General features: G+C 38.4%; 1 pseudogene across 1 annotated transcript; it reads right to left on the bottom strand.

Moving 5' to 3' along the window:
* Positions 1-40,203: 40,203 nt before the first annotated feature.
* Positions 40,204-45,553, bottom strand: LOC311187498 (calponin-2-like; annotated as a pseudogene). Its single transcript has 2 exons — positions 45,511-45,553; positions 40,204-41,000 (listed from the first exon to the last, which is right to left on the bottom strand). The product of its transcript is annotated as a calponin-2-like (transcript).
* Positions 45,554-72,089: the final 26,536 nt, after the last annotated feature.

Genomic DNA, 72,089 nt, shown 5'->3' with positions numbered 1-72,089 from the left:
AAAGAAAAGGGGCATGAATCTCTTCTAACACCTGGCTTTGAAAGCAGATGATTTTTCAATTGAATGCCAACAGGCCCATCTGCCCAAGTTAATAGCTACATGGGTTTTTAATTTCTAGAAATGATCCCTCATGAAGAGGTTTCTGCTTGCTGTAATCTTAACCTTTTGTTATTAGACATTTGACAGAACCTTTGTCTTTTGTTCTGAGCATTTCTTTAGATTTCTAGCTCTATCAGTCAATTTAACAAGCCAAGAGGCTTTTGGGGAAACTGGGGGCAACATGAAAGCAAGCAACAGGGTTCAAATTAGATCATTTCTACAGGTTGGTCACATCCATACAGTGTTAAACACAGACATGGTCTGAGGTGGGTTGCTAATTTGTTTCTAACTGTAAGTTAAAATAAATCATAGTCCTAGCTGGAATGTGCTGGTTGCTATAGGAACGGACCCCTCTTCTATCTCCTATTTTACTGTTCACAGCTTTCCATGTGACGCTGCACTATGTCGCTTCCTTGACTGACTGAAGAGGCAGTTTCTACAATTTTTCCATCACTCATATTACCACTTGCAAAACCTAGAGAGGTTGATATTTCCTCTTCCTTCTGGGCACAAAGTGAGATAATTCAATGGAGTAATTATAATAAACAATCTATCCCATTCAGGTTGACTGTCACATCCTTGCTTTCTTTTCCTAGAGCATTAGAAATCCATCACTGGTTTGAGATCTCTTTAAAAATGCATGAAGGGAAGAGAATTGGCAGCACAGTTAAATGAATTTAATTCAGCCAGATTTTGCATTATTAACTCACTTCCGAAGAGCTAAATGCAGGGAGTGATGGAAGAAGAAAGTGGAACTAAAATTGGACCATTGATCCTGGTGGTCTCTGTGCCAAGAAGACGTGGGAAACAGGCTGGGAAAATGGTAAATGTCTTTTGACACTAGTTAGAGATACAGAGGATCCATTTATTTTAATCAGTATGAGATATGTATTTGGTGGATTCCCACCTCCACGCACTACCCACTGCACCCTGATCCTGTGTTAACTGATGTCAGAGTTGGCAGCCTCACAGTCTGGGATTGTTTAAAATGGCATATTAGAGCAACAGGACTTCCCGCTCCTCTGTTGTTAAAATGGAACAGTGAATGCCTAGAAACCCGCACAAGAGTATACTGGGCATTCAAGTGATTGTACTCTTGCTCCAAGACTCTGTCTTTGGAAGGAAGAGGAAGAAGTCAATATACATAATACACCATTCAGGCAATGAAAGAGAATTCTGAATGCAAGTGCTTTACAGTTGTTCCAGGGATAGAACAGTAAAGACATTTATCCCCTTCAATCCCCATCTGAATGCAAAATGCTGAATGATAGACTTTCCAGTATCAAAGATATAACTGCTCTCCTTCTGGACACATCATAACATGTAGAATTATACTTCGTTCCCTTCTTTGACATCACCCAAGGCCATATGACTTAGGTTGATCATGAAAGAGTGATACAATGATATTCCTATGTGGAAACTTTAATAGCCAGTATGTGAAGCACCACATTTGCTTTCCCAGCTTCACTTCATGTGATGAGATGGAGCATCTATGAGACTACACCAATGAGATTCCCCCACATAACCAGTATTAGACAAACAGGAGCGAAAAATAAACTGTCTCATATAAATGTCATGAAAATTGGTTTGATTGTTACTACAGCAGTACCTGGCCTATCCTGATCCATGTTCCCATTAAAATGTTCATAAAAGAATGAAATAACAGGGCCTCCCTGGTGGCACAAGGCTTTAAGCACCACACTATGAAGCAATCTGAAGCCTCTGCAGAATTAGTTCGATCCCTGGCCGGCCAGGGAGCTACCCACATGGTGCAGCAAGACCTCTCCTGTCTCGCCCGCTGCTCCCCTCAGCAGTGTATTTCACTCAGTCTGCCTGTTCTGTTCCCCACTCTGTCTCTGGTGAATCCTCTCACCTCCCCCCACCCTCCACATCTCTGGCCTGTACCCCAGCTCTTGTATGCATAAATAATAAATAAATCTTTTCTAAAAGAATGAAATAACATATAAAGTCATAATATCAATGACAAAGCAAATGATTCCCAACCATTTGCCAAGTCCTGTAAGGCATTTCCACTAAAGGCAGTGGAGATGGATTTAATTTAGACAATAACATTGCTGACACTTCTTGTGAAATAATGGTTAGGTTTGAAGGACATAATGTGTGTTCAACCTTTGATCTACCCTCATTGTCTTCCCATCAGAATTATAGGGTCTGTTGGGGGAAAGTATACAGAGACAGCCACCACAATCCTGTACTGAGACTTCCTCCTAAACTAGCTAGACTCTGCAACTTCTAGTCTCCACTGATACCCTTCTTTCCGTATTCTATTAGAGATGGAGATCTTGGCCATAGTTTAGGTGGTTGAATGGTGTTAGATGATAGTAGTAGAGTCAAGAATAATTGTAATCAAGACAATTTAAGTAATGCATATGAAGAGAATGGAAACTTTACAGAAATATTTTAATAATACTCAAATGAAGGGACATATCATTTTGGATGTAAATTCTAAATACCTTGAAGATTCTGATTATTTCCAGACAATTGTTTTCAGTGCAATTGTCAATAAAATTCCAAATGGAATTTGTTTTTAAAACTAAAGGTAAATTCTAAAGTTCACTTGGAAAGAAGTGATAGATAACAATATTGTTTTTGAAAAGTAATGGTATATATTAAAATATATTATGATATATTAAATATATTAAATATTTATATTAAAATATATTTTAAATGAAATATTAAAAAATAAAATATATTATCAATCTATAACAATTAAAATGTAGTTCTTATGCAAAGACAGAGAAATCATTTAATGCCACAGTTAAGACTGACACAAACGTTTGTGCATGCCCATGTGCACTAATTCATCATAAAGGAAGCATTGAAGGGGCCTCCCCAGTGGCGCAGTGGGTTGAGTGCCACGCTGTGAAGCTGTCCACAACCTCTTCAGTGCCAGTTCCATCCTGGCTGGCCAGTGAGAATCCCACATGGTGCGGCAGACCTCTTCTGTCACGCCCACTGTTCTCCTCAGTAGTATATTCCTGTTGTCTGCCTGTTCTGCTCCCTGCTCTGTCTCTAGTGAATCCTCTCACCCCCCCCCCTTGCCTCTGGCCTGTACCCCAGCTCTTGTATAAAAATAAATAAATCTTTTAAAAAAGAGGAAGCATTGAAAATTAACAGAAAATTTAAGGACTATTCAATGATGGGCTTATAAACCTCTCACGGTGTGTAATAAGCTCCTAATTTCATAAAAGAATAACATTTCTTTAATTATAAATGCATTGAGATAACACAGATGAGAGAAGAAATTATAAGTGATTAAAGACATTGTAACCTTAAAAATGTGGAAACAGGGGCCTCCCTGGTGGCGCAGGTGTTCAGTCTCCATGCTGTCTGGCTATGGCCAGCCACTACAGCATTAGTTCAATCCCCGGCCAGGGAGCTAATCCACATGGAGAAGCAGATCTCTCCTGTCTTGCTGCTGCACCCCTCAGCAGTGTGTTTCAGTGGATTGCCTGTTCTGGTCCCCACTCTGTCTCTGGTGAATCCTCCCCCCCACCTCAGGCCTGCACCCCAATTCTTGTATGCATAAATAAATTTTAAGAATCTTTAAAAAAATGTGGACACAGGAAAAAATGGTCTTAACTTCTTGTAAAAGAATACCTTAATGAAACTTTGGCATAAATTAAATTAATGATAACAAGAGGCATGATAAATATTTAATGATATTCACATATAAAGAGATGTAAACAATTGATTTTTAACAAGAATACTATAGAATAATGTGCAAAGTTCATGAACAATTAAAAATGAGAAAATAAAAATAACTTAAAAATATAAAAAAGAAAACTTCACTGGTAATCAAATAAATGCAAACTGAAATAATGAGATGCCATTAATACCTGTAACTAAGTGAAGATTTTAATAGTTATGTTGCTTAATTCTGACAACAGTGAAATCTGCATATAGTATGATTGCAAAAATATTATACATATGCACATATATTTGCGTGCCTATATGCAATTTAATATTAATACTCACATAGACACACTTATATTTAGAATAAAGACTGGAAGTAAATATATCCAAATATTAACTGTGGTTATTTTTGGTGGTGAGATTATAGCAGAGATTATTTTCTTCTTGAGTCTTTTTCCAATTATTTTTTTTGACCTTTTTCTTGTATTTTCTAAATGTTGCACATTGAATCCATTTTCATAATCAAGGAAAAAAATTAAGTCACTTGAATCAAGGTACAGAATCATAAGATTACCAAATGAGCTCTCATGAAAGTTCCTGATAGAAAAGTGTAGTTAGCACATGAGTAACTCACACCTGGTAGTCTGAATTAATTATACATGTCCAGGTAGAAATATAGAAGGGACAAAAAGAACCTAATTACAGGAAGAATTTAAAAGAATCTGAATAATCAGAGACTCCAGAAGCTTCTATCCCAGTTTTATGGGTTTGTATTTATGGTCTTTTTGACCTCAAGTGCATAAAGTTACATTCATCATACCTTTCAGTTCACGCTACTATACATCATCTTCATTGACTTGTGCAAGACTCCTTTCTTACTTTATTCACTGATTTATTTTCTTTTTCATCTCTGATTCACTTCTAGTACTCCACCCTTCAGCAGCTATTCTTTTGATGGTTCATTGATCCTCTTCTAAAACGTGTATCATTATTTTATATTGATGAAAATTTAATTTATGAAACTGATTATTTACTCATTTTGCCCTTACTTTTTCCCTCACTTTGCACTGCTCTAGGATCCATTCATGTTCTAAACTCTTTCTTCTACTTGCTGCCAATACTCCATAATGAGTATCTGCTACGTTTCTTTTCTCCAGTCTGCCAGTAAATGGACACCCAGGTAGTGATCAACTTGTTATGACCACAATGCTTTAATTAACAACCTCATATATGTCCCCTTATGAAGCAGCATGAGAACTTTCTGATTACTTCCAGATGAAGAATTGCCAAGCCACAGTGTATGCATATTGGTACTTTGCCTAAGGAGTACCACATTGCTCTCCAACAGAGTGGCTATTTTCACCATCACTCCCATCAGTAGTACATCCACACACCCCCAACAGCACTGAATATACCAAGTTTCCTCATTTTTTCCAGTTAGGTGAAAAAGTGGATTTTCATTGTTTTAATACACATTTCACTGATTATTACTGATTTTGAGCACCTTTCTGCATTTTTGCTGGCTTTTAGAGTTTCTTATTTTGTCTCTTATTCATGTTTTGATCAAATTTCTTTGATGATTTTCATCTTGTTTAATTGCTGGAATTATTTGTATATTCTAGATAATAATTCCCTGTCAGTTTTGGGCAAATAGTTTCTCTCATCTTTTTAAGCTGCTGTTAACTTTGTCCCTACTGTCTTTAACTTTGATGTCATTTGCCATGCAAATTGTGGGTTTTTTTTTTAAGATTTATTTATTTATTTATATAAGCACTGGGTATAGTCAGAAGTGTGGGAGGGTGAGAGGATTCACCAGATCCAGAGAGGGGAGCAGAACAGGCAGATGTACTGAAATACACCGCTGAGTGGAGCAGCGGGCACGGCAAGAGAGATCTGCCCACTCCACCATGTGGGACACTTGCCCGGCGGCTGGGGATCGAACCAGCGCTGTGGACGCTGCGGGCAGCTTTGCAGCCCAGTGCTCTACCGCTGCGCCACCAGGGGAGGCCCAATTTGTGTGTGTGTGTGTGTTTTTTTAAGAAGTCCATCCTTGGCCCTAAGTCCTAGACATTTGCCAATAGTCACAACCCAAAACAGCATTTCATGACTCCTGTCTAATTCATTATATCTCAAATAACTAATAAAACTCCAAATTCCAGTAAATTCAATGAGAATCAATTAAAATATGGCACAGTGGCTCATGGCTCACGTTTTCTGTCTGGTTTCCAATCTCTGAGCCAGATCCCATAGAGGTGCAGATGTCTCTTTTGCAACCACAACCAGAGCATCCATGATGACCTCTACTTTTCAGTTCTCACTCCATTCCATCTATTCCAAGTATTTATTTCCATGTAACAAATCACACCAAACTTAGTGACACAAAACAAGCATTTGGTTATGCTCACAGATTCTGTGGATCAGGGATTCAAAGAGAACAGAGTGGAGAAGAATGGCATCTGCTTTATGCTATCTCTGACCTCAGCTGGGAAGCCTTGAAGACTGGGGATGATTTGACAGCTGTAGGCTATAATCCTCTGAAGACTTGTTCACTCGCAAGCCTTGCACCTAGGCTACAATGACTCAAATGCTGTTTTCAGTTGGGACTGTTGACCAGAGTCCATAGAAGCCTCTTCTTGTGGTTTGGGTTTTCTCAGAAAACAATAGTCTGAAGTTTGGATTTCTCAGATGGTATCTCAAAGATCCAAGAGAAAATTTGTAAACAGTTATAAGACCTTTTCTGACCTAGTCTTGTACTAGACTGTGTTGGATAATTCAAAGGAAGGAGATATAGATTCCATTTCTTGATGAGGGCATATCAAAGATTTTGTGATCAGGTTCTAAAATTGCTATTCATAATACACCTAATCTAGAAGTAATTCGTTAAAGCTCAGATCACATAATATTATCATTCTCAACAAAACTTCAATGGCTTGTTGACTTATTGCTAACAATTGAGTTAAGCTCAATCTCCTCAAACGAAGACCCTTTAAATTGGACCCCAACCCACCTTGTAGCCATTTTTTCTTACTATTTTCTAGTGTGTAATCTTTAATCCTAGATTTTTAGATATTGACTTCCTTATTCAATTGATTTTTTCTTTTTTTAAAAAAAGATTTGTTTATTTATGCATACAAGAACTGGGGTACAGGCCAGAGGTGTGGAGGAGTGAGAGGATTCACCAGAGACATAGTGGGGAACAGAACAGGCAGACTGACTGAAATCCACTGCTGAGGGGAACTGAGGGTGAGACAGGAGAGGTCTGTTGCACCATGTGGGTTAGCTCCCTGGCTGGCAGGGGATTGAACTCGTGCTGCAGAGGCTGCAGAATAGTTTCACAGTGCTATGCTAAACCCCTTGCACCACCAGGGAGGCCCTCAATTGATATTTTTCAACTTCCTTACACATTTATTCTTGTGTCCTATCTGCCTCAAATATTTTCCCTAATTCTCAAACTTCACCCTATTTCTTTATGCCCATTTCAAATCTCATAACTGATGATTTTCTTGGTATGCCATTCCTCCATACACTCATATGCACAACACATTGTATTGCTCCAGTATTGGCCCTGTCTCTGTCAGTTTGGGCTCCAATAACAGAATACCATAGATGAGATAGCTAATAAACACCAGAAATTTCTCTCTTATAGCTCTGGAATTGGGGAAGTTCAAGATCAAGTACTGCCAGATTCTGAGTCCTATGAACTTGTATGGTAAAAGGGACAAGGGAGCTCTCGGGGTATTTATTTTAGAAGGATACTAATCCCATTTGTGAGAGCTCCACTCCCATGACCTCATTACAAAGGCCCCATTTCCTAGTACCATCACACTGGGGTTAAGCTTCAGCCTATGAATTTGGGGAGGACACAAACATTCAGATCATCACACTGTACTCCATTTTTCTCCTTGGCACTTAATACCATCTGACATATTCAAACTTAACTTACTTTTTTAAAAAAAGATTTATTTATTTATGCATACAAGAACTAGGGTGTAGAACTGAGGTGTAGGGGGTGAGAGGATTCACCAGAGAGAGTGGGGAGCAGAACAGGCAGATCTACTGAAATACACTGCTGAGAGGAGCAGCGGGCGAAACAGGAGAGGTCTGCTGCACCATGTGGGTTGCTCCCTGGCCAGCTGGGGATCTAACTCATGCTGCAGCGGCTGACAGTAGCTTGATAGTGATGTCTTCAGCCCTGTACCACCAGGAAGGCCCTTAACTTACTTTTTCCTTTGATATCAACCTCCTCCCACTAATGTAAGCTTCTTGGCATCCAGGGACTTTGTTTTACCTATTACCATAACTTCAGTCCCTAAATTATGCTTAATATGGTAGGCATTTAAAACATATTTCCTATTGAATTAGTGAATAAATGGACAAGATATATAGATGGAAGTTATTAGAATATAGACTTTGCAACTATTTTTCCTAGACTAGGGGTATCTTACACCCAGAAAGGTATGATAACAAATGGAAGTTAAATTCTATTGTTTTTCTTCTAAAATCATGACTTAGGGTCAATTAGCATCATGGATTTCTGTCCTCCACACCACAGGCTACATTACACGTCAGTCCCAAAGAGTTCACAAGAAGAAGCAATGAAACACTTGCAAATCTGATAGTTTTTTTGGGCAAGACATATGCAGAAAGTGTCAGTTTTCATTTACTATTAACCTTTCTCCTTTTTTGAGGTTGGGGGGAATCTCCCTCTCTCTTTCCCTCTCTCCTCTATCTATCTTTCTGTTTGGCACAAGGAATTTTCAAAACATCTTTAGTCAAAGCATGCTCACACAAAATTATTGCCTTTGCCCAAATACTTCAGGGTTTAATAAATCCTGTGCCAGCTTTGTAGATAATAATTTTAAGTGAATTTGATGAAATCTCTAAAAATGTTGCAAGTAGGCAGAGGCAGCATGACAGACATATGTCTTTATCTACAATACGAAAAGAAAGAGGGGTGGGTCTCCTTTCTCTTGGCTTTAAATAAATAAATCAGCAGGCTTGGTCCCTTTTCTGAGTTTAATTTGGTTTTAATGTTTCATGAAGCTTACACCAAAGAATATTAATGCCATATGCTAGAACAAGTCACTCGAGCCTTTCATACACCGCCAAAACTTTTCATATGATCTGAGAGATAATTTTTCTAAACAATATCAACATAGTCAATAGGAGCTATAATTAATTCATACATTGAGAACGTAATTAGCATTCAAATGAAAAAAAAATGGCTCCTGTAAGTTTTATATGAAACCAACCCCCTCCACTTCATTATTGTATTTGATAAAAAATATAAAATGCTGAAATTTTCCTCTTATTAGTTGTGGGCATGACAGGATCATTTCTTTTTCCAGACTGCTTTAGCTTAAAACCAATAGATTAAATGAAGCTAGTGGTCTGGCTTTGACAGCGAGCCTGTCCTTTAATATTTAGTGTTGAAATGCAACCTACCGTCTCTGCTTTGAGTCTTTCAAAGCAATCAAGTTCAAATTGCATCTTACACTGATTTATTGGTAGAACACCTGAATAGCTGAAAGAGCTTAACAGGAATGCCTTTATTTATATCAGCTAATATGTCATCAACTAAAGCATGATTGTCCCTTAGTATGAAGAGTGTTTGTTTAAGAAAAAGAAGCAATATTCTTAAGTTTTGTGTCACCCCATTCTCTGTGAAATATTTCTGCAATAAGCTTTGGGAGAAAAGAGAGGGCTACCCAGAGACCACGGGTGGGAAAAAAGCAAAATCAGATACTCAAGGCCAAAGAGGTTATTGATTCATCAACCACTTATCTGCTGTTTCATAATAACCAAAAGGCAATCATTGATGTTTTATAAAAGTAAAAGAAGAAAATTATATGAGGGAAATAAAATCACAAATCTCACGTGGGTCAGCATATTTCTAAGTGGATATTTCTTATACTGTCATTGGGTCATTTCAAAATCTCTGAAAACATTTCACAAAAGTATTTATTTCTTTTAATTTTCAAAAATGCTTTCATATGCATTAATCCACCACCTTCTCCAAAAGTCTCTACAAAGTAAATTGATCTGGTATCATAGATAATAATCAGATGAAGAAACTGAGGAAGAGAATAAATATGACTTGTGTAACTCACCCAAATAATTTGTAGCCAGAGCTGAATTAAAATGCATTTTTTTTTTTTGCTTTCCTAAGGCAGTAATATTCAAAGTATGATTCCTGAAGAAAAAGTCTCAAGATCTTAGAGCTTGTTAGAAATGTAAATTCCTGACCCATCACACACCAGAATCAGAAATGCTGGGGAAGGGGCCCAGCATGACAAAACATTCATATGTTGTAAATTTCATGTGAATTATAAGACAAAAAGCTGTCATGACATTACTTTTCACATCCTACTTTGTGAACATGGGCTACGTATCATCCCAGGCTGAGAAACAGAAACCCATTCAACCTAAAAAGAGAGAAAGACAGAAGCTAAAACAATTAAAAAGCCAAAATATTTATTGCCATATTATGAAACTAAGAGACTAATCTTAAATCTTCTGATTTGAAACTACATTAAGTGACCAATGAAATCAATCATAAATAAGTATTATCAAATCTCAGACTACAGAAATATCCATCAGCTGCAAACACTTATCAGCAAGCACAGCCTTTGAAAACCAAAGAAGTATAGAAATGCGTGCACGCACTCACCACTCTCTCCCCACAGTCCTACCTCTCAGGCAATCTAGCATGGTATTAGCAGAACTAATTCTAACCTAGGTGATAAAAATAAAAATGTGGTTTGAGTACAGACTTCAGGGCATTTTAGTAACGATTTCCAGTGGATGTCCTAATAGACCACAAGAGTAGGCAGAGCCTAAAAGAAACAGTGAGAGCTGCTCCTTACTGCCATTTGGTTCTTGTGAGTGCTAACATTGATATGCTCCCAAGGCATGGATTTTTCTAGAGTGGTCTAATTTTACATATTCTATTCTAACAAATCCATAAATCATCTAACTTTGCCAGACATTCAAAATTTGAATCTTCAAATTATATATCTATGATGGCTTGTCACATGCAGAAGTAGTGCAAATTCTTTGTCAAATCATGTGTTCTAGAACATTCTAGAAAATGTTGTCAGTAATAATGAATAGGCATACTTGGTATTATGTTATAGATATGCTGTTTAAAAGACTATGAAAACTGATTTACCCCTTCTCTTAATATGATGAAAGCATTAATTTTTAAATGCCCTAGAAAACTTATTTACTAAAGAAATTCAATCTTTTTGCAAAATGAACAATTTCCTCCAGTTTATTCTCATGAAATTTGAATGATTGTGGGCTGGTGCATTTTAACACTGGGTAGAAGAGTCACATGATCACCTCAATTTAGATGGAAAAAGGATTTCAAAAAATTCAACAGTCATTCATGTCAAAAACTTTCAGCAAACTAGGAATAAAGGGGAACTCTGTAATCTTAATAAAGAAAATCTATAAAAACCCTAAGTCTAACATCATATTTACTGCTTAAAAGGTGAATTTCTTCCCTTAAGATCAGGAACAAGATACCAATCTTATTAAACATAATACTGGAAGTCTTAACTAGTACAAGAAAGAGAGAAAAGGAAATTAAAATGGTCAAATTAGAAAGAAATAAAACCATCCCTATTTGCAGATGGCTTCATAGCCTGTACACAAAATGCCAAGAAATACGTCAATAAAGAACCTCTTACAACAAACAACTGAACTTCACAAGGATACAAGCTCAATATTAAAGAAATCAATTGCACCTATATACTAGCAATACACATGGAAGCCAAAATTGAAAACATAATATCATTTATAGTTACTCAAAAATTAAAACACAAATGCAACAAAAAGTGTACAGAACTTGTGTGATGAACACTACAAAATATTGACAAAAGAAATTTAAATAAATGGCGAGACATACTGTGGTCATGGACTGGAACACTGAACATAGTAAAGCTGTCAGTTCTCCCTAAATGATACATAGATTTGATGCAATTTCTATCAAAATCCCAACAAGATATTACATATACACAGAAAAAGATTTTCTAAAGTATAAAAATGGTATGTAAAAGGGCCTCCCCTGTGGCGCAGCGGTTGAGCACTGGGTTGCGAAGCTGCCCGCAGCCTCTGCAGAGCTGGTTCGATCCCCGGCCACCAGGGAGGGTCCCACATGGCGCGCAGACCTGCTGCCTGCTATTCCCCTCAGCAGTGTATTTCGTCAGTCTGCCTATTCTGCTCTCCACCTGTTCTGCTCTCCGCTCTGGCTCTAGTGAATTCTCTCACCCCCCCATGCTTCTGACTGTACTCAATGCTTGTATAAATAAATAAGTAAATAAAATCTTAAAAAAAAAAATCTTAAAAAAATGGTATGTAAAACATTGGAAAATCAAATCTGGCAGATAGTATAAGACATATAATGTTAGCTAGATCTCTATTATTAACAGTGGCACTAGTATACATACAAGAAGGTTGTTAGCATAGTTCATAAACTGTAAATTATAGATGGCATTAATGAATGAGTGAGAGAGAAAGGATATGATGAGGATACATTTTTTCACAAAGAATTGGTAAAACAAAATTCTAAAACATGTGAAGAAAACATTTGGCAGTAAAGAAAATCAATGCAATCAACAATTGCCAAATGAATATCACATTATGGAGCAGTTTGATAAACACTAACATGAGTATGATAATAAAAGATTAATCAGGTTGTCTTTGACATGGCAACTTATTTCCAGAAACAGGCCATGTCTCCTGCAGATTGCTACCAAAAACTGGACAAAAAACACACATATGCACACACATGCACGAATTATCTGAAGGTGCCTAAAGAGCAGCAGGCAGAGGGTCCTCCCCGTTGGTGTAGCGGGTTGGCTGCAGCGCTGTGAAGCTTTCCGCAGCCTCTGCAATGTGGGTTTGATTCCTGGTCGGCCAGGGGGATACTTAGATGGTGCTACAGACATTTCCTGCCTTGCTCTCTGCTCCCCTCAGCAGTGCTTTGGGTCTTCTTTCTGTCGTGTTCCCCACTCTGTCTCTGGTGAATTCTCTTACCCTCCCCCGCCCCTGGCCTGTAACCCAGTTCTTTTTTTTTTTTTTTTATAGAGGCATGTTTTATTTATTTATTTATTTATTTGTTTGTTTGTTTGTTTGTTTTGTTTATACATGCACTGGGTACAGTCAGAAGAGTGGGAGGGTGAGAGAATTCACCAGAGCCAGAGCGGGGAGCAGAGCAGGCAGAAGGACCGAAGTACACTGCTGAGGGGAGCAGCGGGCGGCAGGAGAGGTCTGCGCGCCATGTGGGACCCTCCTCCAGTGGCCGGGGAGCAACCGGGGATCCAACCCACGCTGCAGAGGCCGCGGGCAGCTTCGCAACCCAGCGCTCAACCGCTGCGCCACCGGGGAGGCCCTGTAACCCAGTTCTTGTATCAATAAATAAATCTTTAAAAAAAAAAAAAAAAGAGCAGCAGGCAGATTATGGAGAGGAGTAAAAACCTGGAGAAGTGACCCATAGGGGATGAGTTTATGAATTTTAAAATTCTCCTTTCTCATATGGATTTGCCCTAAAAGTAAGTTTAACTTTTTCAACTGCACTGTAACAAAATCTCTCTGGCCAGAGAAATCAGGAAAAAGAACTTTATGGGCCATAGAGTGTGAGGAAAAGCCTAATGAGAAGAGAGGCCAAAGAAAGGGATCCCCTAATTCTGTGTATGAATCCACTAATTGCAGGCTAACTCCTGATATACACATGTGTGAAATATAAACAAACCAGCACAGCAAAGGCCTAGGAAATTTACCTGAGATCCAAACCACCACCTACAGCAGATAAGGCAGAGATTGTAGCTGGAACTTAATTGAAACAAAGTAAAATAGAAATTTCTTTAGAGTATTAAAACAGGACCCTGAGTCTGGTGTGTAGACACCAGAACACTAATAATGTCCATTATACAACTCCAAATTACTCAATATATATCCAGTTTTTTAATATAATTATAAACTTAATATAATTACATAATCATCAAAATAAAAATTACATTCAAAAAATTCAACAGTTAAAAAAACAAAATTACTTAATATAGAATGAACTAGAAAAGTGTTTAAAATTAAGGGAAGTGATCATCATTAGATATCAAACCCTATATGACCTAAATGTTAGGAGTGTCAACAATAGCAATGAAACCTTCAAAGCTTACCATGAGGTAAAGGCAAACATGCTTAAAGTGAATGGAAAGATCAAGTTCTCGGGCCTCCCTGGTGGCGCAGCAGTTGAGTGCTGGACTGCAAAGCTGTCCCCAGCCTCTGCAGCGCGGGTTAGATCCCCCATCCCCAGCAAGTGGCCCACATGGCCCGCAGACTTCTCCTGAAGTGCCTGCTGCTCCCCTCAGCAGTGTACTTCGTCAGTCTGCCTGCTCTGCTCCCCTCTCTGGCTCTGGTGAATTCTCTCAACCTCCTGCACTTCTGACTGTACCCAGTGCTTGTATAAATAAATAAATAAAATCTTTAAAAAAAAAAGAAAGATCAAGTTCTCAACAGAGAAATATAAGCTACAAAATATAATTAGATGAACCTTATAGAACTGAAAATCATAATATGGAAATTTAAAATCACTAGATGAACTCAGAGGGAAATGTCAATGAACTTGAAAATAGAGCAATAGAAAATATGCAGTCAGAGGAACAGAGAAGAAAAAAAAAATTTGAACAGAACTTTGGGGATTCATGAGACAAAATCCAGTGGTATAACATATATATTATATGTCATTGAGAGTTCTGGAGTAAAAGCAGTAAACAACTGATATAAATTTATTTGGTAAAACAGTGCTATAATATTTTCCCAAAGTTAGCTAAAGATCTGTATTTTTAGATTTAAGTTCATCAGATCCCACATAGGAAAATTCAAATGGGACTATGCCTAGACACATCATAATCAAACTGCTGAAAATGAAAGATAAAGAAAAGTTCTTGAAAGCAGAGAGATAAAAATGACAGAAAAGAACAAAGATTTAAGTGACTTCAGATATTTCACCAAAACCATGGAGGCCAGAAGACATCTTTAACTTGCTGAGACTAAAGAACTGTCAATCCCAACTTCTACATCTAGAAAAAATACCTGATGGGAATGAAGACAAAACAAAGACATTCTCAGATAAAGGATAATCAAGAGAATTTGTCACAAGAAAACTGCTCTATACAAGAAATGGTAAAACAAGTCCTTCAAGCTGAAAGGACATGATGCAGGGAAGCTTGGATCTTAAGAAATGAAATAATAGATTCAACAAATGTCTGGGAAATATCTACAAGAATTTTTTCCTCTATTTTTTTTTAAAAAGATTTATTTATTTATGCATACAAGAACTGGGTGTAGGCCAGAGGTGTGGGCACTGGGGATGGGGTTGGGGAGGCGCTGGTGAGATCATTCACCAGAGAGAGTGGGAAGCAGAACAGGCAGATCTACTGAAATACACTGCTGAGGGGAGCAGCAGGCAAGACAGGAGAGGTCTGCTGCACCATGTGGGTTATCTCCCTGGCCTGCCGGAGATTGAACTTGTGCTGTGGTAGCTGGTGATTGCTTGATAGCACTGCCTTTAACCCCTGTGCCACCAGGGAGGCCCTTTTCCTGTAAAATTAAAAAAAATATATGACTATCGCCAGGAGAAATAATACTATTTTGCAGGATTTGTAATATAGTCAGTATAATTCTTAATCTAATCAGTCTCTCTTTACCCTTTTCTGCCTTCCCTGGTTCTCCTTACTGTTTTGCTGCACGAGAATCACTGAGTGTTCTAGCAAGTACCATGCCTTTAATTATTGGTTTGGCCCTGCTCTTAAGGATCTGCTTGGTTTCTTCCTTCTGCTACAGCCTTAGTCAAAGGCTTCTAATTCTCCCTTAAAATACTTGCTCAGGGCCTCCCCTGATGGCACAGCGGTTGAGTGCTGGGCTGCAAGGCTGCCCGCAGCCTCTGCAGTGCCTATTTGAGTCCTGGCATCTGGCGAGGGTCCCACATGACGTGACAGACCTCTCCTGCCACGCCCGCTGCACCCCTCAGCAGTGTATTTCATCAGTTTGCCTGTTCTGTTCCCCGCTCTGGCTCTGGTGAATTCTCTCACCCTCCCGCGCTTCTGACTGTACCCAGTGCTCATATAAATAAATAAATAAATCTTTAAAAAAAAATACTTGTTCAACTCTGACATCTTGAGTTAACTGTGACTCTTTACTCCTTCACTATCTTCTTCAACACCTCCTCTTGACCAACAGAATTAAACCCAAACAACACAGCACCACAACCAAGTTCTGGCACAGTTAACCAAATTCCATCACCCTGCCGCCCCTTTACTCAGACACAAGTATATCATCAAATTTCCCATTGAGTTTATCCCAACTAGTATTACAACATATAAGCACACTATTTTCCACTGTCTGGAAAACCATTCCTGGTTTTATGAAAAAGGTTCAGACATTTTTTCCTCAAAAAACCTCTCACTGAACAAACTCAGAGTTAATCAAAGGTGCTGTTTTTCTTTCTCTTCCTCAATGATATTAAGAAGAATATCTACCATGCTTTGAGGGTTTACTTACTGTGGCTCTTTATATATATGGTACCTCGTTATATCCTGAAAACAGCCCTGTAAGAGAAGTGGGTATTATTGTCATTTTTCAATTGGAATAATAGGAGTCAGAGAGGGTAATTGACTGATCAATACTAATATAGCCAGTTAGTAGCAGAACTGGGATTAGAAGTCTGATTTATCCTTGTGTAGCCTTCTGCTGTTGCACATAGAAAACAAGTAACTGCAATGATTTGAGATGTCTCATAAATATGAAATGGAAAGTTTCTTAGACTCTGTGAGCTTTAGTCTTTCTTAATGAAGATTAAGTTTAATTAAGGTTTATAAATATATACTGCATGGTAAAATATATGGTGCTGATGTATGTACTTAACATGAATGGTATTGTTCTATAATGTGCTTTTTCTACTTAACAATGTATGTTGGAAAGATATGTTTTGCTTTTTTAGAGGGCCTTAAATTCTAATCCAAATTATGATTAGCTACCTGATAATTGAAAAATTATGAAATGTTTCATCTATGTTTTCTTTTTAAAATTAAATGTTCTTTTTTTCATGCATACATGGAAAAATGATACTGGTGAAATAGGAGTTCAGTTAGTAGATTATATCAGTGTCAAAGTCCTGGTTGTCACAATGAGATGTCACCTCACTCCATTAAGAATGAGCTACATTGGGCCTCCCTGGTGGTGCAAGGGGTTAAGACGCAACCTGTGAATCTGTCCACAGCCTCTGCAGCACGAGTTCAATCCCTGGCCAGGGAGCTACCCACATGGTGCAGCAGACCTCTCCTGTCTCGCCCACTGCTCCCCTCAGCATTGTATTTCATACATTTGCCTGTTCTGCTCCCCACTCTGTCTCTGGTGAATCCCCTCACACCTCAAACCTCTGGCTTGTACCCCAGTTCTTGTATGCATTAATAAATAAATCTTTAAAAAAAAGAATGACCCACATTAAAAGAAATGGAAACAACAAATGTTGGAGAGGATATGGAAATAAAGGAGCCCTCTTATACTGCTGGTGGGAATGTAAGCTGGTTCAGCCACTGTGGAAAGCCGTGTAGATTTTTTTCAGAACACTAAAAATGGATCTACCACATGATCCAGTGATTCCACTCCCAGGAATCTACCCAGAGGACACAAAAAACATTAATTTGAAAGGAAACCTGCACTCCTATGGTTATTGCAGCATTATTTACAACAGCCAAGATAGAGAAACAATCCACGTGCCGCAAAATAGATGAATGGATTAAAAACTTGTGGTATATGTATAAAATGGAATATTACTCAGTGATCAAAAAGGACAAACCCACGCCATTTGCTTCAATGTGGATGGAGCTGGAAGGGATTATGTTAGCCTAAATTAGTCAGAAGAAAAAGATAAATATCAGATGATCTCACTTATGTGTGAAATATAGATAAACCAAATGAAAGCTCAAGAAAAAGTCAAAACTAGCAGCTAACCATAGATTTAAGGCACACAGAAAAGGAGGGGATGGGAGGGGGTATGAGCACAAGGTAATATGGTGATGGTGCATTGGGGATACAGTGGTGGGAAAACTATGGGGCCACAATGATGTAAGAAAAAAAAAGTAAAATAAAAAAATAAAAATTATAGTGGCTATTAAAAAATTAAAAAATAAAAAATGATAATTCAGTGGTATTTTGGTATATTCATCAAGTTGTATAATTAGCACCTGTATCTAGTTCCAAAATATTCCCAAAGTAAAATGCAAATCCATTAATCAGTGACGCCTCATTTCCCCTCTCTAGAATCTGTATTCTGTGTTATCGAATATATCTATTCTGGATGTAAAGAAAAAAATCCCGGTTGTGATAGTATAGTGCCATTTTGTTAGATGTCACCATGAGGGGAAAGCGCACACAAGATCTCTGTGTGTTATTTTTTACACATGCATATAAATCTACAATTATTTCAATAAAAACTTTTTTAGAAGTGTCTAAATGACAGGCTATTCTAAATGTGTTCTGAAAACAACCTCAAAGAGAAATTTCTGAAATGTCTTAGCAATGACAGTATCTCTGAAGTAATTATATAGCTTTTAGAGGGCACTACTTAGAAGAGGAAAACTAATAGATTTAAATGGACTTATTTCTCCAGAAGTTTCTTTACTGGTTACCTTCACAGATTTCTTACATTTTTTGTATGGGGCATTTTGCCAAGCCCTTCAAATTTATAGATGACATATCCTCTAAGACCCTTTTTTTAATATGAGGAAAACTGAGTCTCAGAGAGGTTAACTAACTAACTTTAGGCACACACAGCTAGTCAGAAATGATTTTATTCCTCATTCCTTATATCTTGGTTATGCCTCTGGCGGTCATCTTGCTTTCCATTTCCAAGGTGAAAGCAATTGTACTGTTTCATTTTCTCACTTATAAAATCTTACTTTCCTTTCACTTTTTTCCTAGGGTTATTCCATTGGGGAGATATAAGGTAAATAGTTTTTTTTTATTCATCAATGCTGTGTGTAGGCCCAAAAGCAATTATGAGAGATGCAGTTTTGAAATTGAATAAGTAAGCAGACCAAAAGTTCCCTGAACATGATGAAGAGAAGAATAAAATTGATTACTCATTTAAACATCCCCTCTGGAGACACTGCAATTGATGGGTTTCTATCACCCCTTTCTCTAATACTTCCTTCCTTCTTGGCACAAAGCTTTCATCAACTTCAAAGGACTCTCTGGGCATTACAAAAGGCTGAAGGAGTATGTAATGTAGATGAATAGAACATTATATACTTAGGTTACAGGGCAAAGCTTCCAGGTTGTGAGGTCTTCTAACTTTCATGTTAGTATACCTTTAAAATTTTTATTTAAGTCCTTTCACAAAACTTTAAGTGGATCTTTACATTTTTTTCATTACATTGTGGAATATATATTTTGTATATGTGCAAAGGATATATTTTAAGTTTTGACTTTTTTACAAAAGCTATTACATCACTCATAAAGATACCTAATGGAATCTGCTACTACGGTGCTTCTTACTACTTGTCACTTAGACAAGAGCATGGGAATGGAGTGAGTTTTGTTATAAAATACTCCCCCATTTCTCAGAACACCTCCTAATTTATATGACAAGTTCATATAGTGAACATCATCATTAAAATTAGTTTTAATAATTTATCAGCTGGGAATCCGCTTAGGTCCTTCTTTAGTTTTATTAATAACAAGTTAGAACCCCCTGGGGCCTCCCTGGGGGGTGCAAGGGTTAATGTCTCAGTGCTATCAAGCTATTGCCAGTTCTGTGGCCAGAGTTTGATCCCCAGCCAGGGAAGTGACCTACATGACACAGCAGACCTCTCCTGGCTCACCCGCTGCTCCCCTCAGCAGTCTATTTCAGTAGATCTGCCTGTTCTGCTCCCCACTCTGTCTCTGGGGAATCCTCTCACCTCCCCCCAGCACCTCTGGCCTATGCCCCAGTTCTTGTATGCATAAATAAATAAAAATTGAAAAGAATTTAAAAAATAGAAACCCCTGAATGTATAAAATATGAAATTATATTCTTTGCCCAGTCTTGAAAGTCATTCACTTTCTCGACACTATTACCAAGTTACCTTTTGGTTGGCACTCTGGAGTGTGTTAGACTGCAGCATAAGAAACCATTATAAGGTGGAGTATGAGGGCCTTTCTACTATAAAAAGAGTAAGGAGAGATCACAAAAGGGTGGTGAGAAAGGGAACCAGCTTCAACCGTAGATTTGTCTAAGCAGGCCATTTTTAGGAAAGAAAGCTCAGTGAAGCTGAAAATTTAGAGATTAATTGCCTAAAACTTTGCTGGGATTTTCAGCAACCCCCTTCTGCCATAGTATACATATATAAATATGAAGGCCACTGCTCAAGGTCACTATTGGCCAAAACTTTAAGAAAATTCTACAAAGCAACATAATGGTGACCACCTTCGTTGAAATCTTGGCTCAGCACTTTCTAGCTGGTTCATTTTCAGCAAATTAATTGCCCTCTCTGCATTTCAGTTCCTTCCTTTGTAAAATGGAGATTAAAATGGTATGCATTTCAAGAATACTGTAAAGATTACCTGAATTAATATATATGTGTAAAGTGCTCAGAATAATGTTTGCTACCACCATTCATCATAATTACCATCATTCACGTCACCATTTTAGAAAAGACTAAGGATCTCCGAAGAAGAGGGGAAACAAAATATGATTGAAAGCAGAAGGGACTATGTGGATGTGGCTGTGTATTTGCATACATATATATGTACTATGATTAACTACATGCAAGAATCCAGAAATAATTGAAAAAGTGCATTATTCAAATGCAAGCTCCTTGACACTAATCCTTTGATTTTTATTATCCCCAGAGCCCGACCTTATTTTGTCCTCCTTCATATTTCCTAGCATATTGTTTTATCCATAATAGACTCTCAATAAATACTTGATAGATAGGTGACAAAATGAAAATGAATGCTGATAAGTCACAAAGTTATGAAAACATACTGTTAAAAGTAGTACAAGTACATCCATCATTAATCATAGTCTTAGGAGGCAATTATTTTCCTATTAGCACTGATTTTCAGGGTCCTGGTCCCACTCCACTCCACTTATATTTGCTAATTCCATTCCTCTGGCCTAAAGCTGGCTGCATAATTAGTAGACCCAATGCAAAATGAAAATGCAGAGTCCTCTGTTCAAAAAGCAAGAAAAAAATGCCTATATTAAAAAAATATTTTCCTTTCTTCTACAGTTTCTTTCTATACTTGTCATAAAAGATTTTTATCAGTCATTTACTGTCATTCTAAGCAAAGAAAAATTAAAGCTATTTTAAGCTATTATGATAGAATTTAGTGTTCATTTTAGTATTGTGCAATGCTAGTTTTACATGCCAGTATCAGAGCATTGAACTCATATATAGAATCACTGAAAATACATAATTTGTGTTTCCTAGCTCGTGCATGCGTATGTTTCATTCTTACCAGAACAGTAACTCAACTGTTCTCACTTTGCTTCTTGATATACATGCATTCTACCAACACTCGACATTTAATTTACTGATGTTTAGGAAGGTGTAAGAAGAATAGAAAAAGACAGGGTAGTCCTATCTTCCTATCCCTTTCTGGCTATTGCAGGGAAATAACATGAATAAGTAAGAAGATGGCTGAGTTCTCTGATCATTTGTATTTCTTAGAATGCCATCACTTTTTTTCTGCATTCAAAGAAAGTTGCAATCAGAATCATGGCTCTTTAGGAGTCATAGTGCCCTGACTTATCTGTCGTAGATGTGCTCTACTTATGTTGTATTCACTTTGAGTCTCTCTGAACTCCCACTCAGAGTGAATCCGCCAGAAATCTCTGTTCACGAGGCACTGGGAGTGCTACTTGTGGACGGGGACCTAAGGAATGGCAGACACACATATCATGCAAGCATCTCTTCTCTCACAGGTATGCTCCACTGTCACATCAGACTTCACTCACAAAATTAAAGACGAAAGGTAAAATTACTAAGGATTTCAACACATTAACAGTACTGAGCATTAAACCAAGTGCAAGGCCCTTCTGAGCAAGGGGCCCTGTGTCACTGCAGTAGTCACACACCTAATAAAGACGGCACCGTTCTGGAGCCTCCCTGGTGGCACAAGGGATTAAGCACAGCACCATGAAGCAATCTGCAGCCCGGCCAGGGAGCAGCCCACATGGCACAGCAGGCCTCTCCTGTCTCACCTGTTGCTCCCTCAGCAGTGTATTTCAGTCGGTCTGCCTGTTCTGTTCCCTGCTCTGTCTCTTGTGAATCCTCTCACCTCCTACACCTCTGGCCTGTACCCCAGTTCTTGTATGCATAAATAAATAAATCTTTTAAAAAATTACTCTGTCTTGAACCCTCAGGTTCTCACATTTCTTCCCTGGTTATATGCTCAGCCTCATAGCATGCACTCTTGACTAAAAAGAACTTTCTTGTAAGGTTGCTCATTTTCAGTATCATTGTGTGCCTGCCACTAATCAGCAAACTGAAATGGCTAGAATGCTTTTGTTAAAACCTTGTATGGGGGGTTTGAATTCTGCCAAGACTTCCCTTGGTTATGATTTTGTGAGGCACACAGACATATTCCTCCAAGATCTCCTTTAAGGGTTTGTGCCCCTGTTAGCTCATTCAGGGTCTGCCTGTAAGAGGATTGCTGAGCAAGGTCTGCTACAGAGAGTGACCTTTCCCACATTCATGACTCCTGGGGTGATCCATAGCCAACGACTGATCTAAATTGGGGTACAAAACCCAAACATATTGATACAAATGGGGCTAGGTTTGCCAGAAAAAAAAATATTGCCTGGGACAAATATCACTTGGGGCATAATTACAACAAAAAGTTATTTGTTGTTCATCAGAAATTCAAATTGAAGTGTGTGTCCTGTATTTTATAAATTGGGCAGGTCTAAATGGAGGACAACTCTGATGGGTTCTATGACTTCCAGGGGCCCCTATATGCTCCCCTGAGGCTTGTCAGGTTTGCTTTGGTATTCAACTTCTCTCTCTGCCTAATTCAGCTTCTTCTCCTTCCCTAATAAATACTGCTCATGCCAAGTTCTATTTTCAGTGTCTATTTCCAGGGAAACAAATCTGCATCAACATTGATATTTAAACCCTGATAAAGGCATCTTGTGATCTTTTGAGGAAGTTACTCAGTCAAATTTGAGCATAAATCCAGGATTGTTTATCTCCTTCTGGTGTCTAGCAACTCCTGGGACACACTGAGGCACTGGCAAGATCCAGAAGAAAAACTTCAGAGCAGAAGTAACAGATTCCACAATTAGTTATATATATTCACATCAGTATGAATACAAATTCACATATACATATATTTGTCCATTATTAATATAAGTAAACAAGTGATGTTTAAATAAAGTAAAATTTTGTTCTAAAGCCTTTGATAGTTGTAATTTTCTTACTTTCTGGAGTTTAAAAAATGGCAGGAATTATAAATAAATGAAGGATACAGTGCTAAAAAATATGAGCTATTAAATTTCTATTTGTTTTTGGTTATGAATCAATAAATGATAATGATTAAGAATTTGGCTTCTGGAACTGAACAGAGATGAATACATATCCGACTTTGCCACTTACTAGCTACAAGGCTTCTGGCAAGTTATAACTTCTCTGAGTCTCAATAAACTCATTTGCAAAATGATGATAATAATGAGACTTAAACCACCAGGTTGTCATGAAGTTGAAAAGAAATAAGGCATGTAAAAATACTTAGCTCAGGGCTTTAATTTTCATAATATTTTATTAATAATAATTTTATTGTTTAAGTAAAGGGAAAAACTTTGTTAGTGCCTATTTCCTAGTAGGTAGAAAAACATGAGGGGACTAAGTATATTTTCATAGCTAGATTAACCCCTTTCCTTAACAAAAATCTTACTCAGTTATTGCAAATTCCTGCCCCCAGCAAAAAGCACCCAGATATATGTTGAGTTGAAAAAGTTATTAATAATTTAATGGTTATTAATATTGTGACAACAATTATTGTTCCTTTTATTTTCTTCTTAATATAACTGTAGGAGCATTTGTTAAAGATAGGATTGTTAGCCTGGCCAAGAAAATAAGCCCAATCCAAATGGTTATGGTCTAATAGCTACTGGAGAGCAGACTCAACTCTTTTTCCTTTAAAACAAAGAAACCTGGGCCTCCCTAGTGGCAGAGGTGGTTGAGCGCAGCACTGTGAAGCTGTCCGCAGCCTCTGCAGCACCGGATCAATCCCGGCCGGCCATGGAGATACCCACATGGCGGGGCAGACCTCTCTTGTCTCACCTGCTGCTCCCCTCAGCAGTGTATTTTGGTCAGTCTGCCTGTTCTGTTCCCCACTCTGTCTCTGGTGAATCCTCTCACCCTCCTACACATCTGGCCTGTACCTGGTTCTTGTATAAATAAATAAATCTTTAAAAAAAAACCAGAAATCTTTTTTCCATATTTTAATATTTTAATTTGATATGTTTATATATTGTAAAAGGAGTCCCCTCATCAAATTAATCAACACATTTATCACATATTTACTTTTTTTGCTTTTATTTTTTTTTGTTGAGAAAAGTTAAGTTCTACTTTGTTAGCAATTTCCAATTATACCCTATAGTGTTATCAACTAAAGTCACCATGAATACAGTAGATCCTAAGAACCTGAAAGTTTGCATCCTTTTACAAGCTTCTCTTTATTTCCCATACCCCTATCCCTAACAGCCACCATTCAGTCCACAGTTTCTCCATACAGTATTTGCATTTTCTTTTCTGTTTCTGGATTATTTCACTGAGCAAAACGCCCTCCATATTCATCTATATTGTTGCAAATGACAGAATTTCCTTCCTTTCTAGGACTGAAGGCTACTTCATTGTATATATGTACCACATTTCCTTGTTCCATCATCCATGAACAGACATTTAGTTTGTTTCTATGCCCTTGTTATTGTGTCTAATACTGCCATGAACATGAGGTTCATAGATCTTTCTGAGTTAGTGTTTTGTATATCCACATACAGTTTTGGTTTTTTTTTTTTTTTGAAGATTTATTTATGCATACAAGAACTGGGGTATAAGTCAGAGGTGTGGGGGGTGAGAGGATTCACCAGAGACAGAGTGGGGAGCAAAACAGTCAGATCTACCAAAATACACTGCTGAAGGGAGCAGCGGGTGAGACAGGAGAGGTCGGTTAAGCCATGTGGGTAGCTCCCTGGCAAGGCGGGGATCGAACTTGTGCTACAGTGGCTGTGACAGCCTCATAGGTTGCAAATTAACCCCTTGAGCCACCAGGGAAACCCCACATACAGTTTTGAATACCCACAAATTGGATTGTTGGATCATTTGGTAGTTCTGTTTTTAATTTCTTGGTCAATATTTCTTAATTTCACAATATGGCAGCTCATTTCCAGGGAAATATTAACAGATTGAAAGTTCCTGGTTAGTGTGAATTGATCACGGTGATTTTGGAAAGGCTGCATGGGAGAGTTAAATATTTGGAAAACTGAGTTAGTGATTTGTAAGTAGAAACATTGCAACCTTAATGGATTTGCTAGTGTCTTTAGGATAGATTTCAACCATTTGCAAAAAATATAAAGGTTTGAAAATTAAACGTCTTATGATTCACAAAGAAATCCTTTGATGTGGTCTGTTGAGATAGTGAAAACTATATTAAATATGAGAAAACAGAAATTAAGAGAGATTGTTTCCTCAGGGAAACCCCACCACTCTTCTGATTAGTAAGATGACAGCTGTTTCCTATCCCAGTCTTTGCCCAATCTTCCTAGTCCTAGAAGGCAGTTAGCATAACACCTTTGGAGATTCTCAAGTGATGGCTAGGAATTCACATTTTTAACAATTGCATAAGGTGATTCTTATACCAGACCAGTTTGGGGAACCACTAAAATCCACACTCTACTTTGTATTAATATCTTCCTTTGGCCTTCCAAAGATTAGGCTCAAATTCAAACTACCTCATAATTACAAAAGAAAGGTTTACAGCTCATAGAGACTAATGACTCTTGCCAATCAGACAGATTAAATTGAAATAAGGAGCAAAGAGACAGTTGAATTTGTCAATAAGAGAGTCCAGTGTTAAAGACACAGGTGTTTAGACTTGCCTAAATATTTGAGAAAAATTTGCACCACAAGGAAGTAGAGCCAGATTCACAAACTTTTATACTGGGTAACTCTATGCATTCATTAGTTCATTCATTTGGCACTTACTGATCATTTACTACAGAACTAACATTATACTGATCGTCAGGGAACTACACCAGACATATTGAAAAAATGCTTCTACTTCAAAACATTGACAATGGCCAGCCTTATAAATGAATGCTGTTTAACAGTCTCAATCCTGGTGCCCAAAAAATTGGAATTTATTTTTCAGTACATGCATTAAAAATAATCTCATGCTGTTTTGTCTCAATTTGCTCTTTAAAAAACATATGGTATGCTAAAAAATTTATTGGCTAGAGTAATATCTCTGTTGTACTAAAAAGAGATTGTTTTTTCAAGAAAATCAATCAAACACTTTCATAACTTGTTACCAATAACACTAATATAGAATAATGGGTAAACTAGTTTGGGTAACTTCCCAAAGTAATTGGGTTTTCCAGGAACATTGCAGAAGATAAACAACAAGATCAATAAGTCCTGAGGTTGCAAGAGTCATTATTGATTTATGACCTTGCTTACTTCCCAGCAAAATAATTGCTGTAGAGAAGTTGGCTAATGTTTACAAATCATAATAATCTTGTGAGAAAGTCCTGCTTAGCTCCAAATTTAAACACTTGAAATAGCAAATGGTAAAAAATAGCTTATCATTGAGCTGAAATTAGTACTTAGTAATGCTGACCTTTCATTGAGTGCTTATTTTACGGTATATGCTTTGTGTGAATATAAAATCTCCTTGAATTATCAAAAACAATCATGCTGTTATCATTCAATTTCATAGTTTAGGGAATTTGAAGTTCAATGAGGTCAAGCAATTTGTCCAAGATCACATACACCCAGAAAATTAAAAAATCAAGATTGAAACTCAGTGTTCTTTTTCTTATACCTCATTGCTTCTATTGACCATATAGGTTTGGCCAAATGAGAACTTACCAGACTTTAAGAAATGCAAGATGCTTGGCAGACACAGTCAAACATTTATATATTTATGATGTCAATGAAGTTTTTACTTGAGTCTCCATTTTCATTTTCAGAATACCAATATTCCTGGGAAGTTATATCAGTGAAGAGAGTAGAGTAATGTAGTTGGAGATCTACAAGAGTAGAGAGGCGGGGCTTGACCAATGAAAGTGTTGATGATAGTATTGATTGTATATACAATACTGATTAAAACCTCTTTCTGCTCAAGCATTTCTTTTTTTTTTTTAAAGATTTATTTGTTTATTTATACACGCACTGGGTACAGTCAAAAGTGTGGGAGGGTGAGAGGATTCACCAGAGCCAGAGCAGGGAACAGAACAGGCAAAGACTGACGAAATACACTGCTGAGGGGAGCAGCAGGAGTGGCAGGAGAGGTCTGTCAGGCCATGTGGGACCCTCCCTGGTGGCCGGGGATCGAACCGGCGCTGCAGAGTCTGCGGGCAGCCTTGCAGCCCAGTGCTCAACCACTGTGCCACCAGGGGAAGGCCCTCAAACATTTCTTTTATTCATTTCATTTCTTTCTTTTTAGTTATATACAACTCTGTGTGGTTATTATTTCTGTAGGGTCCATTTATTTCTGCTTAATTTCCTCCATCCACAGATAAACACTACAGAATTTTCACTAGTTCATAGTTGTAATTATTTTTTTTTAAAGATGTATTTATTTATGCATACAAGAACTGGGGTACAGACCAGAGATGCGGGGGGTGAGAGGATTCACCAGAGACAGAGTGGGGAACAGAACAGGAAGAGTGACCGAAGTACACTGCTGAGGGGAGCAGCAGGCGAGTCAGGAGAGGTCTGCTGCGCCATGTGGGTTGCTCTCTGGCGGGGGATTGAACTCTTGCTGCAGAGATTGCAGACAGCTTCATAAGTTGCATCTTAACCCTTGCACCACCAGGGAGGCCCCGTAGCTTTAATTCTTACAGTAGTTTGTATCCCAATGACATAAGAATTTGTATAGTTGACCTTGTTTCACTGAAATGCATTTGAGAAGCTAAGGAATTAGATGACGTTCTGAAAGTCTGAGCAATGGTAAACAAAGTCTTTGTCTTTCTCTCAATTCATTAACAAGATCCTTTAAGAAGCCTATAAATGCTTTGCAGTCATTGTGATAAGAATAATATGAGAATCTAAAAGAGAAGAAACACACATGGTACTTACCTTTTTATCATTCATCACTGATGGTTGGTTGAGTATGATGCTCTGTTTCCTCTATGTTGTCCAAAGGAATATAAGACTTCATATTCTAAAAAAAAAAAAAAGAAAGAAAAGACTGGGAGATAAGTTGATTTCTCAGCTTCTCCATTTTCTAGTCCTTTTAAATTCTTGCCTTCCTTTTCTCTCATTTTTTCAGAGACACAAAGATCAAGGATGGGCCTTTAGAGAACTATATTTCAAGGACCACCAGTGCTTTGTGCCAAAGCATGAACAGGATGGTAGATGAGTTATTCCATGACTTTTCAAATATTTGTTTTGCATAAATATGAAATGGTAAGTTGTGTGTCCTGCATTATACCTTAAAATCACTAAAATCAGAGATTGCATCTATTTTACGTGCCATTTTATCCCCATCATCTCAAATAGTGCCTGGCACATAATGGACAATCAGCAAATACCTGTTCAATGAATGAATATAAGAAATAGTTATCATAGGCATCATTTCCAAGCATCTCCTTCCCCGCACCCCCTCATCCAAGCTAGGCTGAGTAGTGAATAGTCAGGACTAAGAACATGAATTTCCACATTCTACCCTTATTCTATGAGACAAGCAGCAGAACTAACTTGACTTTGGTTCATCTTCCTATTACTTCCATGGGAGGAAGAAGAGGTACTGTGCCGTTTATTTCAATTACTTAAAGATGAATTTTTCATGAAACCAATAAATCTTAACCAGTTCCCTTCCAATACCATAGAAAAGACCTGCATAATATATTAGCACCATGCATTTTTGTAAAAACCATAAAAAAGATATTTTAACCAACTAAGACCACTAACACCTTTAATGACGACATTCATGGTCACAGAAATTTGGGGGGATTCTGTTAGTGGGGAATTGAGTAGACTTAATTTTTTTTTCTCAAAGATTTATTTATCTATGCATACAACAGCTGGGATACGGGCCAGAGGTGTGGGGGGTGTGAGGATCCACCACAGACAGAGTGGGTAACAGAACAGGCAGACTGGCTGAAGTACACTGCTGAGGGGAGCAGTGGGTGAGAAAGGAGAGGTCTGCTGCGCCATGTGGGTTGCTCCCTGGCCAGCCAGGGAATCGAACTCAAGCTGAAGAGGCTGTGGACAGCTTCATAGGTTGCGTCTTAACCCCTTGCACCACCAGGGAGGCCCCTGAGTGAACTTAATTTTAATATAGAATTTGTGAAGCATATTTATGCAGGAAAGTCACTTCTTTGTAGAATTACAATAACCTTAGCCAATCAAGAACACAAGAACAAGAGTAGCTTCTAGAAATGCTTCTGCCACCTATTATGTCTACTATCCTGGCATCACATGTCAGTCCAGGGGCAGAGGTTGTAATGGAATAAGAACACAAACTATAGCACTCAGCATTGGAAAGTATGGAGGTAGGAATAAAAACACACTAAAGGAGAGACTGATTTACCTTTGATTTCTTTATAGAAAATAATATAAAAATGTTGGATTCGAAGAGAAAAATAGAGTACATAGCCAGAATAAAAGGGAAAATATTTTATAAATATAGTGTGAGGCAATTAATATATAGAAATAGTATATTTTTCAGGATGCTGTGATTCTTTTTTGATGTCAACTTATTTTGTGCAAAGTCTTAAAATTTTTCTTTCACATATAATTTCTCATTTGTAAGTTTGTATTCATTTTCTTAAAGAAAATCTTTCAAATTATATACTTTTCAGGCTCCACAGATCCTAGATCTGTGTCTGACAATAGCCTTTACGCCAAGGTAACGTACCATGTCAAGATTTACTCCTTAACAACAAAAATGCAGTGGTCCACTTTACTTTCTCTCCCCTTATCAGTTTCCTTAAATCCCAGCTGTGTCTCCTGCCCTAACCTGGTCTTCATCCAGAGATATAGAATAGTATTAATTGACATTATCAATGATTGTAGATATTGATTATGGAATTCAAATACAAACTCAACACTAGTCAAGTGAATTAAAGTCCACTGGCATGTCCTAAATGTAAAAAATATATCAAATACAAAAATCCAAAAAAGACAGAAAAAAACCTTTAAATTCAAGTAAAAGCCATTTCTATAGTTAAAAGATCATTATATATGTACCATGAAACATTTAAGTGTTTAAGAAATATGAAGGTGTAGTTTTTCAGGAAGGCTGTAGAAAAGTACATAGATACTTAGGATAAATATTATCATTGTTTTACTAAAGCTATAAACAAAGGTATAAACAGATGTGTACAACTTTACATGACTCCCCCCGCCCCAATCTCTGGCTTTCTACAGAATATGGGACTGTCTGTGTCATTCTCCATGCAGGTCTTCCAGAATTGAGAAATAGGTCATATGATACCATATTACTTCCTACTGAGCTTATGCACTAACTATACCATTCCAGAAGAACTTAAACTAACTTCTACTTATGGATTATTTTTTTACACACATAAGGTTTTTGTAGTGTGCTGGGTTTGTTTTTGTTTTTTTTTTTTTAATCACCCAACCTTGATCCTCCCTGATCTTCTCCTGGTTCTCTACCACAGGAAACTGGCTTGTATGATCTGCAGCTGTGGATTCCACTGCTCTCTGACTTCTCTCTGATTCCTCTCTATAGGATAACCTTGGGTTGGTCCCTTCTCTCTACTGAAGGTCACAACTTCTTCATATAGATCACTTCTTTTGCCCTTTCAGGTGGAGGATGATTGATGGGTTTCACTGTTGCCACATATAAGATCTATGCTCTCATTTGCTGATTTTCTTTTTTTTTCTTTTTTTTTGTGCATTCAGATATTGCCTTATATTGTGCAGATATAGCAAGTAGAATATTATTATATAGACAACACTATATTGGGTTTTTCTTTCTTAGTCATAGATATCTCAAGCTATTTCACATTAACTAGAAATTACCTGTGTCCTGGATAATATTGAAAATCTATAACAAACAATATGGCAAATAAATATTAATATACAAACATAAGTTTTAAGACATTATTCTTTTTTCTCTAAATTAGCAAAATTATATGACAAACTCCTTCCCCATTGGTACAAGTTGCCATACAATTGTTCTTGTAAATGTTGATTTTCTTATCCCTGTGCCCATGCATTAGCAGATATTCATTTGATTAAATTCTCCTCAAATTACTTAGTTTGAGTATGGCTTTTATTTTGCTGAAAGGCTGACCAAAACACCTAGTCTTTTTCAACAAATTCAGCACCATAAGAGGGGGCAGAGTCAGGGCCTAGGGATTCCCAAACCCCATCATTTCTCATAGCATTCCAGGGTCACAAAAGGCTCCATGAAGGGTTGTCAGATCTCCATTTTAGAGAAAATAAGCATTACAGTATGCAGCTGTAAAAGATAGAGGTAGAACTGGGGAACAAAGTTAAAGAGGAAAACTGAAGGTATTTTATTTGGTTGTAAATTTTGAACATGATTGAACAAGCTTGATATTCCTTATGTAGCTTATTATTTCAAGTTTTATTATTCAAAATTGACAGTTCAGTTTTGCAATAAAGAAAAAGGTAACTGGCACCATAAACGCATTATATTTATTTGACACACTAGTAAAAGGTGAATGATCTCAGGGAAATCAGTAAATATATTTTTTTTTAATAGAGGCATTTTTTTATTTTATTTATTTATTTGTTTGTTTGGTTTATACATGCACTGGGTACAGTCAGAAGCGCGGGAGGGTGAGAGAATTCACCAGAGCCAGAGCGGGGAGCAGAGCAGGCAGAAGGACCGAAGTACACTGCTGAGGGGAGCAGCGGGCGGCAGGAGAGGTCTGCGCGCCATGTGGGACCCTCCTCTGGTGGCCGGGGAGCAGCCGGGATCGAACCGGTGCTGCAGAGGCTGCGGGCAGCTTCGCAACCCAGCGCTCAACCGCTGCGCCACCGGGGAGGCCCAGAAATCAGTAAATATTAATGTCAAAACACCTTTATTTCCACTTTAGCAAGCAAGAGTAATTTTTTTAAAGATTTATTTATTTATTTATTTATACAAACACTGGGTACAGTCAGAAGTGCAGGAGGGTGAGAGAATTCACCAGAGTCAGAGCTGGGAGCAGAAGAGGCAGAGTGAAGTACACTGCTGAGGGGAGCAGCAGGCACGGCAGGAGATGTCTGTGCGCCATGTGGGACCCTCGCCAGTGGCCGGGGATCAAACCAGCACTACAGAGGCTGCTGGCAGCTTCTCAGCCCAGCGCTCAACCACTGCGCCACCGGGAGGCCCAAGCAAGAGTATTTTTAATAGTGCAATTGTCTAAAAATCATTAGTAAGTGAGGCATTAAAAGAACTGATGAAAGTAAAGCCTTGACATAGAATCAGTTCCTCATTCTAGATCAAATCCCTCTGCTGCCAGTCTGTCCTAAGCCAGAGAACAGCAATAACTGTGGCTGGAATTTCTTGGGAAAAAAAAATTAACCTTCTAGTCTAGAATCTAATGATCCCACATCTCTCAATCTGCTTTTCATATTTTTCTTTTGTCTTTCTTTACCGCACATGACCAGATGCATGACAAGAACATCCATCAAGAAACAGAGAGAACATTTTTTCATATGCCTGTTGGCCTTTCACATTTACTCTTTGGAGAAGTTCCCTTTTAGCTCTTCTGCCCATTTTTTGACTGGATTGTTTACTTTGTTTTTGTTGAGTCTCATCAGCTCTTTGTAGATTTTTTGTGATCAGACCTTTATCATTAGTGTTGTGTGCAAAAATTTTCTCCCTGTCGGTGGGGTGTCTCTTTGTTTTAGTTATTGTCTCTTGCTGTACAGAAGTTCTTTAATTTGATGTAGTCCCAGCTGTTGATCTTTGCCTTCACTATCACTGCTTTGGGTGATGAGTCTTTACAGATGTTACTGAGGTGTATGTCATATAGTGACATTCTTTGAAGAATGTCATTGAAATTTTTATTGGAATAGCATCAAATCTGTAAATTGCTTTGGGTAGGATGGCCATTTTGATAATGTTAATTCTTCCAATCCATGAGCAGGGGATGCCTTTCCATTTCTTTTTGTCTTCTTCTATTTCTTTTAACAGTGTTTTATAGTTTTCTTTGTATAGGTCCTTTACCTCTTTTGTTAGGTTTATTCCCAAGTATTTGATTTTTTTTTTGTTTCAATAATAAAAGGAATGGCTTTCTTGATTTCTTCTTCTTCAGATTTATTGTTTGTGTACAGGAAAGCTAGTGATTTTTGTGTGTTGATTTTGCATCCTGCTACTTTACTAAACTGGTTGATTAGTTTGATTAGTTTTTCTGTGGAGTTTTTGGAAATGCGAAAGGCTAACAGGCATATGAAAAAATGTTCAGCATCACTTGTAATCAGGGAAATGCAAATCAAATCTACAATGAGATACCATCTTACACCAGTGACAATGGCACATATTAAAAAAACTAGCAACAACAAATGTTGGCGAGGATTAGGAGAAAAAGGAACTCTCCTGCACTGCTGGTGGGAGTGCAAACTGGTCCAATCACTATGGAGAGCTGTGTGGAGATTCCTCAACCTGCTGAAGATGGAGCTTCATATGATCCAGCAATTCCACTCCTAGGTATTTACCCAAAGGACACAGAAACATTAATTCAAAAGGGCACCTGCACCCCTTTGTTTATAGCAGCAGTATTTATAATAGCTAAGCTATGGAAACAACCCAAATGCCCAAAAATAGATGACTGGATCAAGAAGATACGGTATATATACACAATGGAATATTACTCAGCAATCAAAAAAGATAAACTCATGCAATTTGCAGTAACATGGATGGAGCTGGAAGGGATCATTCTCAGTGAAATAAACCAGAGAGAAAAAGAAAAATACCAGATGGTCTCACTCATAGCAGGAATTTAGAAAACCTAAATAAGGGACCAGAAAAAGACTAATTATAATAAAGTAAAAATAAAAATCAACAAGCAACTATAAACCAGAGACACACTACGAAGGGTGGGTATAGGAGGGATTAGGGTCAAAATAAGGGGGTGGGACTTGTATGGGGAATATAACCAAGATGAAAATGCATATATTGTGCAAAAATGAAAAATGATGTAAAAATATATAAAATAAAAAAGGGAAAAAAAAAGAAACAGAGAAATTGGGATAAATACATGGTAAGAAAAATCAACCTCAGAAAAAGAGAAAACTTGGAAAACAGAAACACTTATTTTTAAAAAATGACTGATAACATTATTTTATTGAAGACAAGAAAATGAGCCTGTGAAAAAGAACAAAAAGGATAAAACTTTATGTAATAAATGGATAAAATAATTGCTGGATTTTTTTAATGTAGAAGATGGACCCTAAAGTTAAGAAAATTGTCCAGGAAATTTATCAGACAGAGAGAGAAATAAAAAATGTATGAAATATTTAGCATTTATATTTTTCTTTTAACATGATTTTTTTCATGAAATTTTAGTCACCTAAAAATAAATATGTCAGAATGTGAACCCTCAGCTGTACCCCTAAATGTGCAATTTATAACATGACAAACTCACACTTTCTTTTTTTTTAAAGATTTATTTATTTATGAATACAAGAATGAGGGTACAGGCCAGAGGTGCGGGGCGGGGGGTGGGCGGTGAGAGGATCCACCAGAGACAGAGAGGGGAACAGAACAGGCAGATTGACTGAAATACACTGCTGAGGGGGAGCAGTGGGTGAGTCAGGAGATGTCTGCTGGGTCATGTAGGTTGCTCCCTGGCTGGGGATCGAACTCGTGCTGTGGTGGCTGCAGTTAACTTCATAGGTTGCATCTTAACCCCTTGCGCCACCAGAGAGGCCCCAAACTCACACTTTCTGTTGAAAGATATGCTTCTCTGGCTCATGTCCACTCAGTCATATGGGCCAGTTCAAAACTTAAAGTGCATTTATTTTCTTTTTTTTTTTAAAGATTTATTTATTTTGTACAAGCACTGGGTACAGTCAGAAGCGCAGGAGGGTGAGAGAATTCACCAGAGCCAGAGCAGGGAGCAGAACAGGCAGACTGATGAAATACACTGTTGAGGGAAGCAGCGGGCAGCAGGAGAGGTCTGTCACACCATGTGGGACCCTAGCGGTGGCCGGGGATCAAACCAGTGATGCACAGGCTGTGGGCAGCTTTGCAGCCCAGCGTTCAACCGCTGCGCCATCAGGGGAGGCCCGAATTTATTTTCTTTTGATGCAGTGATTTTGCCCAGACACAGACCAAAAGGCAGGAAACTAGGTAACTATTTTTGACTGGTCAGAATAGTGACCTGTATCTAATGGCCAGAACAGCCTCTTTTTCAGCGTGTTGGACCACTTCCAACATGGCACTCCCAAGTATCTATATTCAACCCTTAGGTTTCTCCAAGGTTCCAACCCCATGTACCTACCACTATACATCCAATTTTCCATAACAGTCTACCAAATACCTAAAAGGCAAAAAAAAAAAAAAATGGGCTATGTAGTTTTCTTTTTGAAAATCAGTTTTAAATTTTTACCCACTTAACCTGGAAGAAACTGAAGAGGTCCTCTAAAGACTTTGAAACCAATCATGGGGGAAAATGAAGGACCTGGGGCTCAGGGACATGTTCTTCCCTTCTTTTACTTTCTTGTTCGGGTGTTAACTGATGGTTTTGATAAGCCTTGGAAGGTTCTATAGGAAGATACTGTACCCCATGATGTGCCATGTCATGTGATATGTAAACCTTTCTGTATTCCTCAGAAGAGAGGTGTCACTTCCTCATTCATTCCGTTGTTGAACTATTTACTGAATGTTTGTCATGCATAAAATTCTATACTAAGTAGAAAAGAATATTGGGAGCAAAGAGAGCAAATCCCCAAGTGCAGGGAATGTCAGAGCTTTCAGATGGCCACTGGGTTACTCACATGTGCTGTCTGCCTGGGCATCTTCTTTCCAGGCTTCAAAGCCCATTCCTGTTGGGCTTCTCCAAAGATGCTCACCCTTTTCCTTCTTCTCCTTCATCCTTCCACCCTCCTATCCCCTGGCCTGTCTGTATTTATGCCCATTTACATATATTATTTTGTTTAATATTTCTTCTGTGTCTCTTAAAAGCCTTTTATTATTTTATAGTATCTGATCTATACTTAGTGTTGGATACACAGAATAAATGAATAAATAAATGGACTAACGATATGTAAGCAAGTTTAAGATTGTCAGAACAGAGGTCTATGGAAGAAGGAAAGAATATTTTGGACAGAGTAAGTTTGAGAACTTGTCCCTTCTCTCTCTCTCTCTCTCTCTCTCTCTCTCTCTCTCTCTCTCTCTCTCACATACACACACACACACACACACACACGCACACGCACACGCACATGCACACTTTATATAATCTCAAGTAAAATTATATCTTTCTATGATCCTTGAGACATAAAATCATTTGCTTCAGTAGACATTCAGTAAATATTTGACTATTTGATGCCCTAAAGTTGACATGTCTCTTACAAAAGCATCGACTGACTCAATTTATGTAGATTTAATCTTCATTTCAAAAATGTTTTCAGATGGATTCTTAATGCACTTTGCATTAATTTTAAAATCCAAGGGGCTACTGTAGCTTTGTGGCTTTTAAGTCAAGTCTATTTGCTACTCCTCCTGAAGTGATTTTATAGGTTGCTGACTATTATTTTGGACGTTCTTGCTATTCGTTAGTGTCTTTGCATTGTCTGCTGACTCATGCTGAAGGACAGTAACTGTGTTTTATGTGTATTTTATTCTTTTGCTGTGTTCTTTGATATTATAGACAGGCCCAAGAAAATCAGATTGGACCAATACATCCACATACTGAACAATGCTCATTACCATAGAAATAACCAGACCTCTTGGATAAAATAGATCACAGCTTTCTCTGACATCTCTATCTGGGAGGGTCCACCTCATTATCTGCATCATCTCCCTTACTTTTCCCCCTGGGTTTCCTTATACAATGGTCTGTTCTCGATCCTTGTCTCCTGAGCTCTCTGAGCATGGGCAGGTCATTCCATATGATGATATTTATTTTATTTATACAAGAGCTGGGGTACAGGCCAGAAGTGGACGGGGTGAGGGGATTCACCAGAGACAGAGTGGGGAACAGAACAGGCAGACTGACTGAAATGCACTGCTAAGGAGAGTATTGGGCGAGACAGGAGAGTTCTGCTGTGCTATGTGGGAATCTCCCTGGCCAGCGGGGAATTGAATCCGTGCTGCAGAGGCTGCAGACAGCTTCACAGCTCTGTGCTCAACCCACTGTGCCACCAGGGAGGCCCCAAATTAGAATTTTCTATGCAATTTTGCCAAGAACCTAGTAAGTGCTAATAAGTGTATCAGCACACAGATATATATGTCCTGACACTAGAAGTGTGCCCAGCAATGACAACAAGATTCTCCTAGAATATTTGTTAAAACAGAGATTACTTGTCCTCCACCTCACCACAAGATTGCGATTCAGAAGATGTGGTTAAGGGCTCTAGAATTTCAAAGAAGTTCCTAAGTGATATTAGAGTTGATGGTCTGAAGACCATAATTTGAGTCAGTTTGAGTAGCAAAGACCTAGACATCAATGAAATGCTATCTAGAGAAGGCCAGCCTGTGTACCAACATCATTTTAGGGGTCTCCTATAGATTTAATGTGTGCTCCATGTTATCACAAAAGGCATCTCCATGATCTCAGTAGAATAAAATGCACTCTGTATAAAGTATTATACAGAAGTTCTAGCAAAAACATAGGCTTGTTTTATAAAGCAATGGAAGAGGAACTTGTTGAAGAAATGAATGTGTTAAAGGAAATTAGAAGAGAAATTATTCATTTACCTATTAAGGGAATAGATTGTTTTTTGGTGCAGTCTCATTAAAAGAGCACGCATGTGTACTAATTATAAATCATTTTTATTTGTTCATTAAATGAGACCTTCTACAAGATGATACTTGATTAGCTTATTTCTGCTTCAATGTGAACCTCAAAAGATGAAAACTATTCTCCCCAAGGTAAACAGTAATCATGAAGCCTGACCATCACAGGAATGTTCCCCAATATCCCTTAACAGAGGAGGGGGTAGTGAGTCAAATTCCTTGAGCTAGTTACTGTTTCTTTTTCTGGTTAATTATTGTTAAGGATATTTTCAAAGAGATACACATTTTTGTAATTTGGTATGTTGTTTAAGAATTCATGGCCTCCTGATGTTCTTCTACAGTCTGAAGATTTTTCTCTCAGCTGATGTTGTCAGGTGAATATTACAAAAATATGTTTAGGGCACTGTAAGTGATATCCCAGTGGGAAAACACAGCCTGAACTGATGAGCACAAAGGGCTGTTAATGAGATAAACTGCTAAAGGGATCTTTATGGGACAGACACAAGCTGAGCATTTTGAAGCCCAAATTGTGTGTATCTTTTGGAGGTGTTTCTATTTCCAAAGGCAGAATTTAGTGCGTAGAGGTATTAAAGATGATATATACTTTAAGTCCTTCCTTCCTTCAGTACTGCTGGATATTATGTGACTCTGGTGGAACCTGGGAAGAAAGAACTTCAATTTAAAAACCAAACTCATGAGTGGCCTCCCTTGGTGGCACAGCGGTTGAGCGCTGGGCTGCGAGGCTGCCCACAGCCGATCTCCGGCCACCAGTGAGGGTCCCACATGGTGCGCAGACCTCTCCTGCCACACCCGCTGCTCCCCTCAGCAGTGTACTTCATCAGTCTGCCTGTTCTGTTCCCTGCTCTGACTCTGGTGAGTCCTCTCACCCCCCCCCCCGCCCCGCGCTTCTGACTATATCCAGTGCTTGTGTAAATAAATAAATCTTAAAAAAAAAAAAAAACTCATGAGGAAAGAGAATTCATCTCAGGCATTCCCCATTACAATGATTGGGTCATCAGTATTATATCCACAGAAGACACAACCAAATGACATTTGGTAAATGAACAAATGTTAAGTGATAGAGTGAAACATGACACAAGATACAATTTCACACCATTGTCTTCCTTATATATTAAGAGGAAATGCATAAATTAAGGCATATGCATATTATTTATAATCAGTGTGATTAGATGAGCAATAAAAATGTCTAAGAAATAATTCCAAAATCAGGATTGTTTTTCCTTTTCTTTATTTTTGCAATTTTTTAAAGATTTATTTTTATTTATTTATGCATATAAGAACTGGGGTATAGGCCAGAGCTGCAGGGGGTGAGACAATTCAACAGAGACAGAGTGGGGAGCACAACAGGTGGATCTACTGAAATACACTGCTGAGGGGAGCAGTGGGTGAGACAAGAGAGGTCTGCTATGCCATGTGGGTTAGCTCCCTGGCCAGGGATTGAACTCGTGCCACAGTGGCTGATGATAGCTTGATAGTGCTGAAACTTCAACCCCTGTGCCACCATATTATCTCATGATGTGGTAATGGGCTGGTCTCCTGGAGTGCCTCGAGGTGGGGGTTGCTGTGTAGTTCTTGAAAGGGAAATGGTAACAGTAGAAGGTAAAGGAGACAGGGGATCTAGCTTTGCCTCAACTACTCAGAATGCCATAGTCCTGTCTGGGCCACTGGGTCCCTAGGAAGGGCCAGGGTTGGTGGTCTGAGGATGTTGGGGAAATTCATTCTCAAGACACCTAAGATATTTCAGGACTATGGCCTTGTCCCAGACAACTTACTTCCCTCTTAGTACCTCCCTCCACCATCCCACTGCATTCTCCTCATTAATTTTTTTTTTTCTTTCCTTAAAACTGCCTGAAACTTTGAGGGATACAGAAACCACAAACTGATGAGCGGAGAAAAGGGAGGAGTGGGAAAAGCAATAGGACAGTATTTGAGACCCAGGTTTCTTACTCATACTTCTACACCTCTGCCCAGAGCCTGTTGGGAAATTTGCTTCCCTGCAGCACCTTAACCCCTCCCACACAGACCCCTGACTGGCAGCAATGGGACATATAGAAAAAAAAAAAAAAGAAGAAGAAGAAGAAAACCTAGAAAAACCTGAAAACTCAGTTGGGGTGATGATGTGGGGGGACAAACAACACTTCACCCACAAGAATGCCTCAGTTGGGCCTCCCCGGTGGCGCAGCAGTTGAGCGCTGACTTGCGAAGCTGCCCGCAGCCTCTGCAGCGCCAGTTCGATCCCCGGCCACTGGGCACCTCCTTCTGCTAGTAGGAAGGATGCTCCGGGGCCTCTCTTAGGCTTGGACACTCAACTATTGCAGCCCCATCAGCCAATGAGCCTATGGGAAGTATTTGTGATCATGTATCTGCCAGCCCAGGCCAAAGACAAGGCTACTCTGGTTGATGACCTGTGTGAAGCCCATCTGGAGGGACATAGAGGAGTTGTCACACTTGTCTGTCCCCACTTTTTTGTCATAGATGGCCTTCCGGGTCCCAGGTGCCATCGTACCTACTTGGATAGCATGCTTGTTGATCCCCTTGTGAAGAGTGATGATTGAGTGCTTCATGGGTGTTAGGATATGGTTCTTGGGCTCATACAGATGTTTTCCCATACCATAAAACTGTCATGCCTGACTGGCTGGCACACTTGTCAGTGCTCATCTGGAGCCTGAAGACATACTGGCTCACCTTCATGGTGATGTCATCAAAATTCTGCTCCTGCTTCTCTGAATATTTGACACCAATGCCACTCTGTAGCCCCTTTGTCTTGGCCTTCCCTTTGAGGGCAAGAGACACCTGCACCTGCGTCATGTTCCCACTCTCTGGAGATCATGCTATAGCTAACCATAGCCTTGATGAAGCTGGAGAATTTTTCTAGCTGGTGCAAATTCTGCACAAAGCTATGGATCTTGGGCACTGAGCTGGGCTTCAACTTATGCCTGAGTGTGTACAATCCCATCCTCCAGAAGTTTCTGGAAGTTGGAGCTGACAGAGAGACCTGTTGAGTCCCTCAATCCAGCCATGGCACTCTGCCTCCTTCTTGTATGCATAAATAAATAAATCTTTAAAAAAAAAAAAAGAGAGAGAGAACTGGCTCCTGTCCAAATATGGCCCTCAAAAGGAGGCAAAGTCCCACGGCTGGATTGAGAGGATTCACCAGAGACAGAGTAGGGAACAGAACAGGCAGACTAACTGAAATACACTGCTGAGGGGAGCAGTGAACAAGTCAGGAGAGGCCTGCTGCGCCATGTGGGTTGCTCTCTGGCCAGCCGGGGATCAAACTTGTGCTGCAGTGGCTGCATATTGCTTCATAGGTTGTGTCTTAACCCCTTGCGCCACCAGGGAGGCCCCAAGAGTCAGTTCTTAATCTCAGTGGAAAGCCTGTATGAGGGTTCCTTGTTGAACCTTCAATTGGCTGGATGGGAGCAGATTAGGATTGTTTTCCAAAGTTTCCAATGAACCATGGATAACAATTTTATCTGTTCAACAGTTTTATCTTGTCACTACTATGCAAAGCCACAGCTTTCTTCAGAAGTAAGTATACTTAAATGCCATCTAATTATGCTGATACATTAAGTGGACATTCTCCAGTTTGTGGTATATGTTGTTTAAAGCAAGCAAAAATAATGATTATGCTAAACTAGTACTTATTAACAGTTGGAGCTAGACTATAAGGAGCCTGATTGGTGATAATGGCCTAAAAGTTTCATATTAAACTCAGCATTTTGCATTATGAAATTACCGTGACCCTCAGTGAAGATTGCAGGATAATAGTCTGTGCTTGATTTTCTTCTTCAACCACTCCCATGAGATTTGAGATCAGGTGAAGAGTTTGCAAAGTGTAAATTCTGCATGCACTGTAGTGACCCTGAGAAAGGTTTGTCTCAAAAATTAAATAAAAAGCAAAATGAAAGACCTAGACCCACCAAAGAGCTCTTGGCCTATTCTAAAGAGCATTGTACTTAAGTTTTTACTTTCCAAATTGATTATTTGGGTATCACAAAGATGCAATTGGTCTGTTCTTTCATTTCCTGCATACTAACCAATTTCCTTCAATGTGTGTATTTTCTTTAAATAGATTGGGTATTTACAAAAATATTTTAATTGGGGTTTTCTTTATGGCAGAACTATGGGGCAAAAGAATTTGTTATAAGAGTCTGTATCACCATCTCCATTGGGAAAAAAAAAGCTGGGTGTCTCAGTTGTAAAGGATCATATACTTGGGATCACCTCGGACCACTGACTGAAATTGGTTCAGAATTAATTGAAATGTGATTTTTAAAAACTGGCTTCTAATAAAATTCAAATGAATAAAGTGGCCCTGTGTTCCTGAATGAGATCATTAAAAAACAAGGTACATGATGTAGAGAGACTGGAACTCTCCTTAATTTTCCTAGTGGAAATGAAAATTGGTACAATTACTTCAGAAAACTGTTTTTAGTATCTACTAAAGCTAAATATACATATGCCTGGGACACAGCAGTTCTATTCCTAACAGAAATGTGTGATTATGTCCACAAAATATATGTCCAAGAATGTTTGTGGAGCAGTATTCAAAATAGTCCAAAACTGGAAACCCAGGCAAATGGCCATCAGTAGCAGAATGGGTACATGGCTTAGGCTATGTTCACATGAGGGCATATAGGCCAAAACTGAAAAAATAATTTATCACCACGTGCAAACAGATAGATAACGTGGAGTGTAAGGATCCACATACAAAACAGTAGACATGGTATGAGTCCAGTCACATGAAATTCAAAACCAGGCAAGATTAATCTATGTTGCATGAGGTATTGATAGAGAAAGGACTTGAAGGAATCTAGTAGATGCTGCCAGTGTTCTGTGTCTTGGTGTGGGCACAAATTCATCAAGTTGTGTACACTTAAGATCTCTGCACTTTACTTTTTAAAAATTGTACCTTGTTAAAAAGAAAAATGAAAAAGTACTGTGCTTGAACCTTGGCAAGACATGTCTTTAACCAGTAAATTTGTAATACTGTAGCCTCAGGACTTTTTCCCCCTAAGGATCTAATTGACTATTTTTTTTTAATTCTTGCATATATTTTTTTCTATTGAAGTTAAGTTTACTTTACAACACTGTATAAGTTTCAGGTGTACAGTTTGTTATCTCAGCAACTGTATATATCACATGACACCTACCAATGAATGTCTTTAGTTATAACAAGGCGTGGATAGAAAAAAATCTTTCTTTTAATAGGGGACATTAAGTAACACATTACACAGTGTGCTCAATTATGTTTTTGCAAAAGACACAAACATTAGGGACCTCCCTGGAGCCTAAGGGTTAAGTCTCAGCACTATCACCGCAACAGCCTGGCGTTCCATTCCTGGCCAGGGAGTTAACCCACCTATGGCGCAGCAGACCTCTCCTGTCTCTCCCGCTGCTCCCCTCAGCAGTGTTTTTCAGTGGATCTGCCTGTTCTGCTCCCCACTCTGTCTCTGGTGAATCCTCTCAGCCCCCACACTGCTGGCCTACACCCCAGTTCTTCTATGCATAAAAAAAAATAAATCTTTTAAAAAGACACAAACATTATATACTTAAATATAACACATTGTATCCTATTTTCACTTACTTTTTAACCAAAAAAATCATTCATGAAACAATGAACATTTATTTTCCAATTAATTCATTTCTTCAGAGAAGTATATTTACTTCTTCCCTGCTCTGAAAACAAAACAAGCAACTACAAGTAGAGTTTAAATCTTTTAAGTATTTTATACTTGGTGTCTGTTAATGAATTTTCATTTATTCTTTTATATTCCATTGGCATAGTCTATAGTTTTTAGCTTGAGGAGTAAACAGAGAAGATAGACATATTCAAACATGACTACTCTCTCTCTCTCTCTCACACACACACACACACACACACACACACACAGAAATAGTAAAGAAATGTGAAAAAATTTCACCATCAAAAGCAGTTTATATATATGTGTGTGTCATATGAATCTGTCTTGAGACTTTCAATGGAAACTTTCTTAAAGACCTAAGTGAGGGACTTAACATTTTAGGTCATATTCATGGCTTAATTTCCTATTTAATAATTTTGTTGTTTGTCTTATTGTGATAGATGCCTATCCTTGATTTCCAGTGGTTTGTGTCAAGTTCTATAAAATGTAAAAATTGGACAATAACAAACTTGCTAGTTTGACTCCCAGCACAATTAATATTTATTGAATTCCCGCAAGGTAACATGAAATCATATTGAAACTTATATCCCATACCAAACTCTAATTTTGACTCTCTTTGGTATATAATTTAAGTTGACATGTCAATGAAATATTGAAAAAGGTAATTATATTCATGACTTTTGGGAAACATCTCCATTTCCAGCTGGGAAGGAGATTAGATTTCTGGGGTGGGAGGGAGAAGAGAGAAAGAGAATAAAAGAAATCTATTTATGTTATTTACTTAATTAAGTTGCATGATATTAAAAAGAAATTTATTGAACACCTACTATGTGCAGGAAATTCAGTATGATAGGTCACAAGTCCCTTGGTCTCTGGAGCAAGCAATTAATTGGATAGATGATGGAATTATTATATTCACTCAGATACTAAAAGGCAAAGGAGTCTGATGTTATTCTTATTGTGAGTCAAATTCCTAAATTTTCAACTCTTAATCTTTTTACTCCTTTCACACCCAGCAGTACCAGATTAACATAGATAATTATAATTAGATTCTACTATCATTCTAATGACTTCTCCATCTGCTTTGCCAGCTTAATTTTCTCAGGCCTTGAAGTGAAGTTTTTAGCAGGGACGTGAGGAGGAGAAAATTTGTGGTAAGTGACTATTAGTTCTATTTAAAACATATTGAATTTGGGGTATCAAGTATCAGGGAAAGGTCAAGTGAAATGGGAACACAGATCGCAATCGAGAGTAGATTAACAGTGGTACATCAGCAGGAAAGCAGGGAAGGGCCTCTACAAAGCCAGCCCCCCATAAAAGCATGAGAATGCTGGCAAAAAGGGCAAAAGCAACATTTTCAGAACTCTGGAAATTTGCCAAAGATTTTTAACAATTCAAGAAAAATGATGAAATCTCATAAAGGACAGTGAGTTTTTGGCATTTTAACTATCACTATTCCCATTCCAACAGTCCCACAATCATAATGAAAATCAACAGCCTAGCAAGCACTGGAAGGGGACAGAATGTATTACGAGCTACTTAAAGCGCCATTGTCAAGAAATTGTCATTTGTGATCTGTCTGGCAGATACAAGGAAACCCCATTCTCATAGCTTGTCTTTATTTGACCAGAGTCAAACTTCACTAAGTGCAGACAGGTCTTCTTTAGAGGTATTTGTGAAAATAATCAGCAGCAATTGTTGAACAGTGCAGCTGTTGGAGGTAGTGATGACAACTGGAGCAAACAGAAAACTACACCAAAAAGAATGAAAAAAGAGAAGTTATAGAATGCAATTCTATAGGGGACTTTGAAAAGCTTCAATACCTTCTTGAGCATCTAAGACGTGCACATGCATAGACTGCGGACAAGCCCCAGGCTGTGCTCAAGTCCAGGAAAGACATGGGAAGGCTGCAAGGACTCACTTTCAGCTGATATTGTGGAGTTCTCTGCAAAGCCTAGGAGCATTATTGGTTCTAGGCATTTAAGGAAATTTCAGTCTCTTTGATGGAAACTTAAAGTAGAAAAAGAAGAAATTTGAGGACTCATTCTAACACAAAAATCAGATAGACTTTATAAAAAATAATGGTAGATGGGAGGAAACTGGGAAAAGCACATACAAAATTCTTTTTTTGAAAGATTTATTTATTTATGCATACAAGAACTGGGTATAGGCCAGGTGTGTGGGGTGAGAGGATTCACCAGAGACAGAGTGGGGAGCAGAACAGGCAGACTGACTGAAATATACCAACCACTGAGGGGAGCAGTGGGCAAGCCAGGAGAGGTCTGCTGCACCATGTGAGTAACTCCCTGGTCAGGGATCAAACTTGCACTGCAGTGCCTGCAGATAGCTCCATAGGTTGCACCTTAACCCCTTGCACCACCAGGGAGGCCCATACAAAAATCTTTTTAAAGTATTTTCAGTAAATATATTGGTGGTGGTGATGGGAAAGAAAATCAAATAGAAAACTACTCCAATCAAGACCATGGTACTGTTATAAGAATAGACATATGCATAATGGAATAGAATTGAAAATCTAGCAATAAACTGTTACATTTTTATCAATTGATTTTCAAGGAAGGTGCCAAGACAATTCAATACTGGGACCACTGGACAACCACAAGCAGAAGGAAGAAGTTAGGCCTTTACTTCAAACCATATACAAAATTAACTCAAAATGGAGCAAAGACCTAACTGTAAGCTAAAATTCTTTTAAAATCCTCAGAAGAAAATAGAAAGGTATATCTGAGTGATGTCAAATTTAGTGATGGAATCTAGAAATGACACCCAAAATGCAAGCGTTACAAGGGAAAAAAGATAAGTTGGAATTCACCAAAATTAAGAGCATTTATGCTCAAAGACACTAATCTAGAAAGTAAAAACAAATCTATAGAATGGGAGAATATATTTGCAAATCACACATCTGATAAGGAAGCTGCATCCAGAATATCAAATAATTTTTACAATTCAACAACAGAAAGAAAAATAGAAATGGGCTAAAGATTTAGAATTTACAAATGGACTAAAGATTTAAGTAGATATTCTTCTAAAGAAGATTATACAAATGACTAATAAGCACATGAAAATATGATCAACATCATTGGTCATTAGGGATATGCAAGTCAAAACTACAAAGAGATACAATTTCACATTCACTACAGTGACTTTAATCTAAAAGGACAAGTGTCTGGCCTCCTTGGTGGTGCAAGGGGTTAAGACACAACCTATGAAGATATCCACAGCCACTGCAGCACGAGTTCGATCCCCAGCCAGGGAGGTACCCACATTGCGCAGCAGACCTCTCCTGACTCAACCACTGCTCCCCTCAGCAGTGTATTTCAGTCAGTCTGCCTCTTTTGTTCCCCACTCTGTCTCTGGTGAATCTTCTCACCCCACACAACTCTGGCCTGTACCGCAGTTCTATATGCATAAATAAATAAATCTTAAAAAAAAAAAAGGACAAGTGTCGATGATGTGGAGAAATCAGAATCCTGGTAGGAATATAAAATGGTTCAGCTGCTTTGGAAAATGGTTTGTCTTCACCCCAAAAAGCTAAATATTGAGTTAGTGTATGACTCAGAAATTCAACTCTTACATACATATACATACATAAGATATATATAAAATATATATATCAAAAAATTGAAAGTAACTATCCACACAACTATCAGTACATGAATTTTCATAACAGCATTGCTCATAATAGCCAAAAGATGAAAATAACTCAAACTTCCATCAACTTATAAATGAATAAACAAAATATAGTAAAACTATTCAATAGAATATTATTTGGTCATAGAAAGAATTCTTATACATCTTGCAACATGGATATAAATAGAAAGCATTAAGCGAATCCAGACACAAAAAGGCCACATATTTCATCATCCCATTTATATGAAATAAACAGAACATGCAAATGCATATAGACAGAAAGTAGATTAATAGTTGACAAAGGCTGTAGGGAAGGAGAAACAAATGGGGAGAGAATGTTAATGGGCACAGGATGGAGTTTTTTTGTGGGGAGGTTATGATGAAATTATTTTAAAAGTAGATAGTTGTGGTAGGAACACAACTCTGTGATTACACCAAAAAGTACTAAATCACAGGTTTCAAAATGGTGAATTATTTCATACATAAATTATATTTCTATTAAAAAATGAATATAAATGTATACATTAGATTGACACAAGGCCTCAACAAGTGAAAGCATATATTCAGAAAAGAGAAGAGCAGAACAGAGGCTTCCCTTGTGGCCCAGGGTTTAAGTCTCAGTGCTATCACCATTAGGGCCTGAGTTCACTACTATAGGCCGAGTTCGATCCCTGGCAAGGGAGCTATCCCACACTACACAGCAGACTTCTCCTGTCTTGCTGCTCCCCTTAGCAGTGTATTTCAGTAGAACTGCCAGTTCTGCTCCCCACTCTGTCTCTGGTGAATCCTCTCACACCCCCACACACACGCCTCTGGCCTGTACTCCAGTTCTTCTATGCAAAAATAAACTTTAAAACATTTTAAAATAAGAGAGAGAAGAGCAGAACAAAACCTTCACTGAAAGAGTTGGAGGAATTCAAACCAAAAAAATAAAAAGGGAAAATATATGTTAGAAGGTAAACAAAGTAAAATTGTTACAAGAAGCCAAGAATGGAGCAAGTTTGAATAAGGAGAGGATGGTCATCAGGATAAAACTCTACAGTGGGAGCAGAGGAGGTAAAACAAATGGGTATTTCATTTGATAATTATGAGGTCTCACCTCACAAACATCACGTGGATAATTCAGTGAAGTGTGGAGGGTGCAGGAATGAGTGAGCGAGGAAATGTGAGCAGTCTTTTCAAGAACCTTATTACCAAAGAAAAGGAATAAAGAGAATGAGAATTCAAGTAGGTAGCAATGTTATGGAAATATTTTTAAGCATACAGGAGAATTCAGTAGGTCGGGGAAGATAGATAAGAAGTGATGGGGGTAGTTATTGGGGAGGCAGAAGAGGGTAGGATTAAGCTTTCATCTTCCTGAGTTCAGTCAAAGAGGTGCCATGTGCTTTTTAGAGAGAGAGAAATGTGGTTGCAGTTAAAGACATGAGAAAGTCAGCATGAGGACTTTTTTCAGTGTTTCTAAAGTGTAGTCTATATCTCAAAATGTATGCGGCCCTGCATGAAGGTCTGCATGAGTGCACACAAGGACAGTATCCCTGCAAACCACTCACAGGTCGGAGGCATCCAAGAGGGGAGGGGAGGGATAGGAAAGCGGGAAAAGCTCATGGACCACTGTGGAAGACTCTGGGTGCTCTGGTGGTGGGAGTGCAACGGTGACCACACTTGAGGGGAGAAATCCTATGTTGTCAAAATATTAACAAGGATGTAAAACAATGCTATTTCACATTAATGAATAAAATTTGAAAAATTTAAAATATATGTGAAAGAAAAAGAAAGAAAGGCATTCCTGAGTGTGGCTAACATGCCTTGAGTCATAATAGTTGACACTGGGGAATCTGGGTATCAGTTTGAAAATTTTGACAAATAGGCATTTAGATGAAGAATAGATCAAAGAATTGTCAAGAGGGTTCCACTGAGGTCAGAAGTCTATAGAGAAGTGGTTCCCAAACATGAGTACTCACCAATATCAGTTGGAGGGTGTGTTGAACACAGATTGCTGAGTCCCTCTTCAGTTTCTAATTCAGTAAGATGGGGCCTGGGAATTTGCATTTCCAACAAGTTCTGCGGTTTTGCGGATGCTACTGGTCTGGGATGCACAGTAGGAAAAGCACTGCTGTGGTTTATCTGATTGTCCCGGTGCTGACTAGCTGGTGATGGGAGAATAGGAAAACTGCAAGGGTGTGTTCAGTAACTGAAGACCAACACGGTGGTCATGGTAGAGAGACCAGGGGAGCTCTGGAGAAACTGCATTGCTGGAGAAGAGATGGGGCGTGCAGCATAGGGTACCAGGAGGATGGAAGGCACTATGAAAGGGAAAAAGATGGATCAAAAATGAAGGAGCAGGCTGTTTTGGATAGAAAAACACTTAGAGTTGGAGTCATGGAAGTGTTTCATGAGGAAAAACATGATTTCAAGTGAGTCTATACTGAAGTGTCAGCAGGGAGACAGTAGGTGCCTGAATGGGGAGGCTTGAGAGTGTGAAGCCAGGCTGCACAATTTTCATGAAAATAGATGGCCACATCACCAGAAATGAAAAGGAACAAGATAGAGCAGAGGGACCGCTGAGCCAGGTGCTGAAAAGACCAAGAAAATTAGGAAAATCTCCTGGAGGCTCAACGATACTAAGTGGTCTTCCCATATTTCCTCCAGGAAGGAATTGATGTGGCTGAAACAGGAAGTCCACGCCTTCTGACTCCATAGCCCCAGGTTAGACCATTCTGTAGTGACTTTTTTGTTCATTTTTAAATTTAAAAATGTATTCTGTTTAATCCAGAATGTTGTATGGCTTTAGTTAAAAAATAATAGGGCCTCCCTGGTGGCGCAGCGGGTTAAGCGCAGCGCTGTGAAGCTGTCTGCAGCCTCTGCAGCACAGGTTCAATTCCCGGCTGGCCAGAGAGATACCCATATGGTGTGGCAGACCTCTCCTATCTCTCCCGCTGCTCCCTTCAGGAGTACTTTCAGTCCATCTGCCTGTTCTGCTCCCCACTCTGTCTCTGGTGAATCCTCTCACCCTCCCGTGACTCTGGCCTATACCCCAGTTCTTGTATAAATAAATAAATCTTTAAAAATTAATAATAATAATAATAATGATAATGATAATACTAATAATAGTGAAAACAAGACACAACTTCAAAGTCTGAGCTGTTTCTTCCAGCTTTCCAAATACAAGAGCTCTGGAAGTTTTATATACCCTTGAAAAAGAACCAGTCAGGTGAACTGTGCCTCTTGTTCAAGCTGAGCTTCATCAACTACAGCATCAGGGTCTCTGTTAGCCTGAAGGAGAACCACCCACATCCTCTGGTTGTACCTGAAGTATCCCCCACCACCTCATCTTCCAGGCTTCAGCCATATTAAGACTAAAGCCTGATAATTTCCACTTGCAAAAGCCAACATCTATCTGCAAGGGTGAAAGCCTTTGTTTTCCAAATCAAAGAAGAAACAGAGAGGCCCCTCCTCTCTGTCCCAAGGAGGACCCCAGATCAAATTGCAGATGGTGCCTCCTCCCTGGGTCCAGAGGAGACCAATCTCCCTGTGGCATCAACTCCACTCCAAGTCCCTACGTAGTCATGTTTAAAGCAGTAAATATGTTTCCTTTTTTTGAAGGTACCTTCTGACTAGAATACATATCAATGTAGTAAGTGAATGTAAGGCCATCGTCTCCTCTCCTAGAATGAAATTGCACAATGAAATCCCTCTTTTCAGGTAGATTCAGGATAACTGCTCTAGTAAACAAGGCTGACAATTTTTCCCTCGTCTTCCAGATTTTGTGTCTACTTTTTGTGTGCAAGAAATAATCAGTAGAGATAATTTAGGAATATAATGAATCCAGAGGAAACACAAATGGCCAATAAACATGTGAAAAGACATTCAATCTTACCAGTAATCAGGGAAACATAAATTAAAACTACAATGAGAGTCTCTTTAACTCATCAGACTTAGCATAATTAACAAGTGTGACAATTACCAGGGTAGAGGAGGAGGAAGAGTAAACAGATCATCTCACACCATGCTCCTGGGTATGTAAACTGGAACAGTCACTTGGGAGAGCAGAGTAACAGTAGCTAGTAAGATGAGAAGGCGCTAGCCCCAGAACCTAGCATTGCTGCTTCTGAATAGACACCCTAGAGAAACATTTGCATATGCACACAAAAGGAACACAAATGGGTATTTATTACAACATAATCAGAAATAGCAAAGAAATTAGCAGCAGTCCAAATGCCCATTAATAAAAGAATGAATAAAACACAATATCCCCATAGAATGTATTCTTATCTAGATAAAAGAAAGGGACCAGAGCTATATGAATCAATGAGAAAACGTCTAAAATGCTTAATATTAAATTTTTAAAAGCTGGCTGTGGAATGAAATGTATGGAATGATTCCCTTATTTTTTCTTCCAAACACATAGAAACATCACCCTTTGTTTCTGAATTTCTATTGGTATATGTAAAAGTATTTTGAAAGATGACTATCAAATTCAAAATTATCATATTGGCTGTTTTTGGGAAAGGGGAAAGCAATGCACTGGGAATATGTTCTAAGGGCAGTTTTACATCTTACTATTTCTTTCTAAAAATAAAAGATGTACGTGCCACTTTTATGTTTTTTTTAAACACACACTAATTGCTAGAAAGACATACAAAAATTCTTGACAGCTTTAAAATCTGGGACATGATATATTATTCTTTTGAAAAATATGAGTTTCTGAAAGAATATCAAGTCCCCTAGCCTGCCTTATTCCAGAAATGTAGTTAGTTCTATCTGTCTCAGAGGAAGAAAAGTAAGGCAGATTTTACGCCAGATGATCATGCTCTGTGAGAGGTTCAACTTGTCCATACTGTGGTATGTGCTCTTAAGTCAGCCATGTGTATACCTTCTCCAGTAGAAATCCCCAAGAGACTTTGCAGAGCAATTCCATCACAAATTTAAATACTGGGCCTCCCTGGTGGCACAAGGGATTAAGAAGAAGCACTATGAGGCAATCTTCAGCCACTGCAGCATGAGTTTGATCCCTGGCTAGGGAGCTACCCACATGGCGCAGCAGACCTCTCCTGACTTGCCCGCTGCTCCCCTCAGCAGTATATTTCATCAGTCTGCCTGTTCTGCTCCCCACTCTGTGCTGAATCCTCTCACACACCCCCACCTCTTGCCTGTACCCCAGTTCTTGTATACATAAATAAACAAATCTTTTAAAAAATGTAAAAATTAAAGACAGTTGCCACTGAAGAGTAGAATGTGAAGGAACTATCAATAGGTGCTCCAATACAGACCAGACAAAAGAAATTCTCCTATGGGAAGAGAAGCTCTGAAGATAATAGAATGTTTAGGTGACTTCTACTTCACACCATCCTCTTTCCAGCTGGGTAGTTTCTTCTAACACACACTGTTCTTGTCACCGTTCTTGGAATAACTCATGGGTCTCAGTCTGACGCTCTGTCTATGACTATAAACAACTCTTCTTCTACAGTTAGCACAGCTACAGAATAATGACACTGCATTAGAGACATGAATCACGGCATAAATACTTTTTTTATTATGGTAAAATAAATCAGAGGGTTGTCTCTTTCTACGGGCATAGGCAGAAAATGCATTGGGCTTTCTATTTTTTATTATGCAGTGTAACTGAGAACATCATTTGTTGAATAATATGTGTTTAAAAAATATCTTGATGCCTGTAATGAAAGAGATGATATGTGATCTTGCAGATACTTGGGCCAAGCATGGGTGACTCTTCTTACAGAAGAAAAGATTCTTAGCACCTCTAACACAATAAAGAAGCATAGTAGCAAGATAGAAAAAGAACAGTGGATGGGGGCGGGAAAGAATTAGGAAAAAGAAACTAAATGCAAAATAGTCTCTGTAAATAATATCACCCTATGTTGAAATGAAAGAAGCAAAAAGGGGTGTCATCACAAACATCTCTTTGGTGGATTACTCAATCCTACACTAAATAAAAGAGTATTGAAGCTTTGAGTCAATCAAGATAAGCTAAGATACATCACAGTATCAATTGAGCTACTAATCGCTAAGAAAGGAAACAAACTAAATGCCCCAAAACAGAGGATTGGATCAAGAAGATGTGGTATATATAGACAATGGAATATTACTCAGCATTCAAAAAAGATAAACTCATGCCAATCGCAGCAACATGGTTGGAATGGAAGGGATTATGCTTAGTGAAATAAGCCAGAAGGAAAAAGAAAAATATCAGATGATATCACTTATAGGAGGAATATAAGGGAACTGAACAAAGGATCAAAAAAAGAAAGACAAAACTTGTAAGCAACTGTAGATCTGAGGCTTAAAGTAGGGAAGAGAGAGGAAAAGGGATGGAAACAGGGGGAGAGATTATAAGGGACCATGGTGATTATTCCCAGGTGATGTGGCTATGGGATATTTACAGGGACTACACCTAAGGGGAGAAACCAAATACTGCACAAAAATGGAAAATGTAAAAAATTCAAAATTTATTTACTAGCAATTTATTCATCAAGGTAAGTCCTATGGCTAAGTCTGACAACAAAATGAGTATTCTGCTCCTATAGCTCCCAGTTTGCTATGCCATGATTCAGAGATTTCATCCTCATTAAGATGCCACGTCCAGGTACCAGGAGAGCATCTTAACAAAGGGAGAGACAAAATGTGGGGTAAAATGAGTAGCAGTCAAGTGCCATTTTACCCGTGTTGTGGAATAATAACAGACTAGTTCATCCATCTTTAAGAGCAAAGATATTGTCAGAGAAGACACAATTCTAGAGGAAAATGTCTGGGGAATATTGGCAAAAATGGGAAAAACTAAAAAGCTCCATCTACCCAAGAATTGACCATAGTTCCTAAAACCTACTTCTTATTCTTCCCATCAGCAAGGGAGATAAAGAATTGCAGCTTACTTAGGCAGCAAGGGACTCACCAGCCTAAAATTTTCTTTTAAAAAATGAATAAACTGAGTCACAGAAGTGTAGTGGACAAAGATGAACAAAGATGAGTCCATCTTCTTGGAAGGTCTATCCAGCCTGCATTTCCTCACTTCTCACTGGCTACCAACTCAGAGGATCTTTGAGTATATAATTATGAACTTCATTCTGTTCTGTTTTGGTAGAAAAGAAATTCTTCCTTTTAGAGAATTCAGTCTCATTCCCCACCTCTCCCAATTGCTCGAGGAAGAGCTTCTTCATGATTTCCTCTTTTTCCCAACATCTTCAATCTTTCCTTCTTCTTAGATTCTAGCTCTCCTCTATTTAACTCTGACATTGAGAATGGTCCACATTTGATTCACATGTAATTGGCAGGGAATCTTTTGATTGTAGCCTTATGAAGATAAAGTTCTGGAATTCCACCATTAAGTTTCCAGCACTTTCTTCACTCCTGTCCTGCCCAAGTCCATCTCAAGCTCCACTTGTAATCCTAAGGGATTCCCTGATACACCTCTAATAGATTTCCTTTTTTATTCAAGTTAGGGCTGGTTTCTGATGCTTTCAATCACAAATCCTGTCTAATGTTTTCCTCGGTCTCACAGCTAGTGAGATAAAACCCAAATTCAAATTTCTAAACCCAGTATTCAAATCTTCCAATTCACGGTGTTAACAATCACACCAACATTCATGTGTCTTAGGTTGGATTACCCAGAAAACAGACTCTGAGGCAAGCATGTACATGCTAAAACTTAAGGGGAGATGTGCAATCCAAGAGGATCAACTGCAATGAAAAGGGAGTAAAGCAAGGAAGGCAGGAGAGCAAATGTAAAGGAATTAATTTCCAAGTTGCCACAGCTTTGTAAAAAGTGCAGCCAATTGCTTGGTCTTGCTGGCTATCTTCAGAGAGATTTTAAGAAGTTACTGTCTCTCTAAATAGTCCAACTGAGGGCCTCTCTGGTAGCACAAGGGGTTAAGTCTTAGCACCATCAAGCCATCAGCAGCCACTGCAGCAGGAGTTCGGTCACCGGCCAAGGAGCTATCCACATGGCGCAGCAGACCTCTCCTGTCTCCCCCAATGCTCCCCGCAGCAGTGTATTTCAGTACATCTGCCTGTTCTGTTCCCCACTCTGACTCTGGTGAATCCTCTCACACACACCCCTCCCCCACACCTCTGTCCTGTACCCCAGTTCTTGTATGCATAAATAAATAAAATAAATCTTTAAAATACATAAATAAATATTCCAACTGAGAAGGTTTCCAGACTGGGAATTCATCCTTCAGTTTCCTTCTTTCTTCTAACCATATTTATTAAAGTTCGCACCATAGAATTAACACCCACTTATTTCTGGGTAGCATCACATGTCTGTGTCAACAGCAGTGGGAGGCACCAGATCCCATCATCGCTATGTGACATCAAACTTAAATATAAAAGTGATGTGAGTGAGGAGTCAGAGATGCTCATGGTGTCCATCACCAGAGTGACGCGGGCAGAATAAAAGACCCTGAAAATAGACTCAGCTGAAAGGATCTAAGAGGCACATAAAAGTTGTTCCACTACGTGCAGTCTTGTTCAGGAAGGGAAACTGAGAACAGACACCACAGGGCCCAGATCTCCAGCCAGATCTCTCATGTTCCTCTTGTGGGCGTAGCCATTTGACACAGACCACAGCCGATATGTGCAAGTGCTCAATTGCTCTTAAATTGAGATTTTCATCACACATTAGTGTGGTTTCTTAATATCTTTTTTCATTGTTCTCAAAAAATGCATTTTTAAATTTATTTTATATATTTTTACATCATTTTTCATTTTTGTACAATGTATACATTTTCATTTTGGTTATCATCTCCGTAAAATTCCCACCCCCCCTTGTTTTGATCCTACTTCCTTCTCTCCCTGCCCCTGTATTGTGTCTCTGGTTTATAGTTGTCTGTTGATTTTGATTTTTACTTTCCCAAATGCCCAAAAATAAATGACTGGATCAAGAAGATGTGGTACATATACACGATGGAATATTACTTAGCAATCAAAAAGATAAACTCATGCCATTTGCAGCAACATGAATGGAGCTGGAAGGAATCATGCTCAGGGAAATAAGCCAGAAAGAAAAAGAAAAATATCGAATGGTCTCATTCATAGCAGGAATTTAGAAAACCTAAATAAGGTATCAGAAAAATAACTAATTATAATAAAAGTTTCTTAATATCTTGATCACACAAAATTGCCTATTTGGCATTTTTAGAAATCTTCACCCACGCACTTCATCCTTTAAAACAGTTCAGGAGTAGAGCAACATTGACTGAAAAATAATTAAATAACCTCAGATCATAAGGGTGAAGGAATATGATCACTTAAGAGTAGTGGTTTTCAATTGGGATGCAAATATGTTCCCCTAGGAACATCATAAAGATGTAATTTTTAAATTATTTAATATTTTGTGCATTTTTAAATTTTAAATTTATTTATTTATATATATTTTACATCATTGTTCAGCTAGAAGAAATTATGCTCAGTGAAATAAGTCAGAAGGAGAAAGAAAAATATCAGATGGTTTCACTTATAAGAGGAATATAGGGGAACCAAATTAGGGGTCAGGGAAAAAAATAATAACAAAACAAAACAAGACAACAAAAAACAAAAACAAACAGACAATTATAAAACAGAGACATCCTGCAGGGGAGTGGGAGGGAGAGGAATCAGAGGGAGAGAGTGAGGAACACAGGGTGGACGGATAAACTGGTGGAGGAAATTCTATGGGGACTACACCTGAGAAAATAAAGCAAACATTGTTTAAAAATTTTGTGCAATTTAAATATAAATCTTTATAGTCTTTCTCCTGAAAAGTGGCACTATTTTGATTAAATTGAGAAAGTTGGGACTGAGGGAAGCCAGGTAAAGTCAGCGTTTTGCATTCCATCCATGCTTTTGGAGGAATTCACTAAAATGAACATTCGTTATCACATTAGTTTCTCAATGCTTGTTTTAAAACTTGTTTTTCATGTGATTATGTTACATATCTCCTCCACTCAGCTCCTGGTTTCTTATAAGAGCATAAAATTTCTGAATTAAAAGATCCTTCATACATAGTCCACCGCCTGCCCCAAACTAAGGTCCAACTAGGGATATTATGCAGTTATAGTTGGCTGGTATTAAAAGCCCATATTTGATGTCCCTTCCCTAACCTGTCACTGAGCACTCCAAGAACGCACAAGAGGCCTGACACCGGTTAGGGCACAGGAGGCGGTAGGATATTATGCTGGAAGACCAGGCTGCCCCATCCATGGGAATGTTGTAATGGAGGGAAAGCAGGAGGTCTCATGGTGACTGGGTAACTGGAGTTGAGCCTGGAGCAGGCTTTCTCCACTTCTTCAGGCTCTTAGTCCTCTTTATTAGTATCTCTTAGGAATAAGAGTAGGATAATTCGTAAGGAATATAGCAAACTCTCTGGGAGGAAGGATCCTGGTAAAGGCTGAGTTTTAGATTTGTCTCAGTGTCAAACAATTTGGGTTTGAACATTCTCAAGAGATCAGTTCTTAGACAACATTGTGTTTCTGTACCTTCTCACTTCCTATCATGTCCATGTAGCATCATGAGTACGGGGGAGATGAAGAGGTGAATGAGTCCATGAAGTCTGGGGGAAAATGCCATTTCCCTTCATCACCTCACAGCCATTTCTGATTCCCAGTAGTCTCATCTCTCCCCCTGCTCCAAAATTTTTGAAAGCAGACTTTACGTCTGACCTATCTGCAGCATATAAAAGATGATCACCCACTCACTGAAACAATTTCTTTGCTTCTGTGAAGGACATCATGTACCCCAATTTCTTCCTCTAACTCACTGACTCTATCTTTTTTTAATTTTATTTTTATATTCCCCATACAATTGCAACCCCCTTATTTTGACCCCAATCCCTCTTTCCCCAGCCCCCCAACCCCCATAGAGTGTCTCTGGTTCATAGTTGTTTGTTGATTTCAATTTTTTCTTTCTTATAGTTATTCTTTTTCCTGGTCCCTTATTTAGGTTTTCTAGATTCCTGCTATGAGTGAGACCATCAGGTATTTTTCTTTTTTCTTTCTGGCTTATTTCGGTGAGCATGATCCCTTCCAGCTCCATCCATGTTGCGGCAAATTGCATGTGTTTATCTTTTTTGAATGCTGAGTAATATTCCATGGTGTATATGGACAACATCTTCTTGATCCAGTCATCTATTTTTGGGCATTTGGGTTGTTTCCAAAGCTTAGCTTTTGTAAATAGTCCTGCTATACACATAGGGGTGCAGGTGCTCTTTGGAATTGATGTTTCTGTGTCCTTTGAGTGGAATTGCTGGATCCTAGGAGTGGAACTGCTGGATCATATGGGAGCTCTATCTTTAGTAGGTTGAGGAATCTCTACATAGCTTTCCATAGTGGTTGGACCAGTTTGCACTCCCACCAACAGTGCAGGAGAGTTCCTTTTTCTCCACATCCTCGCCAACATTTGTTGTTGCAAGTTTTTTTAATATGTGCCATTCTCACTGGTGTAAGATGGTATCTCATTGTAGTTTTGATTTTCATTTCCCTGATTGCAAGTGATGTTGAAAATTTTTCTCATATGCCTGTTGGCCATTTGTATTTCCTTTTTGGAGAAGTTTCTTTTTAGCCTTTCTGCCCATTTTTTGACTGGATTATTTTCTTTGTTGTTGTTGAGTCTCATCAGCTCTTTGTAGATTTTTGTGATCAGTCCTTTATCATTAGTGTTGAGTGCAAAAATGTTCTCCCATTCGGTGGGGTTTTTCTTTGTTTTGGTTATTGTCTCTTTTGCTGTGCAGAAGCTCTTTAATTAGATGTAGTCCCAGCTGTTGATCTTTGCCTTCACTATCACTGCTTTGGGTGATGTGTCTGTAAAGATGTCTTTGAGGTGCATGTCATGTAGTGTTTTGCCTATATTTCCTTCTATATATTTTATGGTTTCAGGTCTTATGTCTCGTTCTTTAATCCATTTTGAGTTGGGTTTTTTGCATGGTGTAAGGTAGTAGTCAAGTTTCATTCTTTTGCATGTAGTAACCCAGTTTTCCCAGCACCATTTATTGAACAAACTTTCTTTGCTCCAGTACATAGTCTTTGCTCCTTTGTCAAAGATTAGTTGACCATGAATCTGTGGGTTTATTTCTGGGTTTTCTATTTGGTTCCATTGGTCCGTGTGTCTCTTCTGGTTCCAATAGCATGCAGTTTTGATTATTATGGCTTTGTAGTATAGTGTGAAATCTGGGAGAGTGATGCCTCCATTCCCTTTTTTTTTTCAGGAGGGTTTTGGCTATTTGGGGTTTTTTGTGGCTCCATATGAATTTCATCAATATTTTTTCTATTTCTTTGAGGAATGACATTGAAATTTTAATTGGAATAGCATTGAATCTATAGATTGCTTTTGGTAGGATGACCATTTCGATAATGTTAATTCTTCTGATCCATGAGCAGGGGATGTCTTTCCATTTCTTTGTGTCTACTTCTATTTCTTTTAACAGTGTTTTATAGTTTTCTTTGTATAGGTCCTTTACTTCTTTTGTTAGGTTTATTACCAAGTATTTGATTTTTTTTGTTTCAATAATAAAAGGAATGGTTTTCTTGATTTCTTCTTCTTCAGATTTATTGTTTGTGTATAGGAAGGCTACTGATTTTTGTGCATGGATTTTGCATCTTGCCACTTTACTAAACTGATTGATTAGTTTAATTAGGTTTTTTGTTGACTGTATCTTCTTTATTGATATTTTTAGTTTCTCCCTTTCTGCTCCACTTCCAAATAATGGTGGATCACTTCTCTAGAAGCACTCACTTCCTTAGTCACCACAACCACTCAACTCTCCAAATGCCAAGGAATGTTTTGTTTGAATATGGAGAATAACAACAATGATAGTATACACTGTTAGACACTGAACAGACATTATTTCTAATCCATGCATCAATCCATGGAAAATCCAACCTAATTTGGAGATGACATAAATAAAAACCAGATAGTTTAAGATCACATGTAAGTTTCAATTAATGTATTTCCAAGGGTCCCTGTTCTATAAACACACATTTCTCCTTGATTAGAGGAAATGGCAATGCCTTTTCTAGCAAAAGTAGAGGAACAAAACATATGATACATAGATCTATGTATCCATCTGACTGCAACCCTATTCTAATCCCAAATTCATGCATCCCACCATCCAGCCACTCCCTGCCCTTTTAGTTCATTTTAGTTCTTGAGTATCTTCTTTTTAAAGATTTATTTATTTATGCATACAAGAACTGGGGTACAGACCAGAGTTGTGTGGGGTGAGAGGATTCACCAGAGACAGAATGGGGAACAGAACAGGCAGACTGACTGAAATACACTGCTGAGGAGAGCAGCAGGTGAGACAGGAGAGGTCTGCTGTGCCATGTGGGTATCTCCCCAGCTGGGGATCGAACTCATGCTGCAGTGGCTGCTGATAGTTTCATAGATTGTATCTTAACCTCTTGTGCCACAAGGGATGGCCCAGTTCTTGAGTATTTTGAGTCTCATAATTTTTCAGTCTCACTGAGATTGTATCACCACTTCCCCTAATTCACCACTTCCCTTATAATCCAGTTAGTATCACCACTTCCCTTATAATCCAGTTAGAAAAGTCATGGGGAATTATAATCACCACCAAACAGAAAACAAAAACTTTTCTCCTCTCTCAAAGAATTATTCTTAAATGGCAAAAGCTCAACCATCGCTAAATCCAGCTCCTGACCTATTCTATGACTCTACTTCTGTATCTGAGTGTAGCTACAGAACAGCCTCCATCCAGGCTGACACTTCTTTTATTTATTTTTTTTTTAAGGAGAACTAACTTTTTTTTTTAATTTTTATTTTTTTAAGATTTATTTATTTTATTTATTTATTTATACAAGCACTGGGTACAGTCAGAGGTGTGGGAGGGTGAGAGAATTCACCAGAGCGAGAGCGGAGAGTAGAACAGACAGAGTGACGAAGTACACTGCTGAGGGGAGCAGCGGGCGGCAGGAGAGGTCTGCGTGCCATGTGGGACCCTCGCCCAGTGGCCGGGTATCGAACCGGTGCTGCAGAGGCTGCGGGCAGCTTCACAACCCAGCGCTCAATCGCTGCGCCACCGGGGAGGCCCTGACACTTCTTTTAAACCTCTTGTTACTGACCTTAAAAGGATCTTTAATGCTAACCTGGTAACCAGAATATACTTCCTTAGTATCTTCTCTCTACCACTTTCTCATAGGATTGTTTCACATATTTTCTACACTTCAATCCCCTAACACTTGCTTTTCCTTGGTCTCAGCTCACCTTGATGTTTGCTTCACCAATTAAATAGAAGAAATCAATAGAGAACTTCGATAAACTGCCACGAACACATTTACCAGCCTATTAGCATTTATACCATATGTTCAATACTTCCCACTGCTGTTAAGGATGGATTGCCCGTGATTCTAACTAAGACCAAAGCCTCAAATTTGGAACTGAGTCACATATGCTCTCTAAGGCCCTCCCTCTGCTGTTATCACTTACTCTAAAACTTTACAAATCTTTTCCATAACATACAAACATGTGGATATCTTCAACATATTTTTTTTAAATCCTTTCTTGATCCTACTTACCCCTCCACCTATGCTCCCATTTTACAGTCATTAATTCCTTTCCTCTCACTCTTTCTTAAATATACTGTAATAGGGTTTCCTATCTACTGCCCCACAGAAAACTATTTACAAGATCATCAGTGATTTCCACACTAATCAAGACAATGATCAATTCTCAGCCTTTATTTTATTTGACCTATCTGCAGCATATAAAAGATGATCACCCACTCACTGAAATAATTTCTTTGATTGTGTGAAGGACATAATGTACCCCAATTTCTTCCTCTAACTCACTGACTGTATCTTCCTTATTGATTTTTTTTTTTTTAGTTTCTCCATTCTGCTCCACTTCTAAATGGTGGATCACTTCTCTAGAAGCCCCCACTTCCTTAGTCACCACAACCACTCAACTCTCCAAGCTTTAAATAACTTATATATTATCTATTTATATTCCTAAATTTTCCTCTCAAACTCTAGACTCAAATAAAAATGTTTACTTTATATCTCCATTAGGTGACTAAGAGACATTCAAACTTAATATATCCAAAACCAAACTTTTGATGTACTCTACTGTACTAGGCTAGTTTAGTGCTCACAAGGATTAGCTTATCTACTCTAGGAGAAAATTACACTTTCCCATTTCAATGACATCAAATTGTGTTATCAGCATGGGTTCCAGAATGAAGATATGAATGTGTGATATGATGAAGAAAATAAACCTTGCAAGCCACTGACATTTTGTGGTTATTTGATGCTGACACTTGACCTGGTCTATCCTAATTGATAGTAAAATTGGCCCCAAATGGGGTGCTGCGGTAACAGAAAAAAAAAATGTGCTTTGGGGCTAAGTAATAAGAAGAAAATTATATTATCAGAGTATGGAAGAGATACTGGCCTATGACATAGGTAAATGATGTCCTCAGTGAATTTGTTGCTTTATGATTGAAAATGTTGGAAAACAGAATGTTAGTAGAATGTCTCAGTTACTCTTGCCTGATTTTAACAATGTACCTGAAAAAGAGAGAGAATAGAAAGAGATCAAAATTCAGAGATTTGCAGGGTTGGAAGATGCAAGTGGGTTTTGCCAACTATCCAATAAAAAATTGTGGAAACCTTTAAACCATGAAGCCCTTTAAAACTCAACTTTGAGACAAAGAACAAATACAAAGTGTGTCCATCGTGTCCTCTGTGAAAACCACAAGGTTTTACAGATCACTTGTTACTGCAGGAGTCTTACCCGACTTAACAGGTAGACCCTCCAAACCTGCTCAGGCAGAATTCCCCAACTCAATGAACAAAATTTCAATCATTCTCATTATTCTGGGCAAAGGACTTAAGAGTCATTCCTGATTTTTTAAAAATATTTATTTATTCATGCATACAAGAACTGGGGTACAGGCCAGAGGTCTGGGGGATGAAATGATTCACCAGAGACAGAGTGGGGAACAGAACAGGCAGATTGACTGAAATACACTGCTGAGGGGAGCAGCGGGCGAGGCAGGAGAGGTCTGCTGTGCCATGTAGGTAGCTCCCTGGCTGGGGATCAAACTCCTGCTGCAGTGGCTGTGGACAGCCTCTTAGGTTGCGTCCCAACCCCTTGTGCCACCAGGGAGGCCCTCAATCCTGATTTTTATCTTTCATTCATATGCTTGACAAAATGGGCAAATCCCATTGTGTTGAATTTTAAAATATACCCAGAATAAATCTACTACTTTTCACCATCTCCATTGCTATATCTTCATCGAAACTGGCGCTGTGATAGGCTGAACGGTACCCCCTCAATGATCTCCACACCCTAACCCCTTGGAACTATGCATATGTCACATTACATGGCAAAGGGGATTTTGCAGCTGTGATTAAGGGTGCAAATCTCCCCCTCTTGAGGAGGGGAGATTACCTGGAGTATGTGGGTAGACACAATTTAATTACATCAACCTCAAAATGCAGAGAATCTTTCCCAGATAGGTCAGAGAAAGATGTGACATGAAAGATATAAGAGATAGCAGCATGAAAAAAATTTAATACTCTGGCTAGTTCTGATTTACAGGGCACTATGTGCGAAGGCTGCAGAAAGGCTTTCTAAAACTTACAGTCAGCAAGGAAATGGCAACCTCCTACAACCACAAGGAAATGAATTCTCCCAACAATACAAATGAGCATAAAATAAATGTCCTTCTCCTACCTAGAGCACCCAGAAAGGAACATAGCTTACAAACATTTTGATTTTTTTTCAAGATTTATTTATTTATGCATACAAGGACTGGGGTATAGGCCAGAGGTGTGGGGATGAGAGGATTCACCAGAGATAGAGTGGGGAGCAGAACAGGCAGATCTACTGAAATACACTGCTGAGGGGAGCAGCAGGTGAGACAGGAGAGGTCTGCTGCACCATGTGTGTTGGCTCCCTGGCTGGGAATCGAACTCATGCTGCAGTGGTTGCGATAGCTTGAAAATAGTGTGTCTTTTTTTTCTTTTTCTTTTTTTTTATTTTTTACATCATTGTTCATTTTTAAACAATATTGGCTTCCCCCCACCCCCTCAGGTGTAGTCCCCATAGAGTTTCCTTCCCCAATGCACCCGTGCACCATCACCTCAGTCCCCTGTGCTCCTCCTTCCCTCCCTCTGATCCCTCTCCCTCCTCCTCCCCTGCAGTATGTTTCTGGTTTATAATTGTCTGTTTTTGCTTTGTTGTGTTTTGTACTGTTTTTGTTTTTTTTTACACTGATATCTTATTTGGTTCCCCTATATTCCTGCTATAAGTGAAACCATCTGATATTTTTCTTTTTCCTTCTGGCTTATTTCACTGAGCATAATTTCTTGTAGTTCCATCCACATTGCTGCAAATGGCACGAGTTTATCTTTTTGATTGTTGAATAATATTCCATTGTGTATATGTACCACATCTTCTTGATCCAGTCATCTATTTTTGGGCATTTGGGTTGTTTCCAGGTTTTACCTCTTGTAAATAGTGCTGCAATAAACATAGGGGTACAGGTGTTTTCCTGAATCAATGTTTTTGTGTCCTTTGGGTAGACCCCTAGGAGTGGAATTGCCGGGTTGTATGGTAGTTCCATTTTTAGTAGACTGAGGAACCTCCATACATCTTTCCATAGTGGTTGGACCAGTTTGCACTCCCACCAGCAGTGTAGGAGAGTTCCTTTTTCACCTAATACCGAAACCAAACAAAGACAGCACAAAAAAAGAAAATCACAGGCCAATCTCCATAATGAACACTGATACAAAAGTCCTCAACAAAATCCTTGCCAACAGAATCCAACAATGCATCAAAGGGATAATACACCATGATCAAGTGGGAGTCATCCCAGGGGCACAAGGATGGCTCAGCATAAGAAAATCGATCAGTGTAATCCAACACATCAACAAAAAGAAAAATAAAAACCATATGTTCATGACAGTAGATGCTGAGAAAGCATTCAACAAAGTCCAACATCATTTATGATGAAGGCCCTTGAAATTCTCGGGATAGAAGGAACATACCTTAACATGATAAAAGCCATATATGACAAACCGACCACCGACATTATTCTCAATGGCGAAAAGCTGAAGGCCATTTCTTTAAGATTAGGAACAAGACATGGATGTCCTCTCTCACCACTGCTCTTCAATATAACAGTGGAGGTCCTTGCCAGGGCAATAAGACAAGGGAAAGACATACAAGGAATCCAGATAGGGAAAGAAGAAGTAAAACTATCACTATTTGCAGAAGATATGATAATATACATAGAGAACTCTAAAAACTCCACAGAAAAACTACTCAAAATAATCAACCAGTTCAGTTAAGTAGCAGGATAGCGCTGTGTCATTAACCCCTACACCACCAGGGAGGCTCACATTTTGATTTTTGTCTCAGGTATATGTATCTGACTATTGACCTACAAACTTGTAAGTTAATTTTTTTTTGGCAACTAACTCTTCGATAATTTGTTATAACAGCAGTAAAAATCTAATACAGGTATTGTCGCTTGCTGGTATTATTGCAAAAGCCTTTTAATTTAACTACCTGTTTTTATCCTTAATCCCCTCCAGTATAAGCTCAACATAGAAGTCAGAATGGTCTTTTTATAACATGTCAAATTGGGCCTCCCTGGTGGCACAAGGGATTGAGTCTTAGCAATATGATGCTGTCCGTTGCCATTGCAGGATGAGTTCAATTCCCAGCCAGGGAGCTACCTACATGGCACAGCAGACCTCTCCTGTCTCGCCCGCTGATCCCCTCAGCAGTGTATTTCAATCTGCCTGTCCTGCTTCCCACTCTGTCTCTAGTGAATCCTGTCACCCTCCACACCTCTGGCCCACACCCAAGCTCTTGTATGCATAAATAAATAAATCTTCAGGGCCTTCCCTGGTGGTGCAGTGGTTGAGCGCTGGGCTGTGAAGCTGCCCGCAGCCTCTGCAGTGCCAGTTCAATCCCTGGCCACTGGCGAGGGTCCCACATGGTGCACAGATCTCTCCTGCTGCGCTCACTGCTCCCCTCAGCAGTGTGTTTCGTCAGTCTGCCTGTTCTGTTCCCCGCTCTGGCTCTGGTGAATTCTCTCACCCTCCCGTGCTTCTGACTGTACTCAGTGCTTGTATAAATAAATAAATAAATCTTTTTTTAAAAATCTTCAAAAATAAATAAATAAATAGATAGATAAATAGATAAAACATGTCAAATAACATGTCACTTCTCTGCTAAAAATTGTCTGTGGCTTCTCAGAATAAAAGCCAAAGACACTGCAATGACCTTTAAGTCACAATCTAGTCTCTTATCATTCTGATCCTTACTGCTACTGCTCTCAACTTTGCTTTCCCTAGTCTGTACATACCTTGTCCCCTCATGCTCCCTGAATGTACAGACACCGTATATGCAGACACTGAATATACAGACACTGTGTATATTATGTGCACTGTATATGTACAGGATATTCACACTATCTGTTCTTTCTGTCTGAAATTGTCTTCTGTGAAATGGATCTCACATTTCAGGTTTTGTTCCCTTATCACTTTCTTAGCTATGCCTTACCTAACTATTCTATTTAAAATGGCAAAATAAGGGGGGTGTGCAATTGTATGGGGAATATAACCAAAATGAAAATGCACACATTGTGCAAAAATGAAAAATGATGTAAGAATTATATAAAATAAAATATTAAAAAATAAAATAAAATGTCAATATCCTTGCTTAATCTTTTCCTATTTTTTTCTCAATAGCACCTGTTGTTTTCAAATATATCCCTTATTTTACTGACTTTATTACTGTCTTCCTGTACTAGAATTGGAGCCTCATGGATGAAGGGATATTTGACTATTTTTGTTTACTCATGTATCCCCAACACCTGGAATAATGTCTGGCACCTAGCAGGCTCTCAATAAATATTTGTTGAGTGAAAAAATGCATAAATAAGTGAGAAATGAGTAATGGAAAGAACTAGGAGTCTCTGGTTGGGTCAGAGTAATCAGAGTCTAATGCCATCGGGTGAGTGGACCCTGACAACTCATTCCTGGGGACTTTCACAGTCTCTGCGCCTATCTGTGTTTATAGGCATGCCTTTCAGACTCTGTCTTTATATATATATATGTATATATTCCATATGTATACATTATATATACATATATAAAGTAGCAAAAAAAATTTCAGATGCATTTTTTCCAAGCCCCATTTTTGTCTGTTTGTTTCAATTTTTTATAACATTGATTTATAATATTATTTAAATGTCAGGTAAATAACATTTTAATTCAGCATCTGTATATACTACATCATACAGGGCACCTAAAGTCTAGTTTCCCTACGCCACCATACAATTGACCCCTCACCTAATTGACACACTCCTCTTTCCTCTTCCCTTCTGGTAACTGTCATTTTTTCTTATACTCTAAGCTTTGGTTTCAATTTTATTTATTTGTTTTATTTCTTTATCTTCTACGCATGAGTGAAATCACACAGCATTTGTCTTTCTTGACTGACTCATTTCACTTGGCATAATACCCTCAAGATTTACCATATTGTTGCACTGGTGAAATTTTATTTTTCTTTATAGCTGAGTAGTATTCTACTATATATATGTATATACACACACACGCTATATAATATATATACTATATATGTATATATATATATATATATATATACACACACACACACTACATCTTCTTTATGTATTTATCTATTGATGGGCAATTATGCTGTTTCCACATCTTGACTATGGAAAAGAACGCTGCAATGAACATAGAATGAACACAGAGGTACAAATTTAGAATTGAAATACCATATGTTCAGCTGTTCCACTTCTGGGTACTTATCTGAAGAATACAAAAATACTAACTAGAAAAGATATACAAGCCCCAGTTGCTTTAAGCCATATCTGTTGTCATCACAATTTTGAATAAAGTAAAAACATCAGATCACGGCCATGTAAGATCAGTATAAAGTATTATGGTTAAAAACAGTGTAAAAAATAATAACAATACAAAACACAACAAAGCAAAAACAGACAATTATAAACCAGAGACATCCTGCAGGGGAGGAGGAGGGAGAGGGATAAGAGGGAAGGAAGGAGGAGCACAGGGGACTGAGGTGACGGTGCACGGGTGCATTGGTGAAGGAAACTATGGGGACTACACCTGAGGGGGTGGGGGAAGCAAATATTGTTTAAAAATGAACAGTGATGTAAAAAATAAAAAAAAAACATAATTAATAGAAAATGAACAATGATGTAAAAAATAAATTTAAAAAAAAAAATTATGACACATGAAAAACTGTCATATGAGGGCCTCCCCTGGTGGTGCAGGTGACTGAGAGCAGAGCTGTGAAGCTGTCTGCAGCATCTGCAGCACAAGTACGATCTTCGGCCAGCCAGGGAGATACCCACATGGTGCAGCAGACCTCCCCTGTCTCGCCCGCTGCTCCACTCAGCAGTGTATTTCAGTCAGTCTGCCTGTTCTGTTCCCCACTCTGTCTCTGGTGAATCCTCTCACCGTCCCACACATCTGGCCTGTATCCCAGTTCTTGTATGCATGAATAAATAAATATTTTAAAAAGGTAAAGCAATGTCATATGAGAACAAAGAAGGGATGGAACACCAGGGTCTATGGTGGTGAGTACACTATGGCAACATTGCCTGAAAGGGGGCATCCTATACTTCTACAATGGAAACAATAATGTAACCCAATGTTAACTCCAAAAAATATACAAAGAAAAATAAACGAATAAATAAAATACATGAATAAATAATACCTAATAAAAAAGAATAGTGTCATCACAGAGTTTGTATTCTCTTCCTACTCTTTTCCTACTTCTTATTAGTTATAAGACCTTATGCAAGAGATGCAAGTCTCTATTGACTTGAGTTTCATTGTATATGCTATGTGATTGGCAATACTCAACTTACAGTGTTATTGAAGGCTCAATCAGTTAACACATGTAAAGCATCTAGATTTGTTCCCAATACATCTTATTGAGATAGATGCAGTTTCTGATAATTATTATTGTCAGCTTAAGGATGTTTTCCATTCTTGACCACATCAAACTCTGCTTTACCTTTAGCACCAAGCAAGTGTTCTTCCTTCAAGCAAAGCTACAATCTGAAGAACTTCTGCCACCTCTTATGACCACTACGCCCACCCTTCCACCTGTCCTTCTCTACTAAGGTTGTCTATTGCATCCCTTGGATGTATAAGGTCATAGCTGGACCTTAAACTCAGTCCTGGAGGGAACTTGATTGGAGAAGCCCAGAGAGACAAGAATGAGAGAATTGGGGGTAGGTTTTAAGGGTTCAGGTTGCATTTTCATATTTCCTTTTCTTTAATTTTTTTCTCCTCAGTTCTGCATACGTGTGCAGGTGGCTAATGAGTCAGGAACACCCTTCATTTCCCATAAAGAGATCCTTAGTAGGATTATGGGAACCAATGAGAGTAAAGAATGATAAAGACAAAGACACTCTCTCCCATGATATCAACCAGGACAATCTCTTCTGATGGGTGAATCAACTTCATACCCAATCATGGAGGTATCAGGACTCAAGTCCAGAATGGTTATCCTGCCAGAGTGCTTGCTGGAATGCTCCCAGCATAGCAGATAGGAAGAGAGCTCACTCTTTCTATATACCCCAGAGCTATATTAAGTGACTTTTACTCATTTTTCTTATTACCTTGGAACAGTAAAGAAACAAGAGTCAAGGCATAAAAATGAAAGGAAGTGGCAGATATTTTTCAAAAGAGAACTTTAATAATTTACATTTCAAGACCCAAACTACTGCATTATCTTTTCTGAATTAAGCCCCAGCTGTTGTGCCAGACAGACAAAATGAGAAGGCTGAATTTAATCAATTTATTTTCTCTGACTCACTAGGATTTTTTCTTCTTCTTAAAATATTCTCTTTAGTATATACAAGTAAGCAAGACTTCTTGATAGGGCAGGAGAAGGTTAATGATTCGGTACAACGTACCTGATTGCTTAGGCAACAATTAAAAAATGGCTCCATTACCATGGAAGGCAGTTGTAGGCTAGTAAAGTGTGAAGGACAGAACTTACACATTCATACAGGAGTTAAGTCAACACGGCAAGCTCTCTATAGCATTTTTGAATGAGGCAATATCTTTAAAGTTTTCAGCAGTTAAAGTTTTAGCAGACCCTGGAGAGTCTAAAGGCAGGCTCAGTTGACAGTAGAATTGACAATAGAATTTAAGAGACTGACTCCTGAACCTCTGTTGATGCATGAAAAATGGTTATAATCCAAATCCTGTTAAAATAAATATTTCCAAATCACCATCATAGAATGCAACAGGGGCCTTCTATCAGTAGAGAAAGTTGTTATTTTCATAGCTTTCACTTTCTCCAAGAGAGCAATGTTTCTTTTTTAGATAGTATTTTCAAGATTTAAACAGAGCAGTTTTGTAACTCTGTTTTGTAACTCTATATTTGGTGGGCTAAGAAATTAGGATATTCAAGACAGCTATTTTTAAAAAGCAACTTCAATTTATAGAAATAATTAACTGATCATGGTCTGCAACTGCTTTGTTTACAAATAACACACCATAATTCATTCTAACGCAATCGCTTTTCAGGGATAAAGGCCTGGGAAACTATGCCAAAGGGTATTGAATGCATCCAATTAGCAATAGAGTGCCATCAAAGGTTTTTAAAAACTAGAATCTCAGGATCACATTGGAAGCTCTGTGGTGTATGGAATTAAAATTTTAATGCCAAAATCTAGGCAAGAGCTGATTAGGTAGTAGCGATTAAAAAAAAAAAATAACAGAGAAGAGATTCAAGAGTCAATTTTGAGGTAGAATTTACAGAGTTGGCAACTGATTAAATGAGGTCATTTAATTTATTGTATTCACTGCAATGATAATATGTGAAGCCATTCAATACAAGCTGCACTGATCAGCACATGAAATTACTTTTATAGTAAGTAAAGGAAATCAGGGGTAAAAGTCAAAAGATCATTGGGTTGGAGGAAACCTTAATAACCTTCATTTCAGGTAAGACCATTTTTTTAAAAAGACAGAATCTGTGGTCCAAAATCTTAATAGAAGGATATTTCACAGGTTTCCTTAAGATATCAATTTTTGAAATTCTTTCATGGCAAAAAAATTCAGCTAAAGAACTGAAAAGACATTTATCATGTGGTTTTACAGTCATATTTGTTTGCAAGAGAGGAGACTAACATTGTAAGATTCTTCTTAGAATCTCTGACCTGGCAGTCCAATTTGGTTAAACAAACTGATATATTGGAAATAGCCATGTACTAGGTGCTGGGGATAGAATAAATAAGTAAAAATATATGAAAAAAAATAAAGTAAGAATACCCTCTATCCTCACAGAACATCAATAGTGTGTCCAGTTAGTCTTTGGGGCTATCTTCAGTCAAAACACCTCTCTAACATATTTAAGACTTAGTAGATAATTTTCTCTGTGTTCTCAAAACCCTTCTATTTATCTCATTTTATTCACTTTATTCACCATGTTGACTTAGCTCTATATGTTCATCTTCTCTTAAAGACTGTGAAGTCCTGGGTACGGGGCCATCTTTGCATTCCCACCATCTGGGACAGTGCCTGGTATATACTAGGAGCTTAATAAATGAACAGATGTTGACTTTAATCTTTAGCTGAATCTATTTCTTATCATTCTGAATTAAAAAGAACAAAAAATCTGAGGCCACTTTGTAATTACTCTCTTCCCCTCAGATTTCCCTTACTGATGCTTAGAAATACTGAAACTTTTAACAATTTATTTTGACTTATTCTCCCAATAAATGAAACACCGATAATTATTTTTAGAATGGTATAAAGCAAAAAAACATGGCACTTGAAATATGAGGACATGAATGAAATACCATCTCTGTCA

The sequence above is a fragment of the Talpa europaea genome (genome assembly GCF_964194135.1).
Source record: "Talpa europaea genome assembly, chromosome: X".
Classification (NCBI taxonomy): domain Eukaryota; kingdom Metazoa; phylum Chordata; class Mammalia; order Eulipotyphla; family Talpidae; genus Talpa; species Talpa europaea.
Note: the sequence above shows the minus strand (reverse complement) of the source record. Positions and strands in the feature narration are given on the sequence as shown.